This window comes from Lytechinus variegatus, chromosome 2 (assembly GCF_018143015.1).
Source record: "Lytechinus variegatus isolate NC3 chromosome 2, Lvar_3.0, whole genome shotgun sequence".
Lineage (NCBI taxonomy): Eukaryota > Metazoa > Echinodermata > Echinoidea > Temnopleuroida > Toxopneustidae > Lytechinus > Lytechinus variegatus.
In genome coordinates, this window is record NC_054741.1 from 66,659,915 (window position 1) to 66,732,003 (window position 72,089).

General features: G+C 36.3%; 4 protein-coding genes across 5 annotated transcripts in view; 1 reads left to right on the forward strand and 3 right to left on the reverse strand.

Moving 5' to 3' along the window:
• Positions 1–13,237: 13,237 nt before the first annotated feature.
• On the forward strand, positions 13,238–32,982 carry LOC121406921 (lactadherin-like). Its single transcript, XM_041597795.1, has 7 exons — positions 13,238–13,508; positions 14,880–15,056; positions 21,406–21,740; positions 25,254–25,410; positions 28,880–29,103; positions 29,817–29,960; positions 32,507–32,982. Exons 1-7 carry the CDS (start codon positions 13,238–13,240, stop codon positions 32,648–32,650), a joined length of 1,452 nt encoding a protein of 483 aa, XP_041453729.1. The 3' UTR covers positions 32,651–32,982.
• Positions 32,983–35,523: 2,541 nt separating this feature from the next.
• Positions 35,524–38,983, reverse strand: LOC121409603 (branched-chain-amino-acid aminotransferase-like protein 2). Its single transcript, XM_041601514.1, has 2 exons — positions 38,655–38,983; positions 35,524–36,393 (listed from the first exon to the last, which is right to left on the reverse strand). Exons 1-2 carry the CDS (start codon positions 38,945–38,947, stop codon positions 35,739–35,741), a joined length of 948 nt encoding a protein of 315 aa, XP_041457448.1. The 5' UTR covers positions 38,948–38,983; the 3' UTR covers positions 35,524–35,738.
• Positions 38,984–43,398: 4,415 nt separating this feature from the next.
• On the reverse strand, positions 43,399–49,880 carry LOC121408721. Of its 2 annotated transcripts, none has more exons than XM_041600326.1 (6): positions 49,396–49,880; positions 48,086–48,210; positions 47,300–47,418; positions 46,516–46,630; positions 45,667–45,717; positions 43,399–43,559 (listed from the first exon to the last, which is right to left on the reverse strand). In XM_041600326.1, exons 1-5 carry the CDS (start codon positions 49,708–49,710, stop codon positions 45,672–45,674), a joined length of 720 nt encoding a protein of 239 aa, XP_041456260.1. In that variant the 5' UTR covers positions 49,711–49,880; the 3' UTR covers positions 43,399–43,559; positions 45,667–45,671. The 2 variants fall into 2 exon arrangements, with proteins under 2 accessions (XP_041456260.1, XP_041456262.1); XM_041600328.1 differs by having other exon boundaries at positions 45,667–45,714; positions 49,396–49,878.
• Positions 49,881–61,833: 11,953 nt separating this feature from the next.
• The window catches only part of LOC121408722 (lactadherin-like), an 11,775-nt gene continuing 1,519 nt past the window's right edge, over positions 61,834–72,089 (reverse strand). Inside the window, exons 2-3 of the mRNA XM_041600329.1 lie at positions 67,106–67,252; positions 61,834–62,888 (exon numbers count right to left, since the gene is read on the reverse strand). Of these exons, the coding sequence (XP_041456263.1) occupies positions 62,745–62,888; positions 67,106–67,252 (291 nt within the window). The 3' untranslated portion in view covers positions 61,834–62,744. The remainder of the gene's footprint in view (positions 62,889–67,105; positions 67,253–72,089) is intronic.

Sequence of the window (72,089 nt, forward strand, 5' to 3'; positions counted from 1 at the left end):
ATTTGTGTCATTCTGTCATCAATGTATGTGAATACGCATGCATGTAAGGGAAAGGGAGAGAGTGGATATTACTTGTATGTGAGAGTGTTTGTTTGTGGGAGGGTGTGTGCATCCTCTCGCTGAGGCAGAGGAGTTCCGACACTGGCAAGCAAAACGAACTTTGTACCCCTCCTGCTCTCAACAGCTGATTTTCAAAACTTCAGTTCCACCTCCTCAAAACGTGCTCCCCAATATATACCACTTTAGTTCTACTTCCACAGGATCTTAACTGCCTCCCATGCTCAAACCAGCCTACGTCATTGATAATATCAAGTTGCCGTGAACTATTCTCCTCAAAAAATGTTTGGAAATCAGAATTTGATCGATAATCACTCCTCAGTTTCAGTAAATATTAATTATATGATTATATGCACCATTCAGTTATCTTTAAAATGATACCCTACATGATATGATCATGGTTCATATGGAGGTGCAGTGCCTTGAATTGTGGGGCAAGGTCAAAATTAAACAGTTGCAAAATGATACGATATTGAAAGTCACTGTTCTTTTTTTCGTGGTGATGAGTGAGTTTCTCAGCGATTTCTTTTATATTCATGGACCTTAACATCAACGTTAACATGTAATCAAACACACCTCTGCGCAAGCAAACACATAACAAACAAACGTGCATGGGTATTTCCAATCACGACTCAAACCATCTCACAGAACCATCACTACATACACCACAACAAAACATATAACAATGAAGAGCAGGGGCTTGATTTCAGTGGATTTTCATCTCTATTGACACGGACAGAATCATGTTCTTCATTGACCCTTCATCGTCCATGACTATTTCTGCTCGTTTTACAGCTTTTCAATTCGGACCTTATCAAACACTTTTGAATCCTGCTCTTTTCATGATGGAAAGATCATAACAAGCATGGTATCATTATTTTTCAAGATAATTAAATGATCGTTTGATCGTTTCAATGATATCTAGGCCGGGGGGGGGGCCTCGGAGGCCCCCCCCCCCTCAACGAATCGCGCGATATTTTTGCCGTGCGAAATTTTTTGACCGCGCCGCTCGCTGACTTTTTGCTTTCAATTCTTGCGCAACTTTTGAGACCAATTTTGCCTCACCCGGGTACGTGATTCTGAAATTACGTAACATTGAGTAAGTGCATGTCAGACCGAAAATGGCTCAAAAACGTGATTTCGTGTACAAAGTCAATGCAAAATGTGTTTTCAACCAAAATTCATAAATGTATGATTATTTTTATTTTTGCTAGTCTAAATGTATTCATTTTATGCTTTTTATGATCACAGAAGAGTCCCCAACAAATTTCATTGAAAAAACAATGAAAAACAAAAGGTAAAAAAAAACAAAGAAATACATAAGAAATTGCAAAAAACAATATAATACATAAGAAAATGATTTGATATCACAATTTTTTCATGTACACTTGCTAAGGACACCGCAAAGAGTTTCTATACCAGAAATTAGTACATTTGGAGCTTTATTTAGGGAGTTAGAGGAAAAAGTATGATTTCGCATACTAATTATGCATAAATTAGCATAATCACTTAATAGCGATTCGCATGAAATAAATTACTATACAATCTCGTAGATTATGTCCCAGGCAACCCGCGTGCCAATTTTCGGCGCAATTGCGCGGTCGACGGCCGAGATCTTAGGGGGGGGCCTGGGAGGCCCCCCCCCCCCCGGCCATAGGAACTCCCAAAATACCCCGGCCTAGATAGGGTTAATGATATCAAATATGCATTGTGTAAAATTGGGAGTTGGGAGAAATTAGTGGCCAAACTAAGATTTCCAAACTTTTTAAGGGGTTTATTTTATAGGCCTTATAATGACCCACCGAGTCGCTGCCGTTTCAGAAATACCTATTTTGTGCGTGGAATTGGATGGGTGGGTGGGAGGGAGGGGTCGGTGATAAGTGATGATTAGCACGTCATGAAAAACAATGGCACATCGTCAACGTCGTAGAGAAAAGTTTGTTAGCAATATTAGACATTTTAGAGGCGTAATTACTTACAATTCCGTCGGTTCCCCCACAATGCCAAAAACATTTAACACGCAAATGAAACACAATACAATGCATGTATCTGTAGCAAGAAAAGAAAGAAAAATAATTGTGTTTATTGGAAATTATAATAAGATTCTCATGTGAGCCATAATAACGAACTGACATTATCAAAACTCTTACTGCACCAGTGGTTATTGTGCTAATTTTTTGTTCCTCTCACCTTGGAACAGACAAATAAACGAAACAAAACGAACATATGAATAAACACAATTGTCATTACTTGTAATCATTCAGGGGTAATCAAGCAATAAGAAAGTTATTCGTATATATCGTCATTATATCACTCTGAAGATTGTATTTTTGTCATATAATTGTCATGTTGCGCGGACCGATCGGAGCCAATTAATTGGCATGTTTTCTCATTTCACGCTGTGAAAAGTAGATTTAAATGTAATCGACTAACGACATTTCTGCATTTGATAGTCGCAATGTTTCTCCATGTTTTCACCCATTATGATACAGGTACATCATAGAAACCGTCTCAATTCGACACACACAAAAAATACTGTATTACTATTATTACTGAGTAACTATCGGTTTGTTTAAAGTCCTTTTCGTTCACGTATCTAGTCGTCTTTACCAAATAGTACTTATTATCCTGTCAGATTCACTGCATAACGTCGACTTGATGACTACAGATCAGTAAACGCCTTGTGACACATCGCACTTCTCTTCTCACCAGATATAAAATTCGTCATAAATTGCAATTTTTCGATTTTTTTTTGTTTTTATAAATTGTAGGACAATAGTTCTTATGTTTTAGAACAAGATTTTTTTCATTTCCGACGGACGTCCCCGAAAATTCTTGTTTCTGACTTTCTGGTTATGTTCTGTTTACACATATCAGGCAACGTCTCCAGCGTCGTGTGGTGACAACTTTCGTTATGTTTGAGATAGTTCTCTTGTTGTCCGTGGTTCTTCTTCAAGAAACAGGTAAATATTCAAGACTATTCACTGCACTCATTATCCTTTGATAGCCTCGTGTCATGAAAATTAATTGAAAAATACTCCATGTGCTAATCATTTTTCTCGTAACTTCTTCTCGAAACACACGACCCCCTTAGAACTGGTCCCGTTTCCAAGTAACGCTCAAACACAAGGGCGAGGATTCCAATGCACCAGAAAATTTCAGAATGATTTCGTTAACCTCTTGTGTAAGTAAAGTTTTCCATAAAGTATCAGCAAATCGTTTAGTTGACAACTTGACAACAAATAAGTACATTGACCATAATGTACAGAAGGCTTTAACTTATGGTATCTATGGTTGCGTGGAGCACAATCAAGTCCTACATGAATAATGTCACATAGTAAAGCCAGGGAACGCACTGTACATGTCACGTTCTTTGACTTAGCTCATGCTTTTGGTAGTGTATCTCATGAGTAAATTTTCCATTCCCTACGTCGATTTCATGTGCCAAATCAATCCGTCAGTGTACATCGGTAATCTATATGGTAGATTGCAAGGTCAAAGGCAATAAATGATCATCTGAAACATTTATGTTAAAAAAAGGTGTGTTCCAGGGAAATCCCTTTCCACCTATTATCTTCTTGTCATGTTTTAATCCCCTCATTGAATACCTCGGTCAAATGAAAAATAGTCTGGGAAGTGACCTGAATGGCACCAGGATCATAATTACCGCGTACGCCGACGATTTTACTTCAATAACAAATAACAAAATACAACATCAAAAGATAATCCATAATTTACATTCATACACATCGTCGATAGGACTCAAATTAGAACCTTCCAAATGTTGCAGTCTGTCAATCTGTGGAGGTAACCCGAAATAAATCAAGATCTCAATCGGCACAGAATATATTCGTTCAATCAGAGAAAAGCCCTTTGGGGGTCAAATATCTGTTTCAGTGGCAAACCAGCTGAGGTATATGATTTTGAAATTGCCGATAAAATCCAAAGATTAGACAAATTATCTGTCCGCCCTACCTCCATGAAAAAAACCACTTATAGATAAACTCGACGTGCTAGCCGATAAATACCTAAAAATTGGTTAGGTATCCTTTCTCGAGGTGCCCACATATCTATGTTCCTCTTACCTCAAGGTCTCAATATTCCTAGACAATCCGACATTTACAATCAATCCCAATCCACCGCTTTTAGCAGATCGAGAGTTAAAGCGGATTCAGTAGTTAACCTAGCGATTGACTCTGCTATGGAAAGAGAGTCACATTGGTCACGTGAACTGTCGTACATTGTAATGAAACCCATCGTAGAGTTGAATCTTGAAAACACTACCAGTGTTGAGACTAGTCCATGGCACACTGTGAAGAAAACCGTTAAGGAGATAATAGAGGAAGACCAGTAAAATATTGGTTTGATTAGAGTCTCTCTTGGTTCAGGGACAAATTGCCTCATTGTTGTTTCTGGAAAACGAGAACCTAAAGGTGGTGTCACACCTTGGCGTTTTAGACAGCGTATGCCCGACGTATCAAAATTTCTCTAAAACGTCGGCATACGCTGAACTTTGATTTTTTTTCAACTCTGGGCGTATACTTAGCGTATTCATAACGAGTTGGACGTATACATAACGTATTGGTAACTTATATCGAACGCTTCGTTAACTTATAAGTAACGTATTCCAACGAATGCTTAGCGTATTGCTGGCGTACACAACTTATGCCCTACGATAGCCTAACTTACGCATAGCGCGCGGCAGCGTATCGCTGACGAACACGTGTCGTAGCCTATAAAAAGGCCAATCCATGGTATAATTCACTTCCTTCTCCTCTGCTCACCTCTTTTTCTCCTGGCTCTGTTGGCACGCAACTGGTACAGTTTCAAGTCGATGAGGTCATGCTGATATTGGAGGACAGCTAGTAGGTATTCTCGTCTCAGTCTTTCCGGATCCTCCATCTCTCGAATGGCATGGGCATCTGTTCACTATGAAGTCTTCATCAGGGGCGGATCCAGGATTTTGAAATAGGGGGGGCGCCAGCGGCGAGGGAGCGAAGCGACCGAGCGGTGGGAGGGGGATACCCCCCTCCCAAGGCAAGGACTTTTTCAAAAAATCATGTCCAAAAGTCGTATTTTGAGAGCACCTTTAGAAGAAAAATGCACACTTAAATCACTGTAACTTCATGAATAAAAGACACATACTGACTCATTTAGGAGCTGGTTTCCAGTCACACACCGTATAAGCGGTCATTCAAAACATACATTTGGCAAAGGCTCTTCACTTGCGTGCATCGTGTGATTGAAACGTCAAATTTAAATGATACGAAACTGAGACTTGTAATCGATAAGTTCCGAATAATCCATTCTGTTTATTGTCATTTGTGTATTTACATTGTGTGTTTCAAACGAGAATTGTTTAGTCGTATTGCAACATGCATAAAATTTGGGGTTTTTCCCCAAAATGCATAGTAATAGTTACAAACTACAGAAAAAAACGACATCATCTTCTGGTAATCAACCTTTTCCCTTGTATTATTTTCAAATCATCTTCAATAATCCAGTCATTCTGCACAACCTCAAAGTAATATAATGCTTCTTAAGGGGATTCTCATCATTTTTATTGTTTACGTTCAAAGTCTCTCATCGCGTTGCCATCTTAACTTATGACCAGCCAGGATGAAATTGTATTTATATTTATTTTAACATAAGATAATGTCAGCAAACGCGGAGTGGGTCGACTGGTGATTGAGAATATACAATTTTGCTCCTTGATAATTCGTTGGAATGATTGCTTCGGCGAAACTTAGTTGGGGCGCCCTGGATAATATGCCTCTGAATCTACCAGAAAGTGTAAAAGTTAGTTTACATTAAATACAAATATGTCTGACCTATACATTTCAGTGAAAACGTACATGACCAAGGCAGAATGATAATGCTGCGCACGTGGCGCCCGATATAGGGCTTCATCTTTGAGTGAAGAATAATCTCGGGGATAGACATTATCATTCGCATCGTTGACACTTTCTCTCGCGATCTGTTACTTACAATTTACATGTATTTGCCATAAAGACGGACAAATGCATGTTACAAAAAACACAAAATTTCGGGAAAAAAATATATCCAATCCAACACTTCACACTGGTCACTGCACTGCAACTCTGGATTACAAGTGGTGCAACTTTCCAACCAATCGACTTGCGCGCCCTGGAATTCCGGAATTTACATATTGCAATACAGTATGACAGAGGTGCATCTGTGCGAACACAAAGGCCATGAGCGTAAGTTATAGTTTTGACTAGATCTAGCCCTTGAAATTGACTACATTGTACCATCCAGTAAATATAACCATCAAAAAAAAAAAATCCGGCGAAATAGGGGGGGGGGGCGCGCCCGGGGCGCGCCCGGGGCGCCCCTTCTGGATCCGCCACTGTTCGTGAGTTCTGATGGGTTCCTCCTGTGAACCCCACCTTTATCTACCAATTCCTATAAACGTTGTCAATACGCCATTATACGGTAGCTGTTAGTTATAAACACGTTCAGTAAATTTTGTAGAGCACGTCTTCATACGCCTTCATACGCCTTCATACGTCAATATACGTTGGAGTTAAGTTACACATACGTTCAAAGCACGTTACTCATAGGTTAGAAGTAAGTTTTAGGGTACGCTGGACATTATCTCGACGTACATCGACTTATGAGTAACTTACGAGTAACGTGTGTCAACGTGTATCAACGATCGCGTAACTTGCCTACAACTTATGGCCCGCGTATGCGGGACGTATGAGCCATACGCTGGCATACGTCGAAATTTTTTGTGCTTGCACAAAAATTTTCGACGACCTCGCCGTATGACGACGTATACCAGCGTGTTTTAGCGTACTCTTAACGTATGCAAAACTTACCCGTAACGTATTCGACGTACGCCAGCGTATTCGCCAAATTCCTCATACGTCGGGCATACGCTGTCTAAAACGCCAAGGTGTGACAGCGCCATAACTTGGAAATCAAGTTTGTATAATCTTCCAAAACGAGTTCTAAGTTTTGTTATTAATGCGTATATTGACTCTTTGCCCTCTTATACAAACTTACATACCTGGGCTAAAGGCCTATATTATAAGTGCTTATTCTGCGCTGGTACAACCTCCCAACATTCTCACTCACATCTATGCTCCAAGATTTAGTAATTTTACGGAAAAAAACAGAAAGAGACAATTATGACCTAATGAACAATCGCATTTTAAACCAACCTTCATAGTGCACACCAAAGGAAAGTATGACTCGATCGTTAGGGACATCAAGGAAAAGTGTCATTCTATGCGATAGAAGCCGGGAAAGGGGCCTGGTAGACTGGAATGACAAACACCGCCTTAAAGAACACTCCTGAGAATAACAAGCTCAAAAATCCGACCAACGAATACTTCCATACCCTTTCTAAACGCACCATACTTTTTCAATATTTTACGCAAGAAAAAACGAACCTTTAATGGGGAGATATGACACTTGGACCCGTAACCATCCCCAACATTATTCACTTAGTCAGGCTTTTTAGTGTAAACCAAATACACTTTATTATCATTACTTTTCTAACTTTGTAATATCAGAAACTAATTAATTTGATCTGAATACACATTAACATATATTGGTCGCGTCCATTTATTCAGCGTCCCATTGTTATACTTCCATATTCGCCCTACATTTTCAATTTATGCAGTAACAAATTAATTTGATTTATTTAGATCCGATTCTAGTTTAGAAATTTGATTAAGTGTTCTTTTTTCAATATGATATCAATGAGAGCTTTAACTTATTATTCTCCTTCATTTGATGTTACTCTGAATAATTTTCTGTTTTGGTATGTGTCACTTTTATTATGTGCCCCATGTATTGACCTGCCATTCGTTTGGAATGAAAAGGTGGACCAAGGCAAGGGCCCGTAACACAAAGCTTAACAATGATCGTAGAACATTTTTCTACGATTGATTACATTAACTGCAATGTACAATCAATCGTAAAAAATCAAGCGTACCATTAATCGCTAACCTTTGTGCCTTTTTTATGTAAATTTTATACCATTGTCTTTCGGACTTGAATAAAGTCATGATGAAACAACAAAATAATATAGCCTAATCAGGCGCGGATCCAGGGGGGGGGCGTGCCGAGGCGGCCCCGCCCTATCTATTATTCCATGAAGGATGTTCCTTTTCCTAGATATTATGCTGATAGTCTTTTTTCATAAACCACTATAAACCCCACAGCTCTTGCTGCTGGTCAAATTTGCCCAGAGATCGTTAAGTGTCCACCAAAGATGTTGGCAAGTGGAGACATTGTACAATTAGAATTAATGGAAGTTAAAACTTCGGCCATACCAAGTGGGTTCAATTTTCCTCCTGTTCAATCAAAAGGATTCTACTGTGCAGGTAAGAACATGATAACTGACAACTTATTATACCCTTGATAAGTAATGTGGGAAAAAATATCAATTTTGAGGTGATCTTGAGAATGTCCAAGTACTCTGTAAATGCAAAGGAACTAATCTGGTCCCTAATCACGCTCCTCTCAGAGTGAATGAGGGATTAGTCGTAATAAAGTGAGATTTCCGTCTTTCAAGAGTGAACTTTCACCTCTTTCGGAGTGAAATTATGAAAAATTGCACACTTTCACTCCAAAAAAAAAGGTGAAAACCTACTCTTGAGCGACCAAAATCTCACTCCATCAGGACTGGTCCGTCAGATTATATCTACTTTGCATTGAGAGTGTATATTCATGTGTACTGCATATTGTCAATGTACTTATTAGGACTCCCGTGGATGGACCTCCCAACTCCCTGACTCCCTCGTATGTCATATTCCTCGGAGGAAGCGTCCCCCTCCAGAGGACGAGTTTCCTGGAGGATATAGCTCTCCTGATCATATCCCCAAGATGACAACTTACACCCAAGAATATAACTCATACCGAGTACAACTCCGACATCTCCCCATGTAATGATGATAAGTATAGACGACTGGAAGATAAATTAATCTTATGACTGCGGCCGACGCGTGTACAATTCGCTTTCTCTCTAAAACCTAGTACGGGGGACTAGTCATCCAAGCATGCCTGCATGGTAAGACATCTTACGGAGTAGTTGTCTTCCAGGAGAGACAGGGGGAGTTGTCTTCTTGGTGAGATGTCCTAGAACCATATACACTCGGAAAGAATAATTGTGTGTTGAACTTTTGTTTGATTCTGTATTGGAATCCTTGGAGAATATATTTATTAAAAAAAGAACACCTGAAATGTTCTTTTAGACCAATAACAATTTAAAGACCACTTCACCCACAGAGAGAAAGAGAGGGAGATTTTGCAAAGAGATCAGATAACCAAAGTTTATTCACGATTGAATTTACATTACAAATATACTTTGTATGATCAAATGATTATTTAACAATATGTCAACACAGCAATAAAGGATATATAAAACTTTTAGCGGAGAGATAACCCGTTTCGGGTTAGCTATGAATAACCAACCTGTCCTCTTGGCCATATGCCTGCATTGTGTGTTATTAATACCTTAAGTGTTTCATCAAAAATATTTGTAAGCACTCACTGTAAAAAATGGTAAATTGCCAATTCGTCTACTGCCATCCCGTCCACTCACCACATGGTCTACATTCATTTCGTCTAATGCCATTTCGTCCATCAACATTTCGTCTACCACCCATTTCGTCCAATCACCATTTCGTCTAATAGCCTTTTAATCTAATAGCCAGTTAGTCTATAGCCAATTCGTCTACAACCATTTCGTCTACCAACCATTTCGTCTAAATCCATTTGGTCTAATGCCAAATCGTCCATTAACCAGTTCGTCCACCGTTCATTTGGTCCAATAGCCATGTCGGCTAATTTCAGTTGGTCCAATATCCACATCGTCTACTTATCAACTCGTCCAATTGCCATTTCGTCTAATAGTCATTTCGTCCATCAACCATTAGGTCCAATAATCAGTTCGTCTACCAACCAAATCGTCTACTAACCATTTCGTCCAATTCCCAAATCGTCCAATAGCCATTTAGTCTAATAGCCATTCGGTCCAATAGCCATTTCGTCTAATACAAATAATTTGCGTTATCCGGGGAGGGGAGCGAAATGACTTTAATACCTTGAAATTATTGATGATATTAGTTTTAAAAAAAAACTAAAAACTATGATGATAACTACTATCGCAAGGGTCGATTCAGTGGGTACAGCAATTCAGGCACCCCCACCCCCCCTAAAACGCACACACATACGCACACACACACATATAAAAGGGGGAACTAAGATGGGGAAAATGGTAAAGGGTCCTTTTAATTTAATTTGTCGCTCAATTTTTATTTAAAAAAAGAAAGGAGAATATTGTATTCCGATATCAAAATACGATAAACAGATGAAAGACAATATAGCCTTTTAAAGAAATATTATTGATCAATATACCCCCACCCCCCAAAAAAGAGCTCTTCCCGATCTGTCCTTTCTTCTTTCCCTGTACTATCCTCTCCCTTTTTGTTCGTTTCCCGTCGCTAGAAGCCCGCCTGCGCCTAAAATAAATGTAGGCCTAGTAGTATTGACAATAACGATGAGTATAATGTTTGTGATTTACTCATGCTGTAGCAATTAATGGATATAATAATAAGAATGATAATCATCATAATGATACTAATAAATAATAATAATAATAATAAAATTCACAATAATACTACTACTAATAATAATTATGATGATCATATTACTAATATTAACAAAAATGATAATAATAAGGATAATCATAATAGAAATAATATACATAATTAAAATAATTACTACTACGTAGGCGCGGATCCAGGAGTTTACAGGAGGGGGGGGGGGGTATTGAAATCACTAGAGTAGATTTTTGGTCGCGAGTATATAGGCCTGCCGGGTATAATTATAACACATCCCTTTTGCGGATCTAGCTTTTGCTAATGGGGGCAGGGGGGGCTGTTGCTCGAAAAATGTTCATTCATTTATATATTCCCCTGTCTGCGGATCGAAGAGGGTTTTTTCCGTGTTTTTTTTTTTTTTTGCTTGCGCGAGCTGATCTTTTTTTTATAAACATTTTATTTCATGTAGGCCCACTATTATTTTACACATAAAATCGTAAGTCTTGACACTGTTTGAAATCCTGAACATTTCTCTACATTAATAACTAATGCGAGGATTGCAAGCGCGCAGCGCGAGCTGAGAATATTCCATATACTGACATGAAACGGGCGTTTTAAGGACTGCGTTTAGGAATTCTTGAAGATACATATTTTACTTTTGTAAATGCAACATCACAGTGCGAGCTGAAATTTTCCTATATTCAGACCTCAAAACGGGGCACTTTAATCACTTTTTGTAAATTTGTACATAATACACATCTAAATAAACAATGCGAGCGCGGGTCGAAATTTGTGATATTTTGACATGAAAAATGACGTTTTAAGGACTGTTTGTAAGCATTCATAAAGTGGATACATAGGCATTTCGAGGAGGGCAAAGCGTCCGCCCCTCCTTATTGACGGCCCCAAAAAAGAGAAAAGGGTGGGGGAGAAAAAAAGAGAAAAAGGGAAGGAGGGAAAAGAAAACGGGGAATGAGACGAGAAAAAGCTGTAGGAAGGAATTAGACATTGACAATCCACGTCACTATATATCCAGTTTAGAAATGAATATACAAACATGTGCACGGCGAGTTAAAAAAATTTGATATTTCAGGACACTTTGAACACTCCCTGTAATACAGGATACATAATTATCTTAAAATGAACAATTACTGCAATTATTGCCGAAAATGTTGGTTAATTGACATAAAGAAGTAACAGATTAAGGATTGTTTGAAGGAATTCAAGAAGAGATGGATGTATCATAAATAAAAATGTGAGCGCGCAGCAAGAGCTGAAGCTGTTTCCCTATTTTCAGATCTCAAAAATGGGAGATTTTAATCATTTTTCTTTTGTTATTATGTACAGGATACATATCTCAATAAATTATTAATGCGAGCGCGAAGCATGAGATGTTTCCCTTTCCTTTTTTCCTTTTCTTTCTCCCTCTTCCCTCTTCCTTTTTTTTCCTTCTCTCTTTCTTCCCCATTTGTTTCTCTTTCTCTTCTTCTTTCCCTCTTTTTTTCTCTCCCTTTTCTTTTCCTCTCTTTCCTTCCCCTTTTTGGCGCCCCCTTTCCCCCTTTCGCCATCGCCAGTATACCATTCCGTTTTTCCTCGCCCGTATCGTGTATGTATAACCTCGATAAGACACACATTGCTTCCCCCTTTGGGTGGAAAACACTTCCATAATGCAAAGTAATCAATGACGAACAACACTAGTCAACAGTGATAAAATAAATCAAGAAGTTGAAGAGAATTGGTAATTAATTAGGCCCACAATCGCGAATAGAGTCGACTCGGGTCGTAGAGGGCGATAGTGCAGCATAGTAGACCAGTATGCGTATTAGACGAAATGAATATTAGACGAAATGGTGATTAGCCAAAATGGCAATTGGACATATTGGCTATTAGACCAAATGGCAATTAGACCAAATGATTGTTAGCCGAAATGAGTTTAGACCAAGTGATAGTAGACCAAATGCAGTTAGACCAAATGGAACATGGACGAAATGAAAGTAGACCAAGTGGTTATTAGACCATTTGCCTTTAGACCATTTGGCTATTAGACCAAATGGGAATAGACGTAATGATAGTGGACAAAGTGGCTATTGGACCAATTGGCAAAAAAATACCATTAGACCAAATGGCTATTAGACCAAATGATAATAGACGAAATGGCTATTAGACGAAATGGCTATTAGACGAAATGGTGATTGGACGAAATGGTAATTGGACCGTGTGGATAGTGGACCAACTGATGGTAGACGAAATGATATTAGACCATGTGGGTAGTGGACAAAATGGCAGTGGACGAAATGGCAATAAACCGTAAAAAATGATGTGCTAATTTAGCACTAACAGTGCTTGTATAGGGACTGCACTACTAGTGCTGATTTTCTAGTTCAAATTTAAACTAGAAAATTAACACTCGTAGTGCAGTCACTATACAAGCACTGTAAGTGCTAAATTAGCACTTCACTTTTTGCAGTGCTGTTGGTCCTACAAATGATAAGTCAACCATATGTGTTCATTCGTGCAAAGTCCCGATTCTTTTTTTACTAAACAACTTGGGGTCTTACGTGCTTCATCAAAAATATTTGTAAGCACTGTTGGTCCTACAAATGATAAGTCAACCATATGTTTTCATTCGTGCAAAGTCCCGATTTTTTTTTACTAAACAACTTGGGATCAGAGGTAGAACTCCCTTAATATGTTTCCATTCCCTTACAAAAGAGCCATTCTTACGGTCTTTAAGACTTGTCGGTGGTAATGAAACTGAAGGAAGATTAGTTGTCACATCTCAAGCTGACCCAACAACCGATATGCTCGTTCATCAGGGAGATTGGCCAAAGAATGCATCGCAGTTCGTCTGCAAGTATCTAGGATATGAAGGTAAATGATTACTAGAGTTAACTCCTGAAGGTCGGTGGATATATACTACTTTTGGGAGAGGGTGGCAAGTACAAACCCCAAACTTTCTAGAAAGATTTTTTCAGCAAATTATGAAGTTTGTTGTTTAACTCAGGTGATTTCATCGTTGAAATTCTTTAAAATGCCAATGCTGAATTGATCAATTTCGTAATAAAAAGTCGCAAATTCTGCATGTCGCTCAGCTCTCTCGCTTAAACTTCTCTGAATGATTTTAACGTATTTTGCCCTTGACAAAAATCTCACACATGGCCTCATTACAGTGTATCCACTGCATTACAAGACTTAGAGTAGACCCAATTAGTCATTTATGAATTGGATAATGACTATTAAGTATAGAGAGTTGCAAACATATACACAAAATACTTTGTAATTACTCTCCATTTGGCACTTGGAGACAAAGTACCACGATGATGGGGATCTTGAATTTGTGGGGGGGGGGGATGGGCTGGGTCTTCCCTCTTTGACATCTTTGTTCATTCAGTACATAAAAACATGATTTATTTTCCAATAACGACAGATGGCTTCATGGTACACTTCTACCCCCCTCACATTCAAAACATTTTGCAAAATCCAACTGAAAGGAAGGAATTTTATCTGTACGATAGTCCATACCAAATGTTAAAATACATGTAAGGGTAATGGCAGAAGTAACAATAGAGAAGGTTTGAGCGTTATTGAACATTTTACGAGAGTTGAAGGGTTTATTGACAAAAATGGAAACTTTTTGGACATCGCGATTCGTGAATACACTTCTTCTGATTAACTGGCTGACAAATTCCAGCTACGTATATCGTACTTAACAATCCCTTGGCTCCTTCCCCATCATCCAAACCCTTTCACTCTTTGCTGTTCTGTGCAACATTTGTAGTGGATGCAGACATCCGCAATCTGGATCTATTTGAAGAAGATATTGAAACAATCTAACGCATACCTTGCATTCGTTTAACCACTTGCTTGGGTGATTCTGAAGAGGATTAAAAATACCGCTTAAACAAAGAAAAAAAATCAATAAATTGGTGCTTAGTTCCGCATATTAACGCGGAAGTCTTACCACCTATTGGATAGAGTTGGCAGATACAATTTGTTTAAAAGTTACGAGTAGCTATTAAATAATAATTTTACGTCAAATATCTTATGAAAAGAAACATACTATAATCATGATAATCTAAGGTGAATTACATATAATTCAACCAAAGGCTTTAACATCACTGGATAAAGTCACTCATGAATATCCATTGCAAATGATGAATGGATCTAAAGTCCATTTCATATTACTTCGTTAAGCAACATAAGTCACCATTCATCTTGTATTTTCTATTTGTCTCTTAACAGGTGCATATGCTACAGTAGGAGGAGATCTCTTTGAGATACCATCCTCACCAAATAATTCTTATGATGCTGTGTCTCTACGATGTCCAGCTAATATGGATAACGTTACTCGCTGCTGGTATAAACGTATGGATTGGAAGATCCGTTTGGACAAGAGTATTGCTATTGTTTGTTGTACATGTGAGTATTCAGAATGATGCGATTTTCTTTGAAACACAAATAAATTTCCACAATATGAGTTTAATATAATATCAGACTAAACCGATTAAGTCAAATAAAACAATTTGCAAAAGATAAAGTACTCTGATAAAGTACTCAAAAAGTTACATAAATCATGACACGGAAGTTCAACAAATTTTAACCAAATTAAATGTAACGTCATACCTGGCAGGCAAAAGACAACTGGTACATGTAGTTAGCAACGAACGTAGTCTAATAACCTATTCTTCTAGTCAGCTTTTCTTGTCTTCACCCTAATGAATTTAGACGTTTCAAGATGCACTGATTTTGACTATTCTCTACAGGTCTGTCTTGAAAAATATGAGAGCTTGGAAACAAACTTTTCCCCCAGGAAGGATGATTTGGATCCTTTCTATTCAGCTTATTTAAAAAGCTAATTTGGTTTTAAAGCATTCAATTTATAGATTCGTACCTTCAGGTCGTCTTACTAACATAAATGTGTTGGAGTAGATCTCTGCCCAATCTTGTTTGAATTGATCTCAACCACATCTTGAAATGGCTTGATGCCGATAACATGAAGCTCCGTGCTACCTGTCGCATGCAGGCTGAGGATTAACGATCCAATCTGCTACAAGCCAAAGACAAGAATGAAATCACAACAATACAGCACCAGGGTTCAAGACCCTGCCTCGATCTAATCCAAATCCTGATTTGCCCATGCATGTCGGAACACTACAGCATGATGTTGACCCTAAAGCATCCTTGACGGATCAACCTTGATTATAGTGACTAAGTCAAGGTGGATCCTTTTCTGAAAGAAAAATTTTTGAGAGTATTTCAAATACCTTAACTTTAAGATCGAGTGGCAAGAGTGTAACGTTGAACTAGCCCACGAAGCTCAATATTTGGGCATTGATGTTATTTGTCTCCAAAGCATCGGACAGATCATTCTGTACTAATTGTACAACATAGATTTTGCGAATGGTTATATTTGAATTCTTGTTCTGCTTGGAAGAACTCCATATTAGTGCATCTTATGGTGATGTTGATTTTCTAGTCTCACCATGCGCTCTGAAAACATGTCTTGAAATTCGAAAGCTTGATAATCGTATAATTAAAATCACTTTCAAATCCAGCAACCACTATAGATTACTGTTACAGCCCAGCGAGCCCATATAACATGCATTATGAGTATTCTGAAGAGGACGTTGCTCAGTTCTTTGATGAACTTTCTTCCGCTATAAAATCTTTGCCTGGACATAATTTGGTGATGAAAGGCGGGGATATTAAAGCACAACTTGGGCCCGAAGATGCTGACTGTACTATTTCATAAAAAACCAGTAGGAATGACATGCTTAATTCTCAGTTCTCAAAGATGTATGGAGCAACAAAATTGCATTAAATGCTACTAGATTCCAACACCGGAATGATAGGCCATGAACTCACAAGTGGCCTAATGGTCAGCTTGCTCAAATTGATTCTATCCATGTCAGACGGAAGTAGATCAGGTTAAGAATAGTATAGTATATCGGTCTTTTGAAGGGATTGGGTCTGATCATCATGATCATCATATTGTCTCATGTAAATGCCATGTATTTACAGGCATTCCATGCAAGAGCTTTCCTCGATAGAAAGTCTTGAGTCGCATATGTATGAACTTAAATACTTAAATAAGCATGGCCCTTTGCCTTGTCAGTATTGATGCATGTTCATGAGCTTAATGTCATGAATTCTGTCTTTTTCCCGGGGGGGGGGGCACTCGACCAAAAAAGTGGTAGGGGTGTGCCGCGGGCGAGACAAAAAACGGGAGCCTTGGAGCGGTCTTATTGTAAAAAGGAGGGTCCTCGGAACGGGCTTCGGAACTACAATTTTGTGAAAAACGGGGGTCCTTGGAACGGATCGCCATTGTGTGAGTACGTGCGTTGCACCCCTATGGAACGGGTATACGTGCATGATGCAGCTAGCGGGGCCTCCGCCGGTTGCGCTCGCCCAGAGACGATGGTCGGACAGCGCTCGGCGGCCGCTTTTCACCAAAATTGCAGCAGATCAATGCGACCAGAACGGCGTAACGAAAAATATGCGAAGCTTTGGAGCGGATTTCTTTCTTCTCTTTTCTCGATAAGAACAAAATGCTATGTCTTGGAGCGGCTTTCTTTTTTTTTTTTCAATAAGACAAAAATGCTATGCCTTGGAACGGAAAGTTGGGTGTAAAAATGGGGGTCCCCTCCGCGCGCGGCCGCACATACCCACTATGCATTATATACTGAGTGCCCCCCCCCCCCTTCCGGGGTCTTTTTCGATATTCAAATAGAGGTCAAACTTTGTAGATACATTCTCTCCTGTGAGAAGCAATTCTTGTGCATCCTTCAAAAGAGTAGTTGTCAATGCCGGGAGTCAATGCTTTATTATCAGCATAATCCAAATGAGTTGAATTTTGTGTTGGTCCCTACTTGTAGACATAGGTTTGATGTTCATTCATTTTATTCGTACATGATCTAGTGAATATCTTAGAATGTAATCTAGTACAATTAAAAATAGATTTGGTGCCAAAGTGTAACCCTGAAGAATTCCAGAAGTTGTCATAAAACTGTTCAGCAGGTCCATATACACTTTGAATAAAGGAGAGTGGATTTGTATAAATTAGGTCGATTGCTTCTATTACTTTATTTGGGATACCATAATTTGAAAGAATCTCAATCATATTACAGCGGTTAACGCTATCAAATGCCTTTGAGAAATCAAGGAAATGATAGTACATTGCTCTCTAGAATTCTTAGTTCTTCAATGATTCGCCTTTTTGAGAGAATATGGGAGGGAGTAGATCTTCCTTTCCTGAAACCATTTTTATTGTTCCTTAATATATATCAACATATGGAATCAAACGATTAAGAAGCATTGTATTATATATAGTTGCAATCGGTGATAATGTTGTACCTCTGTAGTTTGATGGTGATGAAAATTCCACTTTCTTTAGAATGTGTATAATGCGTGGCAAAGAGAAAGTTTTAGGTTTATTACCAATTCATTACAGAATTTAAGAAGAGTTTCGTGAAATAAAGGACTCTACCATATAACAGCAGAAATGTTATCTGGACCAAATTATTTTGAAACTTGAGCCCTGTTTTATAAAATGGCCCTAATTTATTAGGGAGGAGATCACAAACTTTGTGGTTGAAAAGGGGGTCTTCTGTATCACTGTTCTAAACTGGTGAGCCTAGGAGGTCCCTGAAATGCCTAGGCCTGTCCTATAACCCTTACTTTTTCAGAAGTGTCACATTTTATCATAGTAACTGACCAGTTACTATGATAAAATGTGACACTTTTGAAAAAGAAAGGGTTGTGGAACAGATTTCTTATTTGTTATATCTTTCAGGAGATGTCAAGCTGCTGCATGTTTCTTATATCATCGTGAAGACTTTCGAACTTTTCAGTTTTGTCTTTAATTTTGTTTTCAAGGGCCATTGTGTAGGAAACATGTGCCGTTTCAGCAGTTTCCGAAAGATCATTTCGAGTAGGTATTGCGTAATATAGTTGAAGCCTCCTTTATATCCCTGGTGCGAGCTACATTTTCCTCGTTTGAGACACCACTCATTATCTTAGTTTTCTTTGGGAGAGTTTGGAGTACGATCTCTCTATTAGCTTCAATTAGTTTATCGTATACTTCTGATGCCTCACTTCTGTCATCTAATTCATTACAAAGTGTACAAAAACCTATTAAACACATCAATAGTACATGTATATTGATCTTTCAACTGATCATTTTGATTTGCCTGGGCCAATCAATACTCTTCATGAGGTCTTTGGATTGAGTTTTACAATTTTGATAACCTTTTTTACATTAACATGATACAATTCGATGATCAGACCCAATCCCTCAAAAAAACCGATATGCTATATTATTCTTAACCTGAGCCACTTCCTTCTGACTTCACTCTTAACATAGTGGTGCAAAAAAAAACAATTTTTAACCAACCCTGGGCAACACACTGTCCACACAACTATTGGTTAAAATCTACCCAAATTTGGAAATAGAAACCTTGGGTAATAAATTTGCTCGATTGGATAATAATTTGCCCGGAATCTAAATATAATTATATTCTTTTCTTTTTACCAACATACATTACCCAACACAGTGGACAGTATGTTGCCCAACATTTTAAGTGCGTAAGATAATCGACTGGAGCGAGCTGACCATTTGGTTGCGTGTGGGTCCATTAAATCAGGGTTTAGATTCTTTGGCTAGTAGAAACCTGGGTCGCCACTGCTCAGCCCCCATGCGACAGGTAGTACCGACATGACCGAGCTAAAATGTTATCGGTAGCAAGTCATTCCCAGATTGGGCAGATAATCTACCCAAATACATTTATGTTAGGATGGCTGACCTGATATGAGTATCGTATCTTCATTCTATATGGAGAGATAAAAAATGTCTAAATCCTGAAATGAATACCCTCATTTTATTCAATGTTATTTTTATTTGTATAAACTCATTTTTTTGTCATAAGATTCAACAAATATGTGTTATGCACAACGACTGATTCCTTTCATCAAGGAGCAAAACATTGAAGCTAGATTTCTTTGTATCAATATGATTCTGTTAAAATCAACTCTGAAATTGTTTCGATTTCTTTACTTAAGGGTTTACTGCGTAATAAATCAGGAACCGGCCAAACACCGTATCAAATACCAAGGCTACATGACTTTATATATGTATAGGAGAGTAACCTTTCATAAGAATCATTAAAGGCATTAAAGGCCTGGTCACACCGGCAGAACTTTGCTGCAGCATTCCTGGAGCGGTGAAAAAAATCATCACCAACGCCCAGCATTCTAGGAGCGGTGAAAAAAAAATCATCACAACGCCGAGATAAAGTTTGGCACCGCTAGACGCAACTTCGTGGACGCTTAGGTTCACTAGGCCAACGTATAAATCTTGAACGCTATAGACCACCGCTGCTGATCGCAAACTTTGCCCGGGCGGCGATTAAATGTTGCACAGACTTTTTGGAGCGGTTGTAAAATAAGCGTTTTACGAGTAGAAACGGGATTGCAGGAACGGTGTCGGGCATTGAAGCAGCGACCCATTGCTGTGGTGAACTTTGGTTTGGCGTTAATTGGTATGGAGGTGTCAGAGCGGGACCAGCATTTGACTATAAATACGGGGAGAAATGGACCAGGAGCCCATTTGGGATCTATCTGAACTTCTATCAAAGACATCCGTTCAGTTCCGTTGTCAAAACAGTCATGCCGCTTTAAACCACCGCCAAGCCAACGCCCACATGCGAAGAACGCCGCTCTGTCAACGCTTGCGTCACCGCTAAAGCAACGTCGGCTTCAGCGGTGCACCGCTAAGGCAACAAGCGTTCTCAAAATGCGGCCCCCTCTCCCTTCCGTTTAAGGAACGCTCCAACAAATATCGGGCGGTGTGACCTGGTCTTAGGTTTGTTTTACTATGTAATCTTGCTCAGTATAGTACTAGTTAGGAAAGAGAGAGGGGGGGAAGAGGGTTATATGAAAGTAGGTTGATTTTTTTCCTTTTTGTCTACAATCATTATTTACAGCGACAGAGTGAATTTTAATCTCAATAATGACCGATATGGATTTTCAGTTTCTTTTTTTTTCTACAACTGTTATAGAAAAAAAAGAAACTGAAAATCCATATCGGTCATTACAGTGGTTTTGCACATTTAAAGGTCAAGTCCACCTAAAAAAAATGTTGATTTGAATCAATAGAGAAAAATCAGACAAGCACAATGCTGAAAATTTCATCAAAATCGGATGTAAAATAAGAAAGTTATGACATTTCAAAGTTTCGCTTATTTTCAACAAAATAGTTATATGAACGAGCCAGTTACCTCCAAATGAGACAGTCGATGATGTCACTTCAATACTCACTATTTCTTTTGTTTTTATTGTTTGAATTATACAATATTTCAATTTTTACGAATTTGACAATTAGGACCTCCTTGCCTGAAGCACAAAATGTTAAAATAATGGAATTCCACGTGTTTAGGGAGGAATGAAACTTCATTTTACATGACAATGACGAGAAAATCAAAATATTTCATATTTCATATAATAAAATACAAAATAAATAGTGAGTGAGTGATGTCATCAACTCTCTCATTTGAATGTAACTGGCTCGTACATATAACTATTTTGTTTAAAATAAGCGAAACTTAAAATGTCATAACTTTCTTATTTTACATCCGATTTTGATGAAATTTTCAGTGTTGTGCTTGTTGAATTTTCCTCTTTTTATTCAAATCAAGTTTTTGTTGGGGTGGACTTGTCCTTTAAGTAATTATGGTTATCAGGACCACTTACAATTCTGTTTTCTATACAACAGCGTACATGTGCAATACACCCCGTGGTAGTCCTCTGGGTCTAGAAAGCGGTAAAATCCATGATGATGCTATTACAGTTTCGAGTGAGTGGGGCGAGACCATTGTGGGCAAAACTAGAGCTCGTCTTAACGGTAACTCTGCGTGGCGCCCTAACATCCCCGACGACGCTGACCCCTGGCTGCAGGTTGCCTTCGATTCCGCTTTTATCATCACAACTATTATAACACAAGGCAGACCAGTAGCTGGGACACAGTGGACGACCGCATACAAAGTGTCCTACAGTATGGACGGAACGTCATGGACCTTCTACCAAGACACTTCTGCTAATACTGACAAGGTAAACATCTATATCGCATCTTGTCCTCTTTATCCTATACAAAACAAAGCCTGAAACAACTTGGAACCAAATCTGAGAACAGAGAGGGGGAGATAGCGACTAGCGAGCGTAATTAAATGCTGTTTCAATCCCAATAATTGCATTATTATCGGAGAGGTTTAAATGAATACACCCATGGACAAACGCCTGTGTGAACAAAACCTCACGATTGTGTCCAAACAAATTTTGGGAATATTTAAATGATATTTACTGGCCTTGAGGGGAACTTCAAATATATGTCGCCAGCAACAGAATCATATTGCCCCGAGTCTTTAAACGAAGGCAATGTGGATCTTTTAAGGACGTCCCACAGTTAAAGTGAAATCCATGTCATTTTCACCAAACTGTGCTCGTAGAATACTTCTAGCAGCACCCGAATATTCCAAATATGCAAAAATTAACTTGGGTCTATGTGCTTGATTTTGTGCTATAGAACTTCAAAGTTCGCCCAAATTGACGTTCTTAAGAATTACGCATTCAAAGGAATTTGACATTTTTAGACCTTACGAGATTACTACAATGAGTTTAAACCTCTATTACTCAGTCAAAATCCATGAATATTAGATTTCGCAACAAAGTTTCGAAACATAGTTAATAATTGTATTCTTCAAGATGGAAAATCTAGCATTGCTATTTGTATGTTACGTTTACGATCGCCGTTTTAAACGACGTTTGAAAGCGCTGATTCTGTCCTCGCAATGGAAGCATAAACACAACCTCAGTCTACAGCAGTAAGTCTTAAAGATGACAACAAAAGCCCAATTTCAAAAATGTGTAATTTCAATACAAATTTGTGAAGTGCAATAAATGCAGCTGCACTAAACTCAAAACCAATGTCATTTAAGTTCACCAAATGTTGCATACGTGGAGAAGAAGGTATATATAAAAGGTGTAAACATTGAAAAAAAATAGGGGTTCATGTTTTGTTATGTTTTTAAATTATCAGCACTTTTGTTAGAGCAAATGTGCTTTTGAAAACTGCATTCTCTGATTACTATTATCATGATGAGTAGGCCTAACCCCCGAAGGGCACTTCCATTGACTAGTGGATACCATGCGCGACCCCGGGGTCTTGGAAAGCACCCTTAACACGTATTTTCCATATTCTCAAAATGCAGCCCTTAATAAGTATTGGCGTGTGAGACCCTACCCTCAACAAGTATTGGAAACAAATACTATTGGCAAGTATTCCCAGAACTGAGCCCCTAAACTAGTAGAGTGATGCATTTTCCATGTTCTGAAAATGCACGCCAAACAAAACGATACTCTTAGCAAGTATTTCCTGAAATGAACCCATAAACAAGTACGGAGATATTTTATTGTTATGTCACGCGTCCGTCGGTTTTACCATGAGACACCATTATTTTTGTTTAGTACGGCCCCACCTTCCACATCTCGCGCAAATCGGACTCTAAACACGTAGTGTTGGGGCAAAAAGGACATCCTTTATAAAAACTTTTGGATTTTGTTTTATCATCCCCGCATATTTGACCATAAACACGTATATTTTTCCGAGCGAAATAAATACCCTTTTTTCAATATTTTTGTGTTTTTTACACCCTTATCACGTTACGTACGTAACGTGCCCTATCGTGAAAAGGACATTCTTTTTACGTGTTTTTTGGTCGCGCATGGTATCCACTCGTCAATGTAAGTGCCCCTCCCCCGGGGGGGGGCCTAACCTTAAAGGGGAATGAAACTTTTGGAATGAGTAGGCTTGTGTCGAAACAGAAAAATCAAAGAAAACAGATCAACGAAAATTTGAGAAAAATCTGACAAACTATGAGAAAGTTATGTGCATTTCAATAATGCAAGCACTTATTCTGGAGATCCTCCCATTGGCAATGCGACAAGGATGTGTGATGTCACATGTGAACAACTTTCCCTTTGATGGACTATAAAATACCCCCAAACTGTCTTGATTCTTATTGGGATACATATTCTTTATCCATGATGTATTCTTTAAAAATCAGACATGCCCTCCTATAGAAAGAATACATGATCTACTGATAGATGTGATAAAAGAGACAATTTAAGTGAAATATATACTAAAGTAATGGGGAGAGTTGTTCACCAGCATGACAAGTGACATCGCACATCTTTGTCGCATTGACAATGTGAGGATCTCCATAGCATTAGTGATCGTAATATTCAAATGCTCATAACCTCCTCATTATTTATCTGATTTTTTGTCTCACCTGCGAAGCAGAGTGAGACTATAGGCGCCGCTTTTCCGACGGCGGCGGCGACGGCGGCGGCGGCGGCGGCGTCAACATCAAATCTTAACCTGAGGTTAAGTTTTTGAAATGACATCATAACTTAGAAAGTATATGGACCTAGTTCATGAAACTTGGCCATAAGGTTAATCAAGTATTACTAAACATCCTATTAAAGTTTCATGTCACATGACCAAGGTCAAAGGTCATTTAGGGTCAATGAACTTAGACCATGTTGGAGGAATCAACATTAAAATCTTAACCTGAGGTTAAGTTTTTGAAATGTCATCATAACTTAGAAAATATATGGACCTAGTTCATGAAACTTGGACATAAGGTTAATCAAGTATCACTGAACATCCTGCATGAGTTTCACGTCACATGACCAAGGTCAAAGGTCATTTAGGGTCAATGAACTTTGGCCGAATTGGGGATATCTGTTGAATTCCCATCATAACTTTGAAAGTTTATGGATCTGATTCATGAAACTTGAACATAATAGTAATCAAGCATCACTGAATATTTTGTGCAAGTTTCAGGTCTCATGATTAAGGTCAAAGGTCATTTAGGGTCAATGAACTTTGGCCAAATCGGGGGTATCTGTTGAATTACCATCATAACTTTGAAAGTTTATTAGTCTAGTTCATTAAACTTGGACATATGAGTAATCAAATATCACTGAACATCCTGTGCGCGTTTCAGGTCACATGACCAAGGTCAAAGGTCAATGAACTTTGGCCGAAGTGGGTGTATCAGTTGAATTACCATCAAAACTTTGAAAGTTTATGGATCTGATTCATGAAACTTGTACATAAGAGTAATCAAGTATCACTGAACATCCTGTGCGAGTTTCAGGTCACATGATCAAGGTCAAAGGTCATGTAAGGTCAATGAACTTTGGCCATGTTGGGGTTTTTTGTTGAATAACCATCATATCTCTGTAAGTTTATTGGTCTAGTTCATAAAAAGTGGACATAAGAGTAACCATGTATCACTGAACATCTTGTGCGAGTTAGAGTAGTATTCAAAGTCAGCACTGCTGCTATATTGAACCGCGTGATGCAGGTGAGACGGCCAGAGGCATTCCACTTGTCTTAAACTTTCATCGATCTGTTTCTTTGATTTTTCTGTTTTAACACAAGCTATCTTGTTCTAAACGGTTTCATTCTCCTTTAATATTTATGGCCTCCTTTAAACAGTAACCGGCATTATGAAAATCGAATCTTCTCATACAGCCATGTTCTTGCGTTTTCTTCAGGTTTTCTCAGGAAATTACGACGGTTATAGTCAAGTAGAACACAACTTCCTCACACCCATCGTATGTAGATACTTTCGTATCCATCTGCTAAAGAGCTGGGGTTATATGAGCCTCAGGTTAGAACTCACTGGGTACGGTCCCATCAATGAATTATTAGGTGAGCACAATATCAGTGATCATGATCAGGCGCGTACGCAAGGGGGGGGGGGTTTCGGGGGTTCAACCCCCCCCCCTTTCGTTTCCTTTTTTTTTTTTTTTTTTTTTTTTTTGCTTGTCTCCCCAGAGGTCGGTCTGGTCAAGGAGTTATCGGGCAAGAGCCTGATAACTCCTTGGTCTGGTTACGGACAGTTCCCCTACCCAATAATGTATATGACAGCAATAATGAACAGAATCTCATGTTTCCGACGAAAAACACAGAAAAAATTTCCACTCGCTTCGCTCGCTCCATTTTATTATATCTTTTATTTCCGCATGTCGCCGACATGATCACGGTATCGCCATTAACAAGGCCATACATGATTATCATGATGTATACTTATGAATACAAGTGAACCAAGACAAAGACATACGTTTTCTTACAAAATATGTTTTACCAATATGAAAACAAAAATGACGGAAAACGCTAAAATGTCGGTTAGCTCGCTCCGCTCGCTCGTAATAGTTTATGAAATTCCATAAGTATCTAGTCTCCTGTTCAAGGCCGTATTATGAGTGTTATGAATAGAAGGACATGTAGCATCGACTAATACTTGATTTACTAACAAACTATTGACAAGAAATGTATGTTTTGACGGGAAAACGCGAAAATTTCGGCTCGCTCACTCCGCTCGCTCGTAATCATTTATGAAATTTCTTAAGTTTCTAGTCTCTTGATCAAGGCCATATCATGAGACTTACGAGCAGAAGGACATGTATCATCAACTAATATGTAATCATTACCAACAAGCTATTGAGAAGAATTGTATGTTTTGACGGAAAAACGCAAACATTTCGGCTCGCTTGCTCCGCTCGCTCGTAATTATTCATGACATTTCTCAAGTTTCTAGTGTTCTGATCAAGGCCATATCCAGGCGCGTAGCCAGGGGGGCTGTCGCCCCCCCCCCAAAAAAAAAAAAACGTCCCAAAAAAGAAAAAAAAAGAAGGGAAAAAAGGAGAGGAGAAAAGGAAAAGGGAAGGAAGGAAAGGGAAGAAAGGTAGCTTTGTGTTTTTTCTATTTATTCTTTATTTTTTTCTCAAAAGAGAAACTCCTTCACTCTTCTTGCTTTAAATTCATATATGAATTTTGCTTCCGCGCTGCGCGCGGTTAAATGACAATATTGAAGTCCTCCATTGTTCCCCCACCTTTTCTCTAACCCTGTTTTTCCACCTCAGCTATGTGCTTCTTGCCAGTTACAGTTAAAATTGTATACATTAGGGCATGAATTGGAGTAAGGTTAGGCCGAAGTAAATGTATGAAGTTATCTTTTTTTTCAATTGATCGCGCAACTTCTGGTCTGGTCGGCTCCGAGCGGGTAAAATCTTTATATTTTAGTTTCTGCCGTCACCTCCATAAAGTCAGCTTCTCCCGCTTTTCAGCTCATTACTATAAACAACCATAATTTGGGGGCAAACAGGTTCCTAATTTAAAAAGTGGAAGGTATGGAATTCGTGTCGTATTAAATAAAAAAGTACAATATTTTTTTTATCAAATTGTATTAAACTTCATGTCATTTCCCTGTATACATTCATCTCCTGTCCTGTTTTGCGCCCTCAGTTTGAAATTTTGAATGACACTTAAGTTTCTTTATTTTCAAAATGAAGCGCTTCAGGATAAGTCAAAAAAAATAATCATCCTTTATTATATAGATAGATAATTTCAATAAATCACAGAAGTTTCAACTTTATGCGCACTATTTTCCTTGTAATAAAGTTCAATAATCTTAGAAAATCAATTGAATTAGAGACGATTGGGTATTAGAGATATCTACATTTGATGAAACGTCCGCCCTTTGAAATTTCAGAGTTTCATTGCTCATCGCGGGGAGGAATATCTTCCTCTACCAATCTTCTCCTCTGTTTTGCGAGTTAAAAATATGCACTGATGCTAAATTGTTTGTAATCAAATCTGATCTTTCCAAAGAAAGTTTCAATATATCTTTGAGAATACCCTTTTCTCGGGACCCTTTTTATGGCAAGAAAAATTGATGAATCACTTTAGCTTCCGCGCTTCGCGCGGAGTTATTATCATTTTAATTTCCTCCGTTGTATACCTCTTTTGTGCGTTTACAATCACTTTTGAAAACAAGGTTCAAAATCGCAATATAGTCAACCGAATTGGAGGTACTAGAGACAAGAGAAACGGCTCCTTTTCATTTTAATTTATGAAACACTAAAAGCTTCGCGCTTCGCGCGGGAGGGGGAAACTCCCCCTCCCTGCACCCACCCCCTAGGGAGCGCGCTTCGCGCGCTCTGTAAGTGTTGGCACGCTTCGCGTGCATTTACCGCCCCCTCCAAAATGAAATCCTGGCTACGCGGTTGGCCATACCATGAGTGCTACGATCCGAAGGACATGTAGCATCGACTATGATACCAACAAACTATTGACAAAAAGGTTATGTTTTCAACGAAAAAAAAAGAAAAAAAAATCATCACCTCCCCCCCCCCCGCTCATCACTTTTTAGAGACTGGGCGGGAGATTTAAAAAAAAAAAATCAGCTCGAAACCCCCCCCCCCTTTCAAAAATCCTGCGTACGCGCCTGATCATGATGTCAGTGTTTCCGACCGAATTTGGAACTAAGCTAATACGAAGTTTCGGTATTCAATTAGAACAATTATCGGAAACTATAATTTAAAATAAAATTTAGCTTTATTCACACCAAATATAGAAATTAGATTATTCGATTTCTGATAAATGTGTTTAATTCTATTTGTGCGTGAATCGTAATGAAGATCTAATACATTATAACGATTTGACTTATAAGCGGATTTCGAACCAGCCACAAAGTCATTTTACAGAAGCAGATGTGGTGAAGCTTGAACACAATCAGAAAAAAAAAATATTATTTAACAAGTAAGGAATTTTTACAAGTTGCAAAAAAAACATTTGTTCACAATATCCACATGATCAATGGCTAAAATCACGAGGCACTGCCACTTAATTTCTGGACTGATACCCGTGACACCAATTCAGCTGACTTCACAGGTATGTCTCTGGACAATGCGTAGAAATCCACTGGAAATAATGTAGAGTGCAATGATATCCAAAATTAGATTGAACACCTAAAACTAACAGATTTTCTCCAATCTCATTTCATATTCTAATCTTACACTGTCTTAGGAATATCTCGACTGGGGAAGTTCAAGAAGTACAATCTGTTTCTCCTCTTGCTCGGACAGAAGCTGACAGCCTATAGTTTCATGTCAGCACTCTTGTTGACGCCAACTTCAGAATATTAAAACCTTTTTTTTTTTTTTGGTGGGGGGGTATCTTGATCTATAATCTCTAGGGATGATTGGTATCAAGTACGGAAAGACTAACGGAAGAAGTAGCCTTAGATAGGCCTGTGGGGCATAAACTTGCCTTGCTATCGATCTCTCAAAGATATTTCATTTAAATCGTTGTTTCTTCTTAATCATTTTAAATTTAGCTGCTATGAACCAAGAGGAATCTGGATGTTCACATCCCCTGAGAGGAAGTAAAATGGGAGTGGAAGATGGACGAATCCCAAATTCTAGTCTTACTTCTTCATCGTATCGAATTATCGACGGATTTCCCCTTTCAGCACAAAATGGAAGATTGAACGGCGGAATAGATTCTAATAGGAACGCTGGCTGGCTAGCCGTTGATGACGGCAAAGACATATGGGTGATGGTGGGTCCGTTATATTTGTATTCGTCTGCACACAGAAAAGTCTGTGCTTCATAAAAAACATGTCTAAGCCTTATCTATCTACGCATTTGACCGCTAATTTGGAATCGGTTGATGTGTGTTTTAGATTTGAAATTACTTATGAGGGATTTTCTCTTTTTTCGTCTTGAAAAAATGTTAAGAGACTGGCAATTGTGCACAGCAAAACAAAAATGAACAAAATATGTAACCTTTTACGATTTGGTTTATTATGTGAACTTTGATTTGTTCTTTGTGATTTAAAACGGAGTTTAAACTAATCACTAATCACAAAAAAATGAATGGCAGTAGTTCAAATAAAATTTTATAGAAAAATTAGTGATTCATTCGACAATTGATATTAAAGGTCTATTCAAACAAAATATAGTGAATCTTTCGGTAATTAATCTAAGAGGTCTATTTATAAACAGAATTTAATGGTAGGATGATATTTATTGAAGGAAAATGTGTAAGGTTCCATACCCCAGATACCAATTCTCTTTATTTTAACACAGTGTACGATTACTTGTCTAGTGTTCTCAGACACTGCTGCAAGAACTTTGGGGGTAGGGGGTGGGTACTTATTACAAAATAGCTTTTCAAGTTTACTAATATTCTTTGCGTTAGGCAAGGGATATGGATTTATTTAAGTTTTTTATCCATTTGATTTTTTTTCTGCGAATGTTTTGACTCCTCAGATAGATGTTGGTCAAACCTCTCTCATCACCGGTATCATTGTACAAGGGCGACACCTGGAACATCAATGGGTAACGTCTTTGAAAGTGTCCTATTCCCTGGATGATTTTAGATGGACATTCGCTTTGGAACCACAATGCGAACAAGTAAGTTTGCTTGAACGCAACAATGCAATAATTAAGCATCCAATCTTTTTCGTTTGATATTTTCCTTAACCAAATGGGATGTTTCAAAAATATTATCTAGTAATTTTTTTTTTTTGAAATTTTTATCAGGCCTGAAAATAGGACATTTTGGGAACTCTTTTGTGGCCAACGTTACAGTATGCGTATCTTATCCTGGAAAATAACGAAAGTTCAACAGCCGACCAGAAATATTTATTTATACATTGGGATAATTTCAATTAACCCTATTGAACAGGCGCGAGAGATAAAACTATTTTGTGTAAAGTAACATAGGTCCCCGTGCACAAAAAATTTGCAATTTGCGAACTTGCGGTGTATAAAATTGTTATTGTTATTATTATTATTAAACGTCAACGAACGTAGAGAGCAGCAACACTGCAGTGTATTACTGCCCTTTACATTCGTTGGTTCCAATCGAATGCAAATTAAAAAAAATCACAAGTAACTTGATAATCAAAAGCACTCGTTTGGAAATTGCACTTAAAATTTGGGGTTAGGTAGTAAACGCAATTCTTTCGGCAATGGTCCTCTTTTTTTTATTTTCATTTTCTTACAATACTTTTCCCCCTCTAATTTTATTCCCATATCTTCCTGCTCCACTCTTTATTCTATTTTATCCATCCATCCATTCTCCTTTTTATTTCTTTCCCCGCTGATAGGGAAAGGTGTGTTACAACCGATAATGTCGCACCAACGCATAATGTCGTAGTTTTTCTAACGCATAATGTCGTAGCAAAGTGTCAACGCATAATGTCACATGTCGCAACGCATAATGTCGCAGTGGTAGTTTCTTCAGGACTCGAGCTACAGATAAGATATAAAATATGCTTTCACTCAGTATTTTGAGACACGAGAAAGAGAATAAAGTGATTTGGAAATCATTGGCCCCTTGAAAAAAAAATACAACTAGACTATATGAATGATAATAAACAAAACGACTATTAGACCAACTGGCTATAAGACGAGATGGTAATTAGACGAAATGGTTATTGGACTATGTTAATGGTTGACTCACTAATGGTAGACGAAATGATAGCAGACCATGCGATAATGGGGAAAAGGGCATTAGACGAAATGGCAATAAACCGATAAATATCCATACAAAGAGTTATCCTGATTTCCAAATCACTTAATTCTCTTTCTCGTGTCTCAAATACTTAGTGAAAGCATATTTTATATCTTATCTGTAGCTCATGTCCTGAAGAAACTACCGCTGCGACATTATGCGTTGCGACATGTGACATTATGCGTTGACACTTTGCTACGACATTATGCGGTGCGACATGTGACATTATGTGTTGACTGCGACATTATGGACCGAATTCACAAAGGTGGACTCTGCAAAATCCACGGATTTTAGAATCCGTGGATTTTTGAGTCCATGGATTCTGGAAAATCCACGGATATTGCAGTTTGTGATTCACCAACAGTGGACTCAAAAATACATGGATTCAACCGTGGACTCAACTAAATCCGTGGATTCATCCGTGGATTTTGCAGAATCCACCTTTGTGAATTCGGGCCTATGCGTTGCTGCGACATTATGCGTTGGTGCGATATAATCGGTTGTAACAGGGTGCAGTCGCTTCAGCCCCTGGATATATCTATGCATATAATCAATTTTTTTTTTTTAAAGGATGTTTTATTATATTCTCTCAAATCAACATACATACTTTGTACAAACTATTTGAAACATAATTATAAATTATACAATAAATCCATTACAATATAATTATACAACTTATACATCAAACTTCAAAAATACTAGAAATTAATATACTAATGCGTTTCAGCAATTACAAAATGAAATATTAACAAAATATGACATGATCAGAGAGAAAAAAAGGATAAAAGAAAAAAAGGATTGATTTTTTTTTCTTTTTTTCTCAGCCCTTGTCATTCCCCCCCCCCCCCCCACCCTCCCTTGAACACCCCATCCCCTATCCAGTGGAGAACTGGCTCTGGGCTCCAGTATATGGTCTAATATAATTTAAGTTTTCCCATTTACAGAAATGGATTGTAAGAGTCCCCCTCTTTGTTGCTAATTTCTTTTCTTCTCTTTGATCCCCCCTAATACTATTTTTTATTTCAATCAATGAAGGAGGTTTTTTTAATTCTCGGTTTTTGTAAATAAGATATTTAACTAAAATCAAGACATGATTAATTAATTGATATTTACCTTTACTTTTCTCCTGCTTCCCGAAAAGAATTTCCTGCCAACTAAATTTATCTATTTCAAAATTTAAACTTCTTGCACATAGATCCCAAAGTGATTTTGAAAATTCACATGTATAAAATAGATGTTCATATGTTTCTTCTTCCCTTTCACAAAATGAGCATAAATTGGTCGAAATAAGACCAAAACGGAAAAGGTGGTGGTTAGTGTATAAAATATTATGCAAGAGTTTATACTGGAACTCCCTTAATCGACTATTCAGTGTGCAATATCTTAGTCTTAAAAATATACTTTCTATTGAAAATCTTAATCGATCCCTCTTCATTACCAGGTCTTTCCTGCAAACTACGATAATGACACTCCAGTGACTATTGTCTTCAACCAGCCACTCACTGCCCGCTACGTCAGAATTCACCCACTCTCATGGTCCAATGTCTGCGGCATGAGGTATGAAGTCCTTGGTATACGAGATTAGGAAAATTTCAATAGCTGAAACGTTTATGATAAAGGGTCACTTTTCAAGTCTTAACACTGAAATTTTTCAACCGCGCTGCTCACCGACCTCTTACTTTCGAATCTCGCACAACTTTTGAGACCAAATTTGCGATCCCCGGGTACGCGATTACGAAGTTACGCAATATTATGTAAGTGCATGTCAGACCCAATACTGTTCATGTACAAATCCAATGCAAAATTGTGTATTTAGCCAAAATTCATAAATGTATAATTATTTCTACTTTTGCTGATTAAATTTAAATAATTTAGTCTTGTTTATGATCGAAATTAAGAATGCAGCAATTTCCATAAAAATACAATAAAAAGCAAAAAACAAAGAAATACATAAGAAATACGTAAAACGGATTGCGATACCATTTTTTTTTGGAAGTACACTTAATCGAGATCCTTCAACGACTCTGTGAATAAAACAAATTAGCAGTTTTGAGGTAGTATAATAGTTGATCAGAGAAAATTTTTTATTTCATGAATAAATTAGCATAATTAATTTATTTAATGAAAAATCTTATTATTAAAAAAAATACATACAGCCTTGTAGATTATATCGCACACTGCCACTGTGCAAATTTTTGCGGCTCTCGCGCGATCGAAAGGCGAGATCTCAGGGGGGGGGGGGCGGAATCCGCCCCTCCCCTGCTGTGAGATAACCCGGCTCTTTTAGGGTTAATCTTATCTTACTGCATTTCCAGTAGTATTTGACTACGTGTGAAATGTAACTTAAAAGGACAAGTCCACCCCAACAAAAAGTTGATTTGAGTAACAAGCATAGCACTGAAAATTTCATCAAAATCGGATGTAAAATTAAAAAGTTATGACATTTTAAAGTTTCGCTTAATTTCACAGAACAGTTATATGCACATCCTGATTGGTATGCGAATGAGGAAACTACATGTATGACGTCATCAACTCACTATTTCTTTTGTATTTTATTATATGAAATATGAAATATACTAATTTTCTCCTCATTGTCAAGTGATACAACGATTAATTCCTCCCTGAACATGTGGAATTAGCATTGTTAAATACTACATGGTTAAGTCAAGTTGGTCCTTATTTGTCAAATCTATAAAGAATGAAATATTGTATAATTCAAACAATAAAAAACAAAAGAAATAGCGAGTGATGGACATCATCGACTGACTCAACTAGTTGTGCATACCACTGTTCTGTGAAAATAAGCGAAGCTTTAAAATGTTATAACTTTCTTATATGTTACATCCGAGTTTGATGAAATTTTCCTCACTATGCTAGTTTCTTTTCTCTATTTATTCAAGTCAGCATTTTCCTGGGGTGGACTCGACATTTAAACACTTTTAAAACTACTATCATTACAATTTTTTATTTAAAATTTGTACTAATTAATATAATGATCTATTTATCGATTGATTGATTGACTGATTGCTTGACTCAGTGATTGATGAACTGTTTTGAATATCATATAGCCTTTTGAACAGTGGTCATATATTTTCATGAGTTATTATATTTTAACTTTTACTCATTATACATTGAAGAAGGTGAGATGGGTAAACGATAATTGAATAACAAAATCAATTTTATCTAATAAGGTAAGTAATAAATTGATAGGAAATATATAATGAGAAACTTATGGAGCATAAAAAATTACTAGCGTTAAGAGAAATGGTGAACTTGAGAATAGATGGGATAGGAACAGGGGGTCTTTTCATAAAGCTGTTCGCAAGTTAAGAGTGATTTTAAGAAGGACTGGTGATCATTTCTTTTGATAAATGATATTCACCATTAAATGTTCATTGGTGATTATTTAGCGCGAAGAAAGATTCACCAGTCATTCTTAAAGTCGCTCTTAACTTACGAATAGGTTTATGAAATAAACACTAGTTTTGACATACGTTTCCTATAATTAGACATCACCAGTTGGAAACGTTTAAACTGAAGCTATGCTGGGTTAAAGTGTTACCCATACTTTATGATATTTACATTCGTAAAAATATAGGGTAAAGGCATTCATTCCTGTACTGAAAATTTCCACAAAAATTACGAAAAGTATGCACGATTTTTTTCAAGTTCACTTAAGCCAAGTCCCCGTGGCATTTTACGCTTCTAATTGAACTTGTTTAGAAATTATGTAAGTAATAGATTACAGCATGTAGTGGATGAAACGGAGTTCTGTCAACAGCGTTGGGCGGAAATCCCAGGGGGACAGGGAGACGTGTCCCCCCTACTCAAAATAGTAGGGGGCACAATATCAAATGTCCCCTCTACTATTTCTGGTCTTTTATGATAGTAAGAAATTCATCATTCAAATAAAAATCAAACATGTATTTTAGGACGAGATGGCCTTACTTTTGGGATAACCTTTTATTTTTTTATTTTTTGCTCGTCAAATTTTCTAACCCCTAGTCCCCCTACCTATTGGAAGGAATTTCCACCCCTGTTCAATAGCCTATAAATGTGATATATCATAATCTAGGAATGTGACGTATCCCAAGGCTCATTTCCACGTTGTTGACTTAGTTTTTTTAGGAATTCTTTAGGTTTTTGAAATAAATTTGCGACTTTTTGCTGACGCTTACTCTCCCAACACGAAGATATGCATAATACTGTTCTTTTCAAATTGCTTTGTTGTATATGTTTAGTGAATACGACTTGATAAATATATGTTGTATTGAGGATAAGGGTTCAAGATCCCCGGATGCATTATCAAGAGGTCATAAAAACGACTAAGAACGACGGGAGTCAAAATGTACAATTTCTAGTTGATGATTACTCATGAAAATATAAGATTTCGAGAAGTGTTGGTGTGATTAACCGGTCTTTTACACCAACTAACTTTAGTCATTGTTATAAAGTAATAGTTATCCCGCATTTAATTTGTAATGATGCTGCATGTGGGGAAACTTATGCGAGACAATTAACCAATCCTTTTAAGGAGAAAAATATAAGACTCACAATAAAAAATATCAAATTATTGAAATCCAAGTACCAAAACAGTTGTTTTGGGGGTAATTTCAGATTATGCCTTTTGATGATCTAGAGTAGTCTCCTTGAACTGCTGGATGAATCTGAAGTTAGACCTTTAGTCTCACTTCGTACATTTCGTCATAATATTTCATAGCCCGATCGGTACATCTGATGACGTCAGGTGTAACCTCATCACGTGACGGCATCTTGCTTGGGGGCAAAAATTCACAGCTATTGATGGCAGTTTCGAAGAAGTGCCCAAGCTTGTCAACGTAACCATCAGCATGGACCATCCACTTCTTTGTCACATCAATAGACGAATCCCATTTCAAAAGTGACTCGTTATACGGCAGCCCTGCTGCTTGACAGATCTTCGGTAGCATTTCAGAAGGATTAGACAAAAATTCATCGCTATCGAAAATTACCGTTTCTTGACCAAGCTCCTCTTGGACAAACTTCCACATATCGTAGAGGTCTTTGAATAGCATCGAACCTGATCCGTTTGCGTATTGGTAGTCACGCTCAAAGTCGAATGTTTCTTCGACGGCAGCTTCCCCGGTTAGGAGACCCAGATCTAATTGTTGGTTGAACATCGATTTTCGTGTTGAGTTGAACACACGGAGCGGGTGACGTATCAAGAAGATATGCTTGAAGCCTTTTGGGATAAACTTTTTCTGCTCTTTAGAAACGGCAAGGGCCATATCTTTGACCAAGACGTGGCGACTAGTTGTTTTCTCCAGCTGTCGACCAATGGACGCATAACTATCGATAAATCAAGATATGGAAAAAGAAATAGTTATGTTTAAAAAGAAAGTTTGATGGTAATAGGACTTCAACAGAAAAAAAAAATAAACGCTACAGGTTTCTTTTAAAAAATCCATTTCAAGGGTAACTAATATCAAATAAATCATATAATGACCTTGAACCTTGAAGAGTAATCCCTTTCAGCAGCTTCAAAGCTATCCCGGGATGACGTAATTCTGCACGCAATCACGCGAAATTTAGAAAAATTTGATTATTTTGATGAGAATGAAATACACTTTATAATTACATACACAAGAAAAGACCTAGCTCTAGCATTGATGAATGTAGGTGTGCGGATGTACATGAAGTCTCTTTTGTTAATAGGAATGAGTTGCTTTTATGCACTGTTAAATTTTTAGAAGTGCTTTTAAAATACGGTTGATCCTAGTTTCGCGGCAAGGTATATAAGGAGGTTAATTTCAGTAATTCGAGAAAAACCACTTAAAGCTAGAATAGACCACACATGTTAGTGTAGGCAGTAAAAGTTAAAACTGAGGGACTTCGTCGGTGACGAGATGACGACCCCAGCTGCCGCCGCACAGTGGGCCAGAATGAGTTGAAGTGCACCAAAATTATGTTCCGTGTTATATTTTTACTTTAACATGTTTACTGAGTGTAATTTTGGGCGTAAAAACGACTGAATGTGATTTAAAGCCGGTCTGACGTCACTTTGATACCAAATTTTGATTGGCTACTTAAAACCTATCTGTGAAAAAGACAAATTACGCTAAACAATGTGCAATATAGAAACTTTGTGTTATGTGTTACTTTAAGATTGACCAGAGTGAATGTTGGTTTATGCTTCTCACATGCCTATAAAGTGTGTATGAGATCCTGAAAATAATATTATGGCATCAAATTGATCATTAGATGAAAAGAAATACTTAAAAATCTGAAAAAAATATTAACCGTGCTTTATCAAGCGGCGTAGACTTGAGTATAAAACGCAGAGTATATAACACTACGAATGTTTTACTATGAGGAGGGTTTATTGCTGAAATTATTCTACAAGTAACATTTATCTCTGGAAGAGGGTGGGTATAGTCCTAATATGCGTTGTCAACCTTAAGTCCGGAATTCATGTCATTTTCATGAAATGGAAGGGGAATCGTCCTCGCCGTGCAAAAATGAACGGGAATGTTCACCCCACACGGTGCGCTGCCTGCGCGGTATGAAAATGATCGTTTTGGGGTGTTTTGTCAAGTAAAATCGGCTGTAACATGAAAACGGGCAAAAACGCGCAGCTAAATTTGGTATCGACTTAAAGCTTTGATATCTGGCAAAATGATGATGATAGAATTTAAACGGAAATCCAAACGTTTCTTATGTAAATGCAAAAACATGAATAGTCAGCCTATTTCGAGGAATGTTATCCTATAAACCTCCTGCAATGTGTCTTTTATCTAATTTGAACCCTTTCACAAGGAAAGAGAATATATCAGGATTATGTGGGTGCCATTTCAGATTCCTACATGAAAAACCTGTGAAATGGCTTATTTTTCAACTAAGTTGTCATATGCGCGGCATTTCGAAAAATGTCACATTTTACGATTTGAGATAGGAAATTAACAACCTTTATGCAAATTCCCGAATGAAATATTTTGCTGAAGTATTCTTCAAAGTGTTGTCTTTCAATTGGGCATGACAAAATTTAAAAGTTTGAAATTGCCCAAAATGACTTTTGGCGCACTTTTGTTTCGCGCCGGCCAACTGTGCGCCGGTTCTCCACCGACACATCATGATTGGTCAAAATTCATGTCATCATTGGGGCTCGATCTCGTTCACTAATTCGTCAAAGCCACATCTCTCTGATCTGGGGACTACTCATCAAGGGGTAACACTGCGGAGGCTGGGTCGATTGGAAAAGACACCGCCAGCTGCGGAGGCCACGATCTGGAACGACCATCAGTGGGGCATGTCAGGCTAGAAGAGATGATGGGGGCTCGAGTCAACTAATATTGTGAAGTTGATTTTATTAATGTTGTCAGATTCTATACGTGTTTTCATGTGTAACTCTGTAAAACAACCACCAAAAAAGAGTGGCAGAAAGATTGAAGAGATTTGATTAAATCTTTAATAACTTTATTGATCAGTTTTACGTAATCCTCCTTTTGGTGTCAAGCAGCAGAAGCTATTAAATTTTTTAATCACTCCACGTGACAATGATTCACCATCCAAGTTTTTTTTTGCAGATGCCCTCAATAAATATACATACTTACGATATTTTTTCTGGTTTGGTAATATTACCCACTCCAAATTCTCGAGAACGATCAACGACACGCTTGAATATCTCCTCATTTCCTTCGTATTTGTTTGGTAGATCCAATCCAAACGTTTGTTTAACATGAACTTGGGTAACTCTGCAGTTGGTAAAAGGTTCAAACCATACTTCTATATCTTTGATAAAACTTAGACTCTTGGTAAGAGCAGTAGAAACAGTACGGGGTACACACCAGATAATCGTACGACTTCCAGCGCGAGAACCTTGGGATTCGCTTGAAGATGCTGCCATATTTCAGGATTTAGAGACGTCATGAAATGGTACTCGACGTAGCAATGACTTTTATCTTGGATGTTTAGTGGAGAAAATGAAGGAAGCGGGCGAGGGAGGGGGAGGGTCCTTACAAAGGTAATGCTCCTTGGCCTTTGGACCGACGTTCATTTTCATGTTTTTATGAGTGTGTATTACAACAATTTAAAAAAAGCTTGGTTCAACAAAAAAAGAACAAGGTGCTACAATCGACCCCATGGATCGGTCTGTACGCCTATACATTCATGTGATTTATGTCGGCCTGGGAAATTTTTGAGACCTTTCGTTGATATTGTATTGTTGTCTGTAAAACAGGTGTACATCGTTAAACAAAGAGGCAAAATGGAGAAACTTTGATGATGATTGACCTACTCTGCCCCCCCCCCTAAATTTGAGATGGGTATGACGATCCCCCCTACATTTTTGGTTGATAACTTTTGTTTTGTTTTTGTTTTTTGCTTGTCAAATTTTTTCCCTGCGTCCCCTCCCCCTAAAATTTTTGGTCGATAATCTTTCTTTTTTTTAGCTTGCTTGTCAAAAAAATTATGGTGGTCCCTCTGAAATTTTTGGCTTCCGCCGCCAATGATTGCCGCCTCAAACAAATCATACTAGCAATACACTATAGGGTTGCAGACTATAGGTGCATGCAACTTGTACCATTTTTGGAAAGGTGCGTAAAATGTGCACAAAGGTGCTTATATCTGCATCCTCGTGAGTCAATGTAGTTCTAAATGCAGTGATGAGAAGTTGTCAAGTCGGTCGATGGATCAAAATACAGCTTGTAGGTCCATAGAATGGTATATCTATGAGATATTCTTAAGCGTAACATCGGGGAATATTAACGAAATCAGAGGATTTTCCTCTTATACTTTTCCAAAAGAATAAGACGCTGTACATGTTGTGTTACGTGCTGCTGGTGTTCCAGGTGATGTGGTGATCCTGTGTGATGATCACGTGGCGATCATGTAGTGTGGTGGTATCCTTGGTCATGTTGGTGTACTCTAATTATGGTACCGTGTGCCAGTTGCAGTTGTGTGCAGGGGTGTCCCTTTCTTGCAATATCTTTAGCTGTATGTAAATTTTATGTTGTACTCAATACCAGTATATGACTTTTTTTTAGAAATAAGTTGGCGGTAAACTCTTAAAACTTTTAAGTTTTATTATGAATATTTATTATTTGGTCAAGAAAGTATATGGCCATGCGTTTTATGTTGGGCCCGCAAATAGGTGGTATCGGTACATTTGCACGACAAGCACAGAAATAATTAATGGTATAAAACTTGAAATACATGTGCCACATGGGTATATTTGGTATCATATTAAAGGGAATCTTTATACCAATTACTTGAAAGAAAAAAAAAATACTTGAGATTACTTCATTTACCAGTAATAAGCAATTATGTTAAATAAATTTTCATTTCATTAAGAAACTAAATGTGTCATCACAGTACCTAAATATGTAATAGTTTTGGGGCTCACTGGCTTATTCTCCAATCATAAGTGGGTCAAATTTGAGCTTTTAAGTTTAAAGGATACCTTATTAAGCTAATTAGTATAATTAATTGATGTAAATCATGAAATTACATGTAACATGATTGAAGTTGTGACTGTCTGATGTATAGGAAATGAGGAAGGATAAAATATAGTGGGTTACACCTTCAATAAAATTTAGAAACTGCAAAAATTTCAAAAAGAAAAGCACAAACTTATTTAAAGGCTTCAGAGATAAATCAATTTATTGTTTTAATCATTATGACCTCATGGCTTCAATATTGACAGCGTAGACTGATAGTGATAACTTTGATGTGTCCGAATCTTCAGATATTCTGGTAACATACATGTAACAGATAGCAAATACACCTTTTATGCAATTTTAATTAATGAAAACTTGTTTGTTGCAATAAAGCCCTCATCTGATGCTATTTATTTTTTTTCTTAATGTTACATCACACTGCATCTATAAATCAGTAGATGACACATATTTGGCTGGCACAAAAGTGTTCAGACTTCAGAGAATATTTTTCCAAATTATAAAAAGAAAATAAACAAAAAACTACTTGAGAATGAAACTGGTACAAAGATTAAACTAAACAGAGGTAAATGTACCCATACGTATGTAGAATATGTTCTGTACATTGATATTCAATTGACCCAGTACCAAGAGACCGTGTCCTGCAGAATGTTGAGCAAGAGGGTATATTTAAAATATAACACTCTAAAATTACATAAAGTATTTTTGCCAGGTGTATGGATTTATTTATAATGATAGTTGTTTTTGCTCACACTATGTTTAAATAAGCTAAAGCAGTAAACAAAACTTTTCATCGTGCATTTACATTTTCCTATTTTTACATGTACTGTATATGTTAAACCTGTCTCTCAGTTGTAAACCTGTGGTGTGGTCCACCGGTCTTTGAGCCAAGAGATGACAAATCCCACGATTTGAGTCAAATGAAATCATTTTTTATTCATAATAATCACAGTAAATATATTATAGTATACTGGTTAGTGTTTGCAGGTGTATTTATGCAACTAAAGGCAAGACTAATTAATATTTTAGGGGTAAATCAAGCATTGATACATATTTACCCGAAAAATTGTGATGTGAAATTTGGTCTTAAAAGATTATTGCGCCCAGTTATTTTGGTAGAGTTATCCCCAACAAGTTATATATCACTGGAAAGGTCTCACTCTAAAGAGTTGAAATATGCATGTTATTTCCCTATAGGGTGTAAAGTTTATCTGATTGTCAGATTTATTGGGAAATATGTTTTTTTCACAGTTTTCCACATATTTTGACCTTTAACTTTTTATGGCATTACCCTATGCCTTTTCTGATTTCATTTTTGAATTTCTCAGACAATTTCCTTTCAGAATATATACTTTTATGGGTATAGGATGTCAAACAAGAAAAAATTATAATTTTATAAAATGGTACGATTTTGGAGCAAAATTTAAGTTGTAACGGAAATGGGCCCAACTCAAAACGCATGGCCATATATATTGCCTGTACATCAACATCAATCTTTATAACAATAGCACGCAATTCAGAAGGCTTTAATAATGTTGAATAAATGGATATCGGAAATCAAAATTCAAACTCTGTTCATGTTTCAAATCATTCACTCTTTCGTTTTTAGATTATCTCCGTGCACAATAATGAGTAAACCTTGATATTGATTAGTGATCCACGATTGTTGATAATTCTGATTCTGAGGATGAAGATCTGTGTATAGGATGATCATTTCGACTTGGTGATTAATTGGGTAGTAACGATTGGCCGCTAAGTTGACTAGAATGAAACCCATATTTCTGAAAGCCAAAATCCTAAATGAAAAAAAGAATATGTGTCCTTTTCAGAGGTACGTGGTTATTAACAGCTAGATATTTTATATGATTTACTCGTTTGGTTTATTAAAAACATATACTAATTCCTTTACATCTAAGCATAAAAACTTTATTTTCAACCAATCAATATCCTAATTGAATCTATCCCATCATATATCACTAAATTATATATTTTATTGTACATTTGACCGCATCCACAGAACTTTGCTCTGCTCTTTTGCACTTTTCTATTTCACGTTCATTTCTATGCAAGTAATGTAAATAGCTTTTCTACAATTTAAGCAATTTTATCTCACTTGTATCTTACCATATATTTTTTTCTTTAGTACATATTTGATAACAGTGTCTATACAGTGCTACTATAATGTTAGTGAGCCCACTAGAAAATGAAAAAGAAATATTTCAAGTGTTCCAATTCTGTAATGTTTTAGATAAGTATTTAGTTGTGAAGTCAGTATTGAAATATTACATTCAATAAAGTTTATATCTCAGGGCTCGCCGGATATTGTAATGTTGTTGTCTCCATTCAACACTCAACATAAAGGAGTGCATTTTCCAGTGGGGTTCACTAACCTTTTAGCATCACTGAATCTTATTATGATAATGATCATAATAATATAACTTATGTACGGTTTTCCGTATGTATAATTTGGTGGAAAATATAAGGATAAAAAATGAAAGATGAAATAAGATACAGGTCAATTTGTAACCGCTACTGCTCACCTCACAATATATTGGATATCATATTCTGAGAGGGTGAGTTTAAACATTTATTACGATATTTGAATATTCAAAACAATATTTTGCCACGCTTCGAGCAATTTGTTCAGGGTTCTTTCTATGCATGGACATAAGAAATATTGATGGATATGTCTATATTTTGCAATTATCTCCATCACCTTATGTTCAAACTACCTCTTCATCCATATATTCTTTCCAAAAATTTTCTTTCAAACTGCTACTGCATGGACATGATAAAAATACTTAATTTGTGCTCTTAGACTGCGTTTGATACCTTAATCACATTTGCTCTACGGCGAGTCGAAAACAGCCGTTATAACATTTTTTGTACCAACTACATAGAGGTGGTTTGAATAAAATTAATAAAACGGTTGTTTTCGACTCGCCGTAAGGCCGCCGTAGAGCAAATGTGACCAAGGTGTAATTCTCATGTCTCTCTGGAAACGGGAAGAAACCACGCGTTGTTGAGATAACCAAGGGAACCCTGCTCGATAGGACACTGGCTCTGGATGAAAAGAAAAGACACAAAATCTGGGTAATAAATGTAATGACTGTATAGTTGCATTTTTGCCTTATTAATAGTTTGATAAGTAAAAGTTTTGAAGATGGTCTAGTTATAACATCTGACTATGAAAGCGTTGAGTGACGAGGCTTTTAGAGAACTGGGGCTAGTAGCTGAAAAAGTTTCGTTTGAACACAACTCAAAGAATCAGGCGCAAATCCCAAGTAGACGCTTTTGATTTAGTGAATTTATACGTTTTTCTTTTTATTTAAACTTAATTATGTATTTATTTTATTTTTGTTTGGGTTTTTCTTAATAAAACGCAGGGTAGTCCCATTAAAGCAAGAGGACTGCTTTACAAAGGAGCCTTGCTGTCATTCACATTTCGAACATTATACAATCATAATTATAACATACGCAATTAAAACACACAACTAATACAAAAAAAAAAAAATATATATATATATATATATATATACATATTAAACAAAAAACAGGGGGATTGGGGTCTATACATATTATGACATAAACAGTAGAAAATTAATTAGCTTGCTTAGAATTCACGGACGTACTTTTCGTTTAAAGTAAAGTGAAGCAGAGCACTTAGAGATCAGAGGCGTAGTTTGAAATAAAAATCCGGGAGCAAGACCGCTTAGAGTTTTATACATAAGTACTTGGTAATTGTAATCCGCTCTATTTTTAATCTCAGAGAGTACATTATACTCTGGACTGGGATATAGTAGTCTATCATCTAATATCAAACGACAGTATCTTTTTTTACACTTTTGTTGTTGCTGCATTTTTTTTCACTTTTAATGATTCCCAAACAGTTGAACAGTAGTCGATATGAGGAAGGATTGAGGAAAAATACAAAGGGAGCGGGTACGTCTTGTCAGACAGTGCTTAATTCTCCGCATGCATATTATAGAATTGACGATCTTTATAATGAATGGCATTGCATGACGTTAAAAGGTCAGTCCAAAATATGATTACTGAAAGGTGATACCCTGTTATTTAAATTAAGTTACATTTTCTATGGATTTACCCTCCATGTATACACGTAGCTTGACTAGGTACACCTACCTCCGACTTTGAAATAACATGACTTTTGTGTTATCTGTATCGACAACTAGACCATTTTCTTAAAACATACACTCTAAAAAATGAAGTGCTAATTCAGCTCTTAGAGAGCGTGTAGAGTGACTGCACTTCGGAGTGCAGATTTTTCTCGTTCAAATTTGAACTAGACAAATCAGCGCTCCGAAGTGCAGTCACTATACACGCTCTTTAAGAGCTGAATTAGCACTTCATTTTTTAGAGTGTATATTATGTCACTTAGTAACTGTGTTTGAACAGCTTTAACCCCCTATCCAGAAGAGAATATTGCAGTATCATCTGCATACACAGAAATATTAGTATGAAAATACAACGGTTAAGTTATTAACGTTATTAATGCACATACAAAACAGTAGAGGGCCCAAACTTGATCCCTGCGGTACGCCGGAATAAACGGACAGAAAATCACAAGTAGAGCTCTTTTAAGACACACATATTTTGTATGCCAAAATGATAAGATTTTTTATAAGAATATCGTGGGGGATAATATCAAAAGCTTTTCTTAAGTCCGAAGAAAGAGCACCTGTTACTCGGCATTTGTCAAGGTTATCGTATAACATATCAGAAATATCTGTTTAGCACGTCGAGGTGGAATAGTTACTTCTGAAACTTGATTGCCGTGGCAAACCTTGCATGGCAATTAAAGTTAGTAAGTCAATTTAAACCACAGAAATTTAAAGAGAATCTTGCTTTCATGGGGGGGGGTCAAGAAGTATGAATTTTTGAAGAAGGGCTTTTGTATGAAAATCCGAGCTGATTGTGAGAAGAGAGGGAAAGACGTGAAAGGCATGGGAATGGTGCTCATGCAAAAAAGGATTGAAATATTGGCAAAGCATGATAGCCAAAGGTGTGTCACCTTAGTAAAACAGATCAGCATTTCAGGCAGAATGCATCATCGTCATCAACATAATCATCATCCGGATCTGACTAATAAATGAGAATAACATTCATTTATCGTATTCAAACGAGAAAGCTATGAACCATTGTACTCCACCTTTTTTATCCGAGATAGCCTTGGTTTCCGTCTGAGTAACGTCTTGCCCTGCTTAACAAAGAGAAATGGAATGATTAATATCAAAACAATTATAAAATGTTGGAGTCGTAGAATTATTTAAAAAAGGATGATTTTTTAATAAGATTTTCTTTCGGCACATAAGGGAGGCGGTTTCATTATTGTATAAGTCAATTATTATATCACTATTATTAGTATTATTATCATTATTATTATCATCAGTATCATCAATATCATAATTATTATCATCATTATAGTTATAATTTTACTATCATTATTTATTATCATTATTAAAATCATTATCATTTTTATTTAACAATGGTCAGTACTTTTCACTGAAAATGTAATAAGCTACCAAAATCCTTGCATTTAAATGGCACAGAACAAATTTTTCATGGAAATCACTAACAAGGTCATGATCAATTAGCTGCAAAGATGCATGGTATTTTGCATACTTTCCATCTATTTTTCGTTAGTTACATTTCGTGATTTTTGTTTCAATTCAGCTTCAAACCCGATCGCCTCCTGAAAATGTTAATACTGAATTTAAAGAAAGAAAAGCAACTGCAGAGCTAGATAACAAAAATTTTTAGTAAAACTTATTCAAATTATTAATGAGCTCTGTTTTTTTTTATAACAAACGACTCTTCTCTTCGTGTAACCCATATGAATTTTAAGGGATTATGAATAAAAACGATTGAAAATTATTATAGGAATTCCATTTGCATGCTTTATTATGAAAAGTGCGAAGAACTCTTTGCTTGGATAACAGATTAGAATGGCAAATGATAAACAGCTGCATAAAATACGGTTGTCATTAAAATGTAATACCTGTTTCTTGACAGAAGGGGATCAATAATGTTTCGCCAGTCATCTAAGGTCCATTTTGGATCGGAATATACTAAGGCACCATTCACGTATGTCTGGGGTGTCCCGAACACTCCACCTATATTGATATTCAATTTATTTACACAAAAGTGAAAAAAAGAGATAATCAATCACAAGTAACGAATGCTTCATCATCTTTAATAATCATGAGAGTCTCCGTAAAACGAAGGATTTCGATCAACGAATTCTAATTTGTTACTGCCAATGGCACAGGCGGATCCAGGGGGGGGGCAGCGGGCCCGTGCCCCCCCCCCCCCTTGAGAAGCAAAATAAAAGTGTGTACTGTGAAAATGCCATCAAAACAAAAGTGTGCCCCCCCCCCTTGAAAGTAGAGACCTTTTTTTCTTTTTTGTGGAGTTTGTTTGTCAAATTTTTCCTCGGAAGAATGTGCCCCTCCCCTTTTGGAAAATCCTGGATCCGCCCCTGGCCAATGGCAAGGATTGGAATAAGGTCTTCCTCACAATCGGCCACTGGAATACCCTTGTGTTGTGGGGCCCACATTACACTAAATGTATGTTTCTAAATATTATATTTTACATCCATAATATTTTTTATCAAGCATAGCCTAAAGGTTTTATCCAATGTCAGATGGACAAAATGTTTCTGAAATCAAATCGGCAAAAATCAATACAAGTTGTTCCAGCTTATTTAAAATCGGGATAGAACAATGTATAAATGGTATGCCGATTTGATTCCAGGAACATTTACATTTGTTCAGAATACATACGAGTTCCACCATACTTGAACTGGACTCTTGCCAACCATTGGGTCGCATCAGACCGCGCGAGACGAGAAGCAAATTCTGTTCGGTCATACCCAACTTCTCCAGCCCATGCTGCTAGTGTCCTAAAAGATAAAAAGACGATGGTGTCATTACTTATATTATCAAAATGATATAAGTAATGAAAAAAAATATCAAAATACTTTTGCTATCAAAATAACTTCTAATTACTTTTTTTTCAAGGCATCCAATATTACACTCTCTTCAAATATGTTCATTCTTTTGAATAATAACTGCGTACATGCCCACCTTCCAGTGCTCATCGTGCTTCAAATGAGAAGAATATGCACATAAACAATTGATATAGAATAGAAATATATGCTATTCTATTCTAATGCTATTGATTAAAATATCCATGAGAGGAGCAAGTGAGTTTTTTAATGTTCTCTTGATGAAAGTTCACTTACTTTGGTTTATTTTCGGATTTGATTCCGTAGGTTTGATCCTAAAACTGAAAACTGGTCATGAAAAAAAAAATGTAAACCAATTTATACGTATAGGACCTGTTGGGAAAACACGAATAATGCAAGAATATAGCAATAATCTTTTACAAGCTTTTAATCATAAACATTTTTCCAATTTCATCTAGGTGTGTCGTAGTGCAAAAATTGCAAGTGCAAAAGGTCAAAGATCGTTTGCCTATATCTTGGTGTAACGAGAAAGATACAAATTAATATACCTGCCAATAAAAGGACTTAAAGTATGCTTTTAAAAACATAAGATGATACTTGCTCTACAACATATGTCTGTGTACGGTTGAAGATAGAATCGTCTGAAAGGGCTGGTTGCTTTGAGAAGGCATTATCGAAAAATGGATATGTCCTCTCTGGGTTAAGTTCATCGGCGACAAATGCGGCCTGCAAAGCATGGCATGTGAAATAAAAAAAAAATGAATAAGATTGAATGCATATATTACATACGTAGCACATTATGGTTTGAGCAAAACTCAGGATTTTTATCCTGTCAAAAGAACTTTCAATTGGCATTGTATGCAATTTCAAATAAAAACAATTGATAAAAGGTTAAATCAAACATCTCGTCAAATAGATTTTTATCTGCATGTCTATCTATGATATAATATTTCTGATTATACTGGGAATGACACAGATGGGTGTCTCTAAAAGTAATTTATGCTTGCCGTATTCTAGAAAAAAAATGTTTCAGTGCAACTTTACATTCGGCCTACTGAAATAAAAAAAAAAAGAGACACCACGACAGTGACAGTAGTGGGTGGTGATCATCATACACAGTAGAAAAAAGAAAGCACGTTGTTCTAGCCCGTATCATAGACCTTATTAAGCCATTCACACTAACAATAAAACATTGTTTGAACTTTTAGAAACAGCTTAAACTTTTTAACAAAATTTTTAAAACATATTTTTAAACAACTTTTTCAAAATTGTAAACTAAAGCTAAAGTGCCTGGCTGAAACAACTCGCTTAAAATTTTAAACAGCGTTTTTACAGTGTAGATATAGTACCCGGGGGTCACTTACATTGACGAGTGGATACCATGCGCGACCCAAAAAACACGTAAAAGAGGATCAGTGTCTTAATTAAGATAGGGCACGTTACGTACGTAACGTGATAAGAGTGTCAAAAACACAAAAATAGTGAAAAAGTGTATCTATTTCGGTAGGAAAGCTACGCATTTAGGGTCAAATTTGCGGGGATGATAAAACAAAATTAAAATGTTTTATAAAGGATATCCTTTTTGCCCCAACACTACTTGTTTAGAGTCCGATTTGGTGTGTAAATGTAAAACAAACGACCAACCGACATATCAACAATAAAATATCGCTGTACTTGTTTAGGGGTCCATTTCAGGGAATACTTGCCAAGAATATAATTTTGTTTCCAATACTTGTTAAGAGTACGGTTTCACACGCCAATACTTGTTAAGGGGTGCATTTTCAGAATATGGAAAATACGTGTTTAGGGTGCTTTTTGAGACCCTATGGTCGCGCATGGTATCCACTCGTCAATGGAAGTGCCCTCCCCCCGGGGTATAGTAGTTGAATGTTAAAGCAATATAACAGATACCTGTGCAGCCATCATGGCAGCCCGGTGATAAGGAAGCGGGAACAGAAGAGCAGAGAACCTGAGCTTCCTCGGTCCATAGAAATCCGCCACCTTCTGATAGGTAAGCCAAGCATCCTTAGAATCGGGGCAGACAAGGTCTACCCATGCCTCCAGTATGACGGGAGCCGCCGCATTCTCAGGGGAGGGTTTGTATATGAAGCCTGGTGGTCGGTCGGGTATGGGTGCCTGAGCAGTCACGTATTCAATCATCAGATTGCCGACAAGAATCACTGCCAGCCAAAGACGCATATCGGATATATTGCAGTACATTTGCATTGATATTATTTTATCTTGTGAAGTTCTTCTTCGGGTCTTGTGGTTGCCTTTACGTCGTGTAAAATCTGGTTTCGTGTGAGGCAATGACCCCAATGACCGTCCATGAATATAAAGGCATTTTGCCTTTTATTCGTTCCAAAGTTCATTACCTATTTTGCTGCATCATGTACATCGTAGGAGCACCTATTTATTCATTCCAATGAAGCAACCAGAGATGCAAATGCTTCTGCTACATTGATTGCAAAACGTATTTGATATAGTCACATGGTAATTTTTTTTAAAGGAATTGATGCCCGTTCGGTTATATTATGTAGCTTCTTGATTTTTATCTCCAAAGTCTCTGCACAACAAATCCAATCCAAACTTTCAAAACTTGCAGGGAACTTGATTGTGATGACGTTGGACATGTTAAAAATGGTAATCGCAATCATAGTATTTGGGAATTATAAAGTCGGTTAGTACGTTGATTAAGCAGCTGTCAAATTATGCCAAATTACATGTTTTTCTTAGTTTATAAAAAAAATTTAATGCTTTTGAAAGTCAATGTGTCAGTAAAATACCCGATATATACGGTTCTGTTTTATGCAGAAAATTACGTTGTTATGAATTAGACTTTTGCGTTGTAAAATGAACATGATGTGTGGAAAATTTACTACAAATCTAAAAAAAAACAAGTGGAATGCCTCTGGCCGTCTCACCTGCATCACGCGGTTCAATATAGCAGCAGTGCTGACTTTGCATACTACTCTAACTCGCACAAGATGTTCAGTGATACATGGTTACTCTTATGTCCTCTTTTTATGAACTAGACCAATAAACTTACAGAGATATGATGGTTATTCAACAAAAAAACCCAACATGGCCAAAGTTCATTGACCTTACATGACCTTTGACCTTGATCATGTGACCTGAAACTGGAACAGGATGTTCAGTGATACTTGATTACTCTTATGTACAAGTTTCATGAATCAGATCCATAAACTTTCAAAGTTATGATGGTAATTCAACAGATACACCCAATTCGGCTAAAGTTCATTGACCTTTGACCTTGGACATGTGACCTGAAACACGCACAGGATGTTCAGTGATACTTGATTACTCTAATGTCCAAGTTTAACGAACTAGACCAATAAACTTTCAAAGTTATGATGGTAATTCAACAGATACCCCCAATTCATCCAAAGTTCATTGACCCTAAATGACCTTTGACCTTGGTCATGTGACGTGAAACTCATGCAGGATGTTCATTGATACTTGATTACTATTATGTCCAAGTTTCATGAATCAGATCCATAAACTTTCAAAGTTATGATGGGAATTCAACAGATATCCCCAATTCGGCCAAAGTTCGTTGACCCTAAATGACCTTTGACCTTGATCATGTGACCTGAAACTTGCACAAAATGTTCAGTGATGCTTGATTACTATTATGTCCAAGTTTCATGAATCAGATCCATAAACTTTCAAAGTTATGATGGGAATTCAACAGATATCCCCAATTCATCCAAAGTTCATTGACCCTAAATGACCTTTGACCTTGGTCATGTGACGTGAAACTCATGCAGGATGTTCATTGATACTTGATTAACCTTATGTCCAAGTTTCATGAACTAGGTCCATATATTTTCTAAGTTATGATGACATTTCAAAAACTTAACCTCAGGTTAAGATTTCGATGTTGATTCCTCCAACATGGTCTAAGTTCATTGACCCTAAATGACCTTTGACCTTGGTCATGTGACATGAAACTCTGATAGGATGTTCAGTAATACTTGATTAACCTTATGGCCAAGTTTTATTAACTAGGTCCATATACTTTCTAAGTTATGATGTCATTTCAAAAACTTAACCTCAGGTTAAGATTTGATGTTGACGCCGCCGCCGCCGCCGTCGTCGCCGTCGGAAAAGCGGCGCCTATAGTCTCACTTTGCTTCGCAGGTGAGACAAAAACCACCCCCCAAAACAGCAACTCTGTTGATGTAGATAAGATAGGACAATCGGTCCTTGTTTTGAAAGCATACTCTATAGGCCTACCAACTATACGGATAATTTAATGATTATAGCTCAGATGGTGCTCAATATGTATTTTTCCACTTCAGTGCTAAAGGTTGAAGTTATTCCGGACCGTTCGCATTTCCGAGGAGGAAACTCTCTACAACGATTTTCATTGGGGCTATTTTGTATTTTTTAAAGTGAAATTGAAGGACTACATGCACACATTTGGTGATAGTTTAAAAAATATTTTCAGCAAAAAATGTATTTTTTTTTCAAATCTTCTGGGGGACAAATGCATCCCCCCTCCCGTGCGTACGGTCATGAAAGGTTATGGTTTGGAAGACATGAATCCTATTGTCAATGGGACATTGTTTCCTTGAACGATGTAAATTGTGTTCTTGATAGGACAATATTAATTCTAACAGGAAATGTGTCTTTCAAAGGCACCATAACATTTGTTGCACACAATAGATTACAAGCTCTCACATTTATAATGCTCATCCCCTTACTTGGGGGACTTTTTTTGTTACTTATGAAGTTTTTTTTAGCATATTCAATGATAAGAGACAACATATAGAAGACCAACAACTAAGCAATTCAAGCAGATAAATAGTTTTGTAAATGAATTTTCACAGCATAATTCTAAGTATATGGCAAAGATAATGAAAAGGTTAGGAGTAGGTTTGCTGATCAGCAATGAAGAAGTTGGTTGATCAATATTTTGTGTTCGTTAATGCATGAACGAAGCTTATTTTTAATGGCATCTATTAACATCAAAATATAGACATCATAATTTTAAAAAATAGACTTGTCAAAACTGTTCATTTTTTATACGCACTGTAGAAAGGGCAGTCGAACTGTAAATTCTAGATAATGTAATTTGACATTCACCCAATCTGTTTTTTTACTCAGTTGACATAAAATGTGAGGTATATGCTGCGTCGGTTGATTAAAAAAAAACACTCCAAACCGTAATTGTGACATTCTTAAAAAAATCAATTGAATTGATTTTTTTCAAAAAGAATAATTAATTAGGAATTTGAGCTAAATATACTTATGTTTCCAATGCTACATGTCAGACAGTGCTTACTAATTCCAAACTGTCCCGCGAACCAGTTGGTTGTTTGGTGTGTCTTTTTAAGAAATCTCTATTGACAATTTATCAAAAATTCGATGTCTGATTCTTCACAGAAAACAAAACATATCTCAGATTAATACAATAGGTGTGATTGCATAAAAATTCAAATACTATCAACTAAAAGAAAAGAAAATTTCTTTGATTAGAATGAAAGACGAAATTCAAACGGGGGCTGGGTGATCAAAATCGGATGTAAAATAAGAAAGTTATTACATTTCTAAGTTTCACTTTATTTAAAAAAAACAGTTATATATGCACATCTTGGTCTTTATGCAAATGAGGGGACTGGTGACATCACTCACTATTTCTTTTGTATTCTATTATGTGGAATATGAAATATTCCCATTTTCTCCTCATTGTCCTTTGAAATTAAGTGTCATTCCTCCCTGTACAGGTGGAATTACATTGCCTTAACATTTTATGGTTCAGTCAAGTTGGTCCTTATTGTCAAATCTGTAAAAAATAAAACATTGTATATTTCAAACAAAAAACAAATGAAATAGTAAGGGACATCATCGACTCTCATTTGCATGTCACTGACTCGTGCATATTTTAATTTCAATTTCAAATATTAACTGTTTTGTGAAAACTAAGCGAAACTTTAAAATGCCATAACTTTCTTATTTCATATACGATTTTGATGAAATTTTCAATGTTATGCTTGTTTGATTTTTCACTTTTGATTCAAGTCAACACTTTTCCGGGGTTGACTTGACCTTCATTAAATTCCGTTGTTATACCAAATGAGGCGGAAATAAAATCACCAAGGTAAGAAATATAATTTCTTGTTTGTGTAAAAAAAGGAACATAATCATATTAAATCACCAATCAAATGTGTTTTCTTTTATTCAGGAATAGGAAAAGTGCAAACCGCTTAAATCTATAATTACCATTTACCATATTCAATTCACTAATTTATTTCATTTACTCATTTCGGTATGAAAGAACACTGCACCTTGGAGCCTTTCGACTGAATTGCGTACAATATGCAATTAATTATGAGTGATGCAATAGCACGAAATGACATGCAATAACATTTAGGAGCATTCATATCAGTGGCGACACAAGGATTTCTTAACTAAGGTGGCAATCGAGGGCTACACGAACATTTGTTTTGTGGGGGACACAATTTTTGCCAAATCGAGCCTGAAACGGGAGCTTTTCTATAAATAAGCTATAGTGACTTGAAAAGGGACCTGTCAAGGACTGTTTGCAGTGACTCGTAAAGACGATATCTCACCAAATGAATAATGCGAGCGCGAATCGCAAGCTAAAAATGTTAACATCTTGAGACGAAAACTGAACGCTGTAAGCCCTTTCTATAACCATGAATAAGGTGTTTATCTTGCTAAAAATAAAAATTATACAAGCACGTAGCGTGAGATGAAAAGCTATGATATTCAGCATTTTTTTTGTAATCTAAGAATATGCGAGGATGCCTATCTCGCTAAAACGAATAATAAAAACTTGAATAAAATGAAGAATAAGTTGTGCATATTGATTTGAACACTTAATTCTTTTTTTTAGCTCCATGTTATCCTGTTATCCTAATTATGAATTTTATATGATAAATGACCTGGAAGATTTATGTCAGTAGATAACAGTAAATATTGCTGGGTTCTAACAGTGACTGTGTAGGAAATTTTCAAAATTTGAAGAGTGGCAAATGCTGTTTTGGAACATTTCACAGCTTGAATAGGATGAATATGACAGAATTTACTACACATTTTCTATATATATTTTAGACTTTAAATTGCAAGGGAGGAAATGGGAGCAACGATCCTGTCTGAAGGCCCCCATGCCCCCTTGGCTGCCACTTATTGAAATAGTACATACATAGATTTAATGAATATTGGTAATTTAAAAAAGATATTCAAACAAAATTGTTATGATATAATGTAATCAAATTTTCTAAGGTGTACATGTTTTATAATTTTGGTGGCATATACTTCATTCAAACGTATCAATCACCTCTGCTGCAATCATATTCTTTACACAGCCGAGGTGACTTATATGACTTGCCTCCGGCACTTAATTATATGTTCATAAAAAACAACCAGTTGCATGACTATCCAACACGCCAAGCATTTTCATTCCATCTTCCAAAAACCAGAACAAAATTTGCCCACAATACTATTATTCATTCAGGTCCCAAATATTGGAATTCACTCAATATCGATATAAAAAGATCTGTTAGCTTAACTGCATTTAAAAGAAAATTGAAAACGTCTCTTTTGAGAAAAGATTACTCCTCGTAGAACCCAACTGTAAGCTTTAAATACACAATATATATTTATCTATTTGTACTCAATTGCGTATTACTTTTAAGACGGTCAGAGAGTGGATTGGGCACCTGGTAGCCAGGGAAACTCTTTAAAACCACATAGCTCTTCTAAGTTTTGCTTCGGTCCTTTGATACTTTTTCTCTCCTAGCAACTATCAAGTTTTTTTTTCTTTTCCCCGTCTGCCAGGTGCTCTATCCCCTCACTATGTCCGTATGTTTACCATTGTAATGAATTACATGTATTCATATTTACAGCTGCAGATACCCTTACAAAGGACCCGTCTACTATTCCACTGGCATACGATCAATTCTGTCAAAATATTTTACGTCATGCTTTAACGACGCAATCATGAACAGCAATATAATAGACGGGTCTTCTTTCCTTCTTTCTTTCTTTTATGTCTTGTTTTGTCCTCCTTGTCTTGTCTAGTAACCTGTGTGCCCCTGTTCTTTGTAACGTTCTCTGTTTTCGTCCTTGTCCAGTTTCTGTAACTTTCTCCGAGCTCAGCTCTATTTTTTCTATAATTATTTGTAGCTATCAATGATTACACATAAATTATTTGTTAAGGCCTATCCACAACAAGCTTTTGCTTTACTTTAGGTCCATCCACTTAGAATCTGCTTTTATATTGTAATTATGCATACTATTTCGGAATGAGTTGTATGTTTTTCTTTGTATTTTGATTGATTTGTGGAAAATAAATGAAATGAAATGAAATGAAAATGACTAACTTGCCTGGATGAATCATGTGAATTAAGCTACATGTATTGTTCGGTATAGGTATATGAAGGAAACAGAATTTTGTGGTATAGAATTCATGCAATATGAGTGATAAACGAAATAAAGGTATTATGCTTATAAGTACTGACAAATCATTATAAATCACACTGACGAACAAGATAATGATTAACGAAATATGCAAAAAAGTATATAGGTGTAACAGAACATGTACATGTTGTGTCAAAGTACGATTAGATTTTTTTTCATTTAAACATAATTATATCACGTCTAACGGCACTATTAAGTTATCATTTATAGGTATTTCAGTACTGTCAGGTAAACATAATTAAGATAATCCATCCAATATAATAATGTTATTACATAACTATGCTGTGATCTTATTTGTGGTAAAAAAAACTCCATTCTATCGTCTGACCGATAAAAGCGACTCATTTTCATCCTGCATGGAGGCCAGTAGCGTACCTAGGATTTTCCGCAGGGGGGGGGGCAAAACCTTCCGCCGAAAAATTTGCCCAAAAAAAAATCTTTAATCATAAAGGATTTCGTAGCAGGAAAAAAAGACCTTCATTGAAAAGGTCTTCAATCATAAAAAAAAGGATTTCGTACCAGGAATAAAAAACAAAAAAGACCTTCAATGAAAAAGGTCTTCAATCATAAATAAAGGATTTCGTACCAGGAATAAAAAACAAAAAAGACCTTCAATGAAAAAGGTCTTCAATCATAAATAAAGGATTTCGTACCAGGAAAAAAAAAAAAAAAGACCTTCAATGAAAAAGGTCTTCAATCATAAATAAAGGATTTCGTACCAGGAATAAAAAACAAAAAAGACCTTCAATGAAAAAGGTCTTCAATCATAAATAAAGGATTTCGTACCAGGAAAAAAAAACAAAAAAGACCTTCAATGAAAAAGGTCTTCAATCATAAATAAAGGATTTCGTACCAGGAATAAAAAACAAAAAAGACCTTCAATGAAAAAGGTCTTCAATCATAAATAAAGGATTTCGTACCAGGAATAAAAAACAAAAAAGACCTTCAATGAAAAAGGTCTTCAATCATAAATAAAGGATTTCGTACCAGGAAAAAAAAAAAAAAAAGACCTTCAATGAAAAAGGTCTTCAATCATAAATAAAGGATTTCGTACCAGGAATAAAAAACAAAAAAGACCTTCAATGAAAAAGGTCTTCAATCATAAATAAAGGATTTCGTACCAGGAAAAAAAACAAAAAAGACCTTCAATGAAAAAGGTCTTCAATCATAAATAAAGGATTTCGTACCAGGAATAAAAAACAAAAAAGACCTTCAATAAAAAAGGTCTTCAATCATAAATAAAGGATTTCGTACCAGGAATAAAAAACAAAAAAGACCTTCAATGAAAAAGGTCTTCAATCATAAATAAAGGATTTCGTACCAGGAATAAAAAACAAAAAAGACCTTCAATGAAAAAGGTCTTCAATCATAAATAAAGGATTTCGTACCAGGAAAAAAAAACAAAAAAGACCTTCAATGAAAAAGGTCTTCAATCATAAATAAAGGATTTCGTACCAGGAAAAAAAAACAAAAAAGACCTTCAATGAAAAAGGTCTTCAATCATAAATAAAGGATTTCGTACCAGGAAAAAAAAACAAAAAAGACCTTCAATGAAAAAGGTCTTCAATCATAAATAAAGGATTTCGTACCAGGAATAAAAAACAAAAAAGACCTTCAATGAAAAAGGTCTTCAATCATAAATAAAGGATTTCGTACCAGGAAAAAAAAACAAAAAAGACCTTCAATGAAAAAGGTCTTCAATCATAAATAAAGGATTTCGTACCAGGAATAAAAAACAAAAAAGACCTTCAATGAAAAAGGTCTTCAATCATAAATAAAGGATTTCGTACCAGGAATAAAAAACAAAAAAGACCTTCAATGAAAAAGGTCTTCAATCATAAATAAAGGATTTCGTACCAGGAATAAAAAACAAAAAAGACCTTCAATGAAAAAGGTCTTCAATCATAAATAAAGGATTTCGTACCAGGAATAAAAAACAAAAAAGACCTTCAATGACAAAGGTCTTCAATCATAAATAAAGGATTTCGTACCAGGAATAAAAAACAAAAAAGACCTTCAATGAAAAAGGTCTTCAATCATAAATAAAGGATTTCGTACCAGGAAAAAAAAACAAAAAAGACCTTCAATGAAAAAGGTCTTCAATCATAAATAAAGGATTTCGTACCAGGAATAAAAAACAAAAAAGACCTTCAATGAAAAAGGTCTTCAATCATAAATAAAGGATTTCGTACCAGGAAAAAAAAAAAAAAGACCTTCAATGAAAAAGGTCTTCAATCATAAATAAAGGATTTCGTACCAGGAAAAAAAAACAAAAAAGACCTTCAATGAAAAAGGTCTTCAATCATAAATAAAGGATTTCGTACCAGGAATAAAAAACAAAAAAGACCTTCAATGAAAAAGGTCTTCAATCATAAATAAAGGATTTCGTACCAGGAAAAAAAAACAAAAAAGACCTTCAATGAAAAAGGTCTTCAATCATAAATAAAGGATTTCGTACCAGGAATAAAAAACAAAAAAGACCTTCAATGAAAAAGGTCTTCAATCATAAATAAAGGATTTCGTACCAGGAAAAAAAAACAAAAAAGACCTTCAATGAAAAAGGTCTTCAATCATAAATAAAGGATTTCGTACCAGGAATAAAAAACAAAAAAGACCTTCAATGAAAAAGGTCTTCAATCATAAATAAAGGATTTCGTACCAGGAAAAAAAAACAAAAAAGACCTTCAATGAAAAAGGTCTTCAATCATAAATAAAGGATTTCGTACCAGGAATAAAAAACAAAAAAAACCTTCAATGAAAAAGGTCTTCAATCATAAATAAAGGATTTCGTACCAGGAAAAAAAAACAAAAAAGACCTTCAATGAAAAAGGTCTTCAATCATAAATAAAGGATTTCGTACCAGGAATAAAAAACAAAAAAGACCTTCAATGAAAAAGGTCTTCAATCATAAATAAAGGATTTCGTACCAGGAATAAAAAACAAAAAAGACCTTCAATGAAAAAGGTCTTCAATCATAAATAAAGGATTTCGTACCAGGAAAAAAAAAACAAAAAAGACCTTCAATGAAAAAGGTCTTCAATCATAAATAAAGGATTTCGTAGCAGGAATAAAAAAACAAAAAAGACCTTCAATGAAAAAGGTCTTCAATCATAAATAAAGGATTTCGTACCAGGAAAAAAAAACAAAAAAGACCTTCAATGAAAAAGGTCTTCAATCATAAATAAAGGATTTCGTACCAGGAAAAAAAAACAAAAAAGACCTTCAATGAAAAAGGTCTTCAATCATAAATAAAGGATTTCGTACCAGGAAAAAAAAACAAAAAAGACCTTCAATGAAAAAGGTCTTCAATCATAAATAAAGGATTTCGTAGCAGGAAAAAAAAACAAAAAAGACCTTCAATGAAAAAGGTCTTCAATCATAAATAAAGGATTTCGTACCAGGAATAAAAAACAAAAAAGACCTTCAATGAAAAAGGTCTTCAATCATAAATAAAGGATTTCGTACCAGGAAAAAAAAACAAAAAAGACCTTCAATGAAAAAGGTCTTCAATCATAAATAAAGGATTTCGTACCAGGAAAAAAAAAAAAAAAAGACCTTCAATGAAAAAGGTCTTCAATCATAAATAAAGGATTTCGTAGCAGGAAAAAAAAACAACAAAGACCTTCAATGAAAAAGGTCTTCAATCATAAATAAAGGATTTCGTACCAGGAAAAAAAAAACAAAAAAGACCTTCAATGAAAAAGGTCTTCAATCATAAATAAAGGATTTCGTAGCAGGAAAAAAAACAAAAAAGACCTTCAATGAAAAAGGTCTTCAATCATAAATAAAGGATTTCGTACCAGGAAAAAAAAAAAAAAGACCTTCAATGAAAAAGGTCTTCAATCATAAATAAAGGATTTCGTACCAGGAATAAAAAAACAAAAAAGACCTTCAATGAAAAAGGTCTTCAATCATAAATAAAGGATTTCGTACCAGGAAAAAAAACAAAAAAGACCTTCAATGAAAAAGGTCTTCAATAATAAATAAAGGATTTCGTACCAGGAATAAAAAAACAAAAAAGACCTTCAATGAAAAAGGTCTTCAATCATAAATAAAGGATTTCGTACCAGGAATAAAAAACAAAAAAGACCTTCAATGAAAAAGGTCTTCAATCATAAATAAAGGATTTCGTACCAGGAAAAAAAAACAAAAAAGACCTTCAATGAAAAAGGTCTTCAATCATAAATAAAGGATTTCGTACCAGGAATAAAAAACAAAAAAGACCTTCAATGAAAAAGGTCTTCAATCATAAATAAAGGATTTCGTACCAGGAATAAAAAACAAAAAAGACCTTCAATGAAAAAGGTCTTCAATCGTACCAGAAATAAATTTGACAAGCAAGCAAAAAAAAAAAAAATTCAAGCTCGTCAGGGGGGGGAATAGGTATTCAAGCTCGTCAGGGGGGTGCAAAATAGGTATTCAAGCTCGTCAGGGGGGGGCAAATAAAAGGTTTTCAAGCTCGTCAGCGGGGGCAGGGATACGTCCTTTGCATGGGTTGTGACTCGTCAGGGGCAGACTGCCCCCCCCCCCACCCGTAGGTACGCTAGTGATGGAGGCCTACATGCTATTAGTCCTGAATCGGATATTTTAGGACCACGTGATTTCTCTTTATTTGATTTTGTCGAATCTATAGGCTGAATGAGAACATACTGAACACAATAATTTCATGAACTAAAAAAAAACATGCTAATAACTGAAATATCTGCAAGTATTCAGTGAGTACTACTACGACATGGGTACCGATACAGATTTTATCAGAGTAGTCATCAAAATATATTACAATCAATTGGCTGACATTACGCCTGGTATTCAAAAGATCATTACCAAATCAAATTAAATGAACATTAAATTTTCGAAAAATTACACTTTCTTCCGATAACCTATACAAGACAAACCCTTTCAAAACATTAGTTTACTCAAATGCATTTTTACGTCCTAGTTAATACCAACCAAGCTAATTACAGCATTCACGATAACTAGATAGTTAGAAGCAAAGTTTTCGAATTTAAAATGATGTACTAACAAAAATGAGTACATTGAAGCAAAATAAAAACAAACACACACACCCACACAATCACGCACAAACTTCTTTTTGTCATTTGATAATAGGAAAATCACTTATCAGTAATTGTGAACGTGAGGATTTTGTGTTTGCAGTCTCGTATATTGATTATACCGGGCTCATTTTTGACATGCATTGGTGGGTTTGTGTGTGTGTGTATTTTTTTAAATACAAACCATGAGTTTACAAGGCTTATATGAAACGTTTTGAAATGAGATGGGGACTTAATTGGCGTGATGGGAACGTCCCGGGTTGTAGACCCGGAAGGTCAGGAAGGTCATGTACAAACTCACATATCAACATATCCCACCCTACTCCATACCCACAAAGTTACTAAAGTTAGCTCGGTAAAAAGAAATGTAACTTGGAAATCACACCATCACTCCTCGAAACCTTTTCTTTACGATGGGTGATCATCAACTATGACTCAAAAAATACTTCAAATTTCCGCTGCTGTTGATCTGATTACATTCTTATGCGTCCATGATAAAAAAAAATATCAGGGATTCTTGCCTGTTGCGACAAAACTATTTGAATGAAATAAGTCTATACATATCTTTGTGTTGTGAGAGTGAGCAAGTATCATCAGCAAAAAGTGGAGGAATTATTTTTAAATAACTTTGATGAATTTCAAAAACATTAGTCATACATTGTGATATAACTCCGTTAAACACTGCATATTTTATATATTATGTACATATTTCAAAAACAAGTTCAATACTATCCCTCGAACGTATTGATTTATCAAATGGTATCATAGTCGAGTATCGAATATAAACGCACAAAGACAAAACTCTTCATAATAGTATTTACTGAGTTGAAAGCGCCCACAATTGTAGAGCAAAACTATCCTATCGAAATCCAAATTGCTAAGCATGCGGAGTAACATGAAATCATCCTATCTCTATTACGTTATTTTCTCAAGAATCTTTGAAAATCTTATGAATATGGGTTACCATATGACCCTTACCTTCATAGCTTAAACATTTACAATCGGCAATGTATGATTTTAGGCAAAAAAATATATAAAAAAAAAACTGTTCCTAGAATTCACCATCACTTAATAATCTTGGGCAAGTTTTCGTTTGATTTAAAAAAAAATTATCAGGGACTAATGATAATGGCCCTCAAGTTTCCCATTATATCTTTTATAGGCCCTATCACCTGATTAGAAAGAAAGGGACTTTGTTCTTAAATTATAAATCATTCTTCTCACCAGTTTCTATCAGTAAAAAATACAATATAACAAGTCATGATAACGTTTGACTGATTTTCTAAAGACTTTATGATATTTTATCAGTTTATTAATTACTGAAATAATAAATCAATGAACAAATCAATGCATTAATTAATGACTTTTTGATAATTAAAGGTAGGTAATGGTAATAGATTTAACCGTATTTAAGTTGCATTTCAAAATTATAATCAACTATTACCGGAAATGAGAATGATGTAAAAGTAGCGATTTTCACTATAAGATAAGACTAAAATGTGACCCTTTAAAGGTTAAGTCCACCCCAGGAAAACATTTATTTGAATAAAACGAGAAAAAACAAACAAGCATAACGCTGAAACTTTCATCAAAATCGGATGTAAAATAATAAAGTTGTGACTTTTTTCCAAGTTAGCTTATTTTTCAAAGATCAGTGATATGCACAACTCAGTGACATGCAAAAGATCAACATTTTGTTGGGGGTGGACTTGTCCTTTAAGCGTTCCCTCTCTTCTAATCTTGTATACCAAGGACTTCATATCTAAAGCCACAGTCTTGGTTCCATGTGAGTGGGTGAATTCTGACATATCGAGCTGTTATTGGTTGGTTGAACACAATAGTCACTGGAGTGTTAGTTTCGTAGTTTGCAGAAAAGACCTGGTGATAAACAAAAATAGATTAAGATATTCGTATAATGATACGCATATTTTGACCCTCCCCACCTGTAAAGATAAATTACAATTTGCGAGTACCCCCAAGCGCAATCCCCCCCCCCCCCACACACACACACACATACACATTGTCTGTGGATACGAATTAAAATGCAATCCCTTTTGAAATAATAATACAAAAAACATTAATTGTTATTGCACTAACAAACCTTATTTTGTTTTCGGACAAAGAAACCTTCAGAATAACGAACATCACCGTTGTATCGTTTGAAAGTCAATATACCAGTACGGCCTTTTTCTGGTCTCGCTTTGAACTTTCACTTTGTAAACTTGTTTAGTGACATTATTATCATTCATACATGTATTACAATATCTAAGGATTATGGTTTCATTTAAGATTAAGGAAAGTGGGGACATGACGACGTACATAACTTTTGTTCACAGAATATTGCTGAAGTTTAAAATTCAATAGCTTGAAATAAAGATTTCCACATTTTGCTCTGTGAATTCTATTCCTTTTATTTAGATGTAATTTATGTCAGCCCGTTGTAACACCCCCCCCCCCCCGTTGCTCCACAAATATTGTCATCCAGTACAAATTTTCACCAGCGACAATTTGTGCAAAAATCTGACGTCACAAATTGTCACCCCTGCACAAAATGTGGCCTTGCGACAATAAGCCAGTATACGTAGTTCCATTCTACGCATAATCAGAAGATTCTGCCCTTGATCAGAGGAAGGTTATTGGTTTGCAAAGTGACATGGTGTTTTAAAATTTAACGAGATAAGCACCAACTTTGGTGTCTTGATTATTCATAAACTCTTTTGAATTGTGTTTTTCATTTACATCCAAAAAAAACAAAAATGTGTCCACAAACGACTTGTATTTCACAGTTTGCCAAGTACATTGTACAACATGCTATAATATGCATTCAAAGGAGAAATGCAACAAACACCTTCATGGAGTCTTCGTTGGTGTGCTATTCTAGTCACCTATTATAATTCAATGTCTTCATGTAAGGTATACATATGTTATATCTTGCTTTGAAATCTGCCTATCATAATGAATGAAATGAAAGGTCATTTGACCAAATTTGTCCATGATGTAACTACGAACTGGTCTATTTGTGCTGCTCGTGCCGGTCTCAATTTTTGTGTCGGCATAGAGAAACACCGATCCACATATTGTCGCCCATTACAGAAATCAGACGGAATGGTTAATCGGCAATATCCATATTAGTGGCGGATCCAGAGGGGGGCGCCCCGGGCGCGCGCCCCCCCCCCCCCTATTTTCGCCGGATTTTTTTTTTTTTTTTTGGATGGTTATATTTACTGGATTGGTACAATGTAGTCAATTTCAAGGGCTAGATCTAGTCAAAACTATATTTTAACTTACGCTCATGGCCTTTGTGTTCGCACAAATGCACCTCTGTCATACTGTATTGCAATTATGTAAATTCCGGAATTCCAGGGCGCGCAAGTCGATTGGTTGGAAAGTTGCACCACTTGTAATCGGGAGTTGCAGTGCAGTGACCAGTGTGAAGATGTTGGATTGGATATCATTTTTTCCCGAAATTTTGTGTTTTTTGTATCATGCGTTTGTCCGTCTTTATGGCAAATACATGTAAATTGTAAGTAACAGATCGCGAGAGAAAGTGTCAACGATGCGAATGATAATGTCTATCCCCGAGATTATTCTTCACTCAAAGATGAAGCCCTATATCGGGCGCCACGTGCGCAGCATTATCATTCTGCCTTGGTCATGTACGTTTTCACTGAAATGTATAGGTCAGACATATTTGTATTTAATGTAAACTAACTTTTACACTTTCTGGTAGATTCAGAGGCATATTATCCAGGGCGCCCCAACTAAGTTTCGCCGAAGCAATCATTCCAACGAATTATCAACGAGAATTGTTTAGTCGGACTAAACAATTCTCGTTTGAAACACACAATGTAAATACACAAATGACAATAAACAGAATGGATTATTCGGAACTTATCGATTACAAGTCTCAGTTTCGTATCATTTAAATTTGACGTTTCAATTATCACACGATGCAAGCAAGTGAAGAGCCTTTGCCAAATGTATGTTTTGAATGACCGCTTATACGGTGTGTGACTGCATGGAAACCAGCTCCTAAATGAGTCAGTATGTGTCTTTTATTCATGAAGTTACAGTGATTTAAGTGTGCATTTTTCTTCTAAAGGTGCTCTCAAAATACGACTTTTGGACATGATTTTTTGAAAAAGTCCTTGCCGTGGGAGGGGGGTATCCCCCCTCCCACACCCTCCCCCGCTCGGTCGCTTCGCTCCCTCGCCGCTGGCGCCCCCCCTATTTCCAAATTCTGGATCCGCCCCTGCATATTACGTCTCTGCGACGGAAAAAAGTATCGAATTCCCGATGAAAAAAAAATAAATACAATTTTGGGACTATTTTGAGACGTATCTGCGACAAGTTTCCAAAATCGTCTCAAAACCGTCTCAAAGAAGTCCCAAACCGTCTCAAAGACGTTTTCGCGACGGGAAAAGTATTGGAAACGTCTCTGCGACGGAAACGAAAAGGATCGTATTCTTGACGGGAAAAAAAGTATTGGAGACGTCTCTGAGACAGATTTGGGACTATTTTGAGACGGTTTTTTGAGATTCACGAGACAAATGAAAATGACGTGGGGCCCCGGGAGGGGGTGGGCAATGGACCCAAAATGTAGTGTAGGTATGTGCCGCTGGCAAAACAAAAAACGGGGGCCTTGGAGCGGGCTTATTGTAAAAAGGAGAGTCCTCGGAACGGGCTTCGGAACTACAAATGTTTGTGAAAACAGGGGTCCTTGGAACGGGTCGCCTGTGTGTTAGTGGGTATGCATCCCTATGTAACGTGCATGCAGCTAGCCAGGCGGCACGGGCGCCGGGTGCGCTATAGCACAGAGGCGATGGTCGGACAGCGCTCTGTGGGCGCTTTTCACCATTGCAGCAGATCAGTACGGCCGGAGCGGCGTAACGGAAATTATGCCAAGCTTTGGAGCGGATTTCTTCTTTTTTCTCGATAAGACGAAAATGCTATGCTTTGGAGCGGCTTTCTTTGTTCTTTTTCTCAATCAGACAAAAATGATATGCATTGGAACGGAAATTTGAGTGTCATTACGTCAAACCCCCGTTTGGAGAAAGACCACAGTTCAGATTGCAAACTGCGGTTCCAGACCCAAATTTTCATTTGGAATCTCACAAACATTTCCAAGCCCCGATAAACCCTTCTTTGCCAGGTAATCCCCGTTCACCTCCACAGGCCAGTAAATAAGCGTTGAGCCAAGGACGAAATAATAAACAAGAGCTGCTATTACGTAAGACTTCTCTGCCTGTAGTAGGACCTTCGGAATGAAATTATTGTATTCAATATTTCATCACGTTTTCAAAGGCATGTTGTATTCAGAAATCCAATGTTAGTCCATTTTCCATTTCGAACGAAGAAAATCGACCTCGACATAAGGTAAGTAAGTAAATAACATGACAGCATGCTTTGCAGGGACCGCGATCGGGCTGTGTGTTATCTTCGGATTGAGGTCAAGAAACAGCTAGGTGTTTTGATACTTAAATATTATTGCTTGCTTGGGGCATGGATAGGTCCATGCTTGGGGCAGTGGGTTTGTCGTACTTGGAGAAGAGAATTGATTGAGGGATATTGGGGTATAGTGTTCTCAAATGGAGGTTTTTTGTCATGTAAAAATGGGGGTCCCCTCCGCGGCATATAACCACTACTATGCATTATCATACCGAGTGCCCCCCCCGTGGGGCCTCAGAAGACGTCTCTGCGACAAATTTCAAAATTGTCTTAAAACCGTTTAAAAGTAGTCCAAAATCCATCTCGGGCGTGAGATACCAACATCAGTTTCTCTCAAAGTGTTGTTTATTAACACATAGAAAGATACACAGTTTCTTGCGAACTCTACATGACCTATATATTTTGTTTGTTTGTCAGTTTGTTTTGTGTCTGTGTTCATATAGAGAAGTAAGTTGAGTGTTAAGTAAAAAGGAGACGTTATTTGTGGAGTCTTCTCCTCCACGAATTGTCTCCTAAATTAGAGAACAATTTGTGCAGGGGTGACAGGTCATTTTTTGCACAAATTGTCGCGGGGTGGCAATTTTTGCTGGGTTGGTTATTTGTGGTGCAACATTCCCTTTAATGCGTATCATTTATATGTAACTCACATTTTGTTTGCATTGTGGTTCCAAAACGAATGTCCATATATAATCATCCAGGGAATAGGACACTTTCAAAGACGTTACCCATTGATGTTCCATGTGTCGCCCTTGTACAATAATACCGGTTATGAGAGAGGTTTGACCAACATCTATCTGAACAGTCAAAACATTCGCAGAAAAAATGAAATGAATTAACAAGTTTAAAAAACATATCTCAATATATACAGTGCGGATCAAAAAAAATTACACTTTCAAATAATTCTGTAAATTTTATTTTTGTAATATCCTGAAGTTTGTTTTATCACATTTAAACATGGGTACAGATCTCTTTAAGCAAAAACGATTGTTGAAAAATATTTGCGCTTGAGTGACCACCACTTACTTTAGAAAAGTTCGTGAGAAATTGTTTTGCGCTGAACATGGAAACAGTTATGTTAATAAAATTAGGCATGAAGAACACATGGACTTTAGCAAGGAAGTTTAAATTGAAGTTATGTACACTTCATTGAGCGCCAGTGCACCCCCCCCCCCCCCGGCACACACACAAAGACCATCGTGATGGTATCTGATTTACACTGAACTGTGATTCATATGAAATGCCTTCTGCTTGATTTTAAGTTTGCTAATCATTGTCAAGCTTGGAAAAAATGTGGAGAAACAAATATGAAATGAAATATGAAATGTGGTCCAACTTTAAATGAGGAAAATAGTGAAAGAATGAAGAAGGAAATGTTTGAAATAAACTTTTGTTTACATTCGGTTTAATATGTCCTCAACTCCAGCTTGTATAAAAAGGTAAAGATTGTGCTTACCTCGGGAAAAATGTTAATATGGGTGGCAAAGTTGTTACAAAATATTTATGAATCTGTTTTATTTCAATTCGCTAAAAATGCAAAAGATATATATTAAAAATATACCACAGCCGGGTCAATTTGTTTTTGCTTTTTTTCTCGACATGGCGTAAAAATTAGTATTTCTGCGGAGTAAAACCCCCAAAATGGACAATACTCACTCAAGTGTAACATTCTGTCAAAAAATACTTTCATTTGATAGATGAGACCCAAAACCAAAGAATATATGCGAAAAAATTGCCCCCACGTTGTATATTTTTAAAATTCCTAGGACATTTTCAAAATGTAAACTTTTTTGTAAATACGCACTGTATTATCAGTAAACATGCAAATCAGTACTTGCTTGAAATAACAGGAAAGGAATTATAGTTGAACGATTAGCTTCATTCAAGTTACACATCACTATTTATGTTCAGGACAGCTCTCTTTTTTGTAAAATCCTGAAATCCCAGCAATGTTTAGAATCCCAAAATAAAAAACCATTGTTTAAAATCTCTTTCACCTCTCCAAGAGCAAATATAAGTCCATTTAGTAAACCAAATTGTGTTAAACATGTTGTCATGAAAAGTATCCCCAACAAAGTCGTTCAAATTTTACAGATCAAACCATGCACCTATTAGGTCAATGATCAAACGCACATCAAAAGGCGAAGAGAGAAGCAATGTCACATTGAAAATACATTTTATTTTATTTATTTATTTGTCCTTTTTTTAGCAAAACCATTTAACCTTATCTTGTACTCTAGCAAGGTTGCATAGAGACAGGAATTTGATTTTATTCTTCACTGAGCAGAGCTTCTTTAATTTAGGTTGCCATCGATGACCATAGCTAATTGAAATAGTTACTTTTGTCCAGGGCAGTGGATTTTTCCATGCCGTGCTTGGATAGGTCCCTTTTGTCCCAGGCAGGGATCCATTCCTTTTGACCAGCTGCTTGGGATAGTTTAGGGCAAGGGTGTGTGTGCAGTAGTTTTCCATTAGGTTTTGGCAGACACCATTTTAACTTCGGTGAGCACACAGCTTATGTGCAGTTTTGAAGCCAGTAGAGAAATTACTATTTTTCCTTACCATTCTGAAGGCATATCTCTAGGCTTATTTTCTTTTGGAGCAGCCTTATTTTCCAGTTTGTGAGCTGCTAATCTTTATTACCTGCATGAGGTCAGAAAGCAGTATTTAAATCATTTTTTGAGCCTGTTTTGCTGAAAGTCATCGGTGAGTGTAAATGACTTTTCCATCCTTAAATTTTTGTTATACAAAAAGAAAAAGGAAGAAGAAAAATAACATGTATAATATAATGTGATTTATTGTGATAGTTTTGTAGAAATCAATATACATTTTCTTGGGTTTATAGAGACTTTAATGTTGTTGAAAAGTTACATTTGAAGTTGAAGCTTATACTAGTTAGTAATCAAATGTTTTGAAAAACTGAGATAAATGTATGAAAATCAGACAAGTTTGAATTGGATTTAAATGTTATTTACAAATAAGAGAAGAAATATTTGTTTTAGGATATATTGTAGAAAAGGTTTTGGTTTATTTAAATTTTAGATGGTGCCAAGGTGGGACATAATTCCCTGACGACTTCTAGTCATTGAAGCCGAGCATTTCCGAAAGTCGCGAAGGACCACGAGATTCCCCGAGATTCACCGAGAGTAAACGAACAAGAGATACCATTGATTTTGGTGACGTATACACGTGATTGTTTGTCGAACTGAAGCAGGAATGATTAATAGAACTATGAACACTGATGAGAATGATAGTCCGATGGACATTAATTGTTAAGTTATTTTAGAAACTTGATTTTATAGAGGAACTTTCAACATAGGTTGCTTTTTATTTTTATCTCAGTCCTTGACTGATGTTGAATATAAATACTTGTGTTCGTGGATGGATCAATACAGGATCCTCACAGTTGATGTTAGTGTTGAGATGAGGCAAATGATGTTTAAGAGGAAAAGAAGACAGTTTTAGAAAGAAAACTCTGATGATAACAGCGAAGTTGATTATATTTGAATTTATGATGTTTTTGGTGAAATGGTAAACTGCATGGAGTTCGCAGTGTTTTGAAAATGAAATGTTTAATATTGATAGGTGATTAGAACAAAGGGTCGAGAAGTTGGAGTTAAGTGTTATATTGATTATATTATATTTGAATGTGATTCAGGTTATGAGTGGATCAGTACAGGATCCTTCATAGAGTGAGTTGTGATATTGCAAAACAAACCAATTATTTTGAAGGTATGTTGAAGATAGACAAATGAAACTTTGAAACAGGTCGATCAAAGGTATATTCAGTTGTAGAGATATTTATCAGTTTTGGGTGTCTCGAGACAAGGTAAATTTGAAGTGGAAATAAGTGATTTTTTTTTTTTTTTTTGGAGAATCTACATTGTTTGTTTTTTTGTCCTGAATTTTATCAGTGAGAAACCATTTTTATTTCTAATTGGAAATCAAACAAAATTAACTGAAATAAATTGTAAATAATATCATACTGAATGGCACAAGTTTGACGTGAGTTTTATTTGAGTATATCCATGTGACAAAGCAATGTAAGGGAAACATAATTATGTCGAAAGTGGAAAATAGTATGATGAAAATCTATTGTCTTTTTTAGCAAATCAGCAATAGCTCAGACTAGAGGTGGCAATTAACTTTTTTGATATATACAACATTTTTATGCTTTTTTGTTAATTCGAGGGTGCTGATTTTAAGTCTGAATGATGTGACGTGCGAAAATTTGAGCCTTCTCCGTAAATTCTCCCTAAAATCCAATATGGCCACCAAATGAATGGGAATCACATACTACATGCACTTTGACGATAAAATGCCTGTAATTCAGACGAAGTGAAATATTTTCTCAGAGAAAAAAAACATTGCCATAAAACAGTGCTCTTAACAATATGTGTAATTTTGTATGCCATATACGTGATGCTGAATTTTGACATTCAAAATGGCTGCCATAGGCCTCTTACTTTATTGTGTTTAATATCAATGAGGTCAAATGATTTTTAATTGCCTTGGCTATGAAATTATAACTGCTGTATCACTGAAAGATTTCTGAAAATCAGATTTACTATGAAATATATCCTTTTTCACTGTTCATGTGTTTCTTGCCATGTAGGTGAAAATTATGTATTTTGAAATTCCAAATGGCCGCAAAAGGCCCTATCTGTATTGCACAATGCAAATTGGTAAACAAATTATTTAAAAAAACACCTTTAAATACATGAAATTGTGATCTACGATTAAAATATAGAATGAAAACATGATTTCTGTCGAAATATTTTTTTCTACCATAAAGGTGATTAATGCAGTATTATGCCACTCAAATTGCCCGTCATCGGCCATATATTATGTACGATGTGAAAGGGGGCATATAATTTTTATAGAATATATGACTTTGTCTGACTATATGAATGAATATAATAGTGCTCGATGAATGAATATTGTAGAGAGGCATACTTAATACATTTTCTCTTTCTTGCAGGTGATGAATGAAATATTTTTTTATCATAGTTAGCACTGTTTATCCGTAAGATCCATGCATTTTGATGTATGAGTTAAATTCTGTCTGAAAACATTATTTCTATATAATATTTTGTCATAAGTTGTAAGTAGATGATAAAGGCTGTATTTTGACATTCAAAGTGGCCGACCTTAGACTCATACCCCTTCCATAAACCCAATTATGCGGCTAATAGCAGCATAAAATGGTCGTAAAATCGGAGGAGGACCAGAGTTATCCGCATTATTTTGATGCTGCTATTATCCGCATAATAGCAGCATCGGGACAAGATTTTGACTTTATGAACGCATTTCGAAAGTAATGCCGATAATTGCCATGGAGCGGTCACAAGGTCACCCTTTTCCAACGCAACCGCATCGGAGGGGGGTGTGTGCGGTTGCCATGACGATTATCCTCCTTTTTCAGGACGCGCGCTCGTAAAAATAGTGCGGATTATTTTCGGAGTTTATGAACGCAATTTTATTGAATTATCAGCATTACTCTTAGGCGGCTACTTGGAGGACAGGTTTATGAAAGGGGTATCAGTCTGAACTCAGAGCGTCGACCGACCGATGCTCGGGCGCCGCTGGAATTTAGGCATCGCCCAACGATTTTGCAAAGACTTATCGGTGACC

Bases quoted from the DNA above. Each gene is read 5' to 3' on its own strand.
- LOC121406921 (XM_041597795.1), top strand. From the start codon at position 13,238: ATGATAAGTCAACCATATGTTTTCATTCGTGCAAAGTCCCGATTTTTT. The intron at 13,509-14,879 runs GTAAATGATTAC...GTCTCTTAACAG, and splicing joins CAAGTATCTAGGATATGAAG to GTGCATATGCTACAGTAGGA. The intron at 21,741-25,253 runs GTAAACATCTAT...CGTTTTCTTCAG, and splicing joins CTTCTGCTAATACTGACAAG to GTTTTCTCAGGAAATTACGA.
- LOC121409603 (XM_041601514.1), bottom strand. From the start codon at position 38,947: ATGGCAGCATCTTCAAGCGAATCCCAAGGTTCTCGCGCTGGAAGTCGT. The intron at 36,394-38,654 runs GTAAGTATGTAT...ATTTATCGATAG, and splicing joins ACCAAACCAGAAAAAATATC to TTATGCGTCCATTGGTCGAC.
- LOC121408721 (XM_041600326.1), bottom strand. From the start codon at position 49,710: ATGCAAATGTACTGCAATATATCCGATATGCGTCTTTGGCTGGCAGTG. The intron at 48,211-49,395 runs GTATCTGTTATA...CATGCTTTGCAG, and splicing joins CTGCCATGATGGCTGCACAG to GCCGCATTTGTCGCCGATGA. The intron at 47,419-48,085 runs GCAAGTATCATC...TTTATCTTTTAG, and splicing joins ACACAGACATATGTTGTAGA to GACACTAGCAGCATGGGCTG.